The 72,089-nt window shown below is 30.3% G+C and overlaps 1 protein-coding gene across 2 annotated transcripts; it reads left to right on the forward strand.

Annotated features, from left to right (window-relative positions):
• Positions 1 to 18,999: 18,999 nt before the first annotated feature.
• LOC111032669 (transcription factor Ken-like) lies at positions 19,000 to 60,227 on the forward strand. 2 transcript variants are annotated; one of them, XM_022313080.1, is made up of 6 exons: positions 19,000 to 19,708; positions 49,024 to 49,351; positions 51,088 to 51,390; positions 51,523 to 51,804; positions 54,491 to 54,914; positions 58,042 to 60,227. In XM_022313080.1, the coding sequence occupies exons 2-6, from the start codon at positions 49,034 to 49,036 to the stop codon at positions 58,539 to 58,541; spliced, it is 1,827 nt and encodes a 608-aa protein (XP_022168772.1). In that variant the 5' UTR covers positions 19,000 to 19,708; positions 49,024 to 49,033; the 3' UTR covers positions 58,542 to 60,227. The 2 variants fall into 2 exon arrangements, with proteins under 2 accessions (XP_022168772.1, XP_022168771.1); XM_022313079.1 differs by lacking the exon at positions 19,000 to 19,708 and adding an exon at positions 33,845 to 34,467.
• Positions 60,228 to 72,089: the final 11,862 nt, after the last annotated feature.

Below are 72,089 nucleotides of genomic sequence, written 5' to 3' on the forward strand. Positions count from 1 at the left end.
TGTCATCCATTAAATAATTATTAATTATTATAGTAATTAATAATGATTAAAAAAATAATATAGGTCTCAAGACTAAGAAATGTATATCTGTTTTATTAATTCAACTGGAATTCATTAAAATACGATAGTGTCTATGCATTTAGGAAAGATAATAGTAAATATAATTGTAAATGATATTTACAATCAATAAATTAAATAAACAAATTACATAAATATACAATAAATATTATAATATTATAATTATTATTTATTATTAATTCATAAACTACGAGTTTTGACACTTGCTGAATAATTTATTTACTAAATAGGTCATAAATAGCACATTTAACTGTACTAAATGACATATATATTAAATAGCTTTTAGAGTCTATATATTTTATTACAGAATGGCCCATTATTATTGAAAATCAATTTGTTGATACATCTCCACACATATTAAAATAATAATTTGTGGTTAGTCTAAGCCCGTTCAACAATTTATTTCTCAATACGAATCGGACATAAAATGTACTAAATTGTGGTTGTTCTTTTAATAATAAAATAATAATATCTTTTTAAATATTTATATCTTTTAATTTTTTCTAAAACACTTAAAATGTTCTAAATAAATTCATATAATACAAACAGTATGTACGGTTTTTGAAAAGCAACCTTTAATTTTTAACCAGATATGAAAAGATATAACTTAGAAAATTGTCTGAGTTACAGGCGACTAACAGATTTTTTACAATTGAAAATAATCAGATTTTTCCAAAATCGAGGTATGTTTGTGTTCAGTTGATTTTTTTCATGGTTATAGGCATTCGCTGTTGTTGAATTACTTTGTAACTTATAATTTGTATTTAAGTAAATTGGTTCATCTAATAAAATGTTCAAAATGTCCATTATTATTTTCTAAATGTCCCAGTTGTCGAGTTAATTTTTTATTCGTAGCTGCCAACATTTGTTCTTTTGTTATTCTTATGCGGTTACAGTGATTTAATTTTTTTAATTTTGTAAGCTTACTGGTGGATCTGCATAAATGACAGTTTTTAAATGTCACTATAAAAAAAATCTATTGGTGTCAAACCCGGTGACCGTGGGGTACCATTTCGCGATACGCACGAATCATAGTATACCAATATGGTAATTTAAATCAACAAAAACATCATTATTGCTAAACTAGAATTCCACAACCCGCTCAATACAAGTGTACTTACTATGTTTATGCAAAATGTATTTTGCCAAATTTTAAAACTAGATTAGGTCGTAACTCAGTAAATTTTAAGTTTAGGATGGTCATGGATAAAAATAACTTAGAAAAAAAATTGATGTACCTGCCCATACCAGGTGACTTGCTATCCATAAAAACTTAAATTATTGTACTGCACATGCGCGAACCAAAGGATTTAAAATTTTGAAATTTTCCCAAAATGTGAACTTCTGTACCCTCTAGCTATCACATCAAACCGTTTTTCTATCCAAAAGTTATCAGGATGAGATATTTAGTGGCATATGCATAAGATATCATACACCGTATATTATAATATTTAATAACGAATAATTATAATATAATACTAACTGTTAACTGTAAAATAAAATTAGTATACATTTGAATAAGAGTGAAAATATATTAATACTTCTTATCTTTGACAACAAATACCATATGGTTTTTTATTCATGGATAAATAAACTTTTTTCCGTAATGCACGAAATTAAAATATGTGATTGGGAGCTTGCCAAAAATACATTCGTAACTCTATGCATACAATATCATGGTCACGAAATGGTTATTAAATGTATTCATATAAAAAATATATTATTAGCCGTTTATTTTTTGCGTAGAAAATAAATGAAAATAAATTTTATGAATGTTGAAATTCTTATAATGTGCGATAGTATCCTGTTTAATGTGAATTATAATATTTCTATAAAGTGCTCGCTTCGCTATAATGCACAAACGTATAAACCGGTTTATATATAGAAGATACGTCAAAAACATTTGGATTTTTTTACAATTTTATCATTGACAAATGTTGTAGGTCGTTATAACTCAAAACTTGGATTGGTGTGTTTAGGTATTCATCCAAAAAAGCTATTATGATACTGGCTGCCCAAAGCCCACCTATAAGTAGCTGACACATTTGCACGACAAGAAACACTTTATTCTTTCAAGCAACGTAAACCCCCCAAAAAAATCCAAAATGTTCAACTACCCAAGATTCCAAATGCTCATTCTCAGCCCAAAATAAAAAAAATATTACCCAGAAGCAACTAAAAACCAAAATTCACATACCTTAAATTAAATACTAATTTTCCTCCTTTTTTCGTTTTAAAATATGCATTTATTGCTAAAAGAGCTATATCTCCTTAGCCTATCCTTCTTTGATATTTGCACTCAAGAAGTGCTTTCATTAATTTATTTTTACGTACGAACTAACATTTCATTTTATAAGCTACAATCGTAACATTTCACAATATATTGCCTATTTATAATAGTATTTTCTAAAAGCTAATAAAAAATTAACCTTGAATTAATATTTTATTTGTTCACATAAGTACCTAGGTAACAGTTTATTTTAGATTCTCAGCGGACGATGAATATATTGGTTTTACAACGATCTATATGTTTCCTTTTGTGTCTATATTATTGTATTTTGGAGCAATAAAAATGGTTAAATCCTAAACTTTGAGGCTGGTTAAGTGGTTTCTAGTAAACACTTTATCTGGTTGGTACTTGAGAAGAAAATGCCTAATTCCTTAAACTAACTTTTCAAAATAATAAGAAAAAACTAAAAAAAAAAAGGTTTGACGGAAAAACGGGAATATTCACGAAATATGAGGTTTAGAAAAAATTGTTTTTTTTTCTCAGTAAATAACCTTGGCAGTAGGTAATAGACATTTTTACTAAATATATTTTACCTTTAAACATACTTTTGAGTCATATATAGAGATTATATTATATTTTAGACCTTTTTTCAGTTTTTTTATCTGTAACTATTGATAAATATAATACAAGGTTTCTCAAAAGTTAACCTTACAGCAGCGTTTCTCAACCAGGGGGGTCACGAACACCTTGACTTGGGGTCGCGTGGGTCAAAAATAATAAAACGCTAATTTACAAAATGTACTTTTTTATTTAAATATTTAAGACATTTTATTGAAAAATAATGTAAATAATATTAATAATAACAATAATAAGCCGTCAATTAAATGTAGATATCTCATCAATAAAACGGGCACTACTACACTAATAGAAATTCCTAACGACCCGATACATAACATTCAAACTTGATAAGCTTTAGTTACTAGATATGGTATTTATAAATTTATATTTAAAATATTATATTTCGTTTAGTTAATAATAGGATATTTTTACTGTTCAAATTTTTAATTAATATAGTCCATATTTCGCGGTCACGAAGTGATTGACCATATTTTACACCTATTTAGAGGGTCACGACACTGAAAAGGTTGAGAAACGATGCATTACAGTAATTTAAAAATATCAAAAATATTGATACACATTTTTTTGATGTAACTAGTCGAAATAAACGAAGGTGAAATGTCGACATAATTGGATACTGAAATTAAAAATAACGATTTTTATCATTTATTTTTTTTAGTTACTTTGTTGTTATTCAAAAAATATAATTCCTAGGGGTACTTACCGCTTTTTATCATTCCGTAAAAAGTTATTTTAATACACAACTGGATCTTTAAAATATTTATTCTATCCTCAACCTAATTATACCGTTCTAAGGGTCGGCGGTATATCGACTTATACCTACGTTAATAGCAATGATATATATTTTATATTATATGATAAAATATTATTATGTAATATAAACGAATTTTTTCGAAAAAAATTAGTTGAACAAACCGTGTAACTAAAAAAAAAATTAATTACTTATAGCATTATAAATAAAATATAAAATGTATTAAGAAATAAAAGCTTTGAATACAATATATCCAGTAGAAAGATCTCATGAATCACGCAACTTCTCTGGTTTTAGTTTTATCTTATTTTTTATTCAGACCTAAAGCTAAGAAATTACAGATATGATCATAACTGAGATTTACTTTTTTATTTTGGACCCTAAAAATGTTGGTAATCTAATTCAAATGTGGCAGGCTCAAGTTTTAATAGTTTTTATTGTTCAGCATCAGTTTTTGAAAATTGTCATTTGTTAAATTATCATAGTTAAACAATAAACAAATTTTCATTTTTTTAAATACACAGTGTGTACTTTCATTCTGCTTTTAAAAATATATTAATTTACAAGTGACTATAAATAATTAAGTTAACTTAACTAGCTCATAACGGTTTCTAGTTACTGGATTTCACTCGAAATTGTTTCAAATAATTGTCTAAGCTTTTAAATTTAAAAACCACGGCCCATGCTCTTTAATAATTTCTTGAGTCAGCATTTTTAAATTTTTTTTACTCGACTAAAACTAAATTTATAGTATTATTACTTACCAATTGTGGACACGTAATATAGGTATCACTATATTATACAACTTAACTGCTATAACTAATATGTATTATAAATGTATAATATTCCATTTTCCATCATTCACCAAAATGAAAATTGTTATATTTGTTTAAATGTCATTATTTGCTAATTTAAACATAATTTTAAACTTTAATATTCATATAAATGGAGTTTGTACAAAATGATTTAATTTAAACGTAAAATATTATAATTTCGTAATTAATTAATAAATATGTATACATAATACTGTGTAAATACAAGGCATTATTATTGTGATGACCAAATATTAATACAATTTAAAATAATTATATTGAATAACTGTCAGTAATTTTTACTTTCACATATCTCTGATAATAAATTATGACAAATGTACCGATATGTCATTTTAGTTTATCATAAATTGACGAAATATTATCATTTAGGTTTATAAAATTATAACGCACACAATGAGAAACACTATCTATATATTAATAAGTGGGCGATCTACCCCCGGAGTCTAAAATATTATCTTGGGCATTTGGGACCGCCTATATATATTCTATTTGTTAGTATTTATTAGCTATCTATGCTATAATTTTAGTAAAACTTTAAAGGTATATTTTTATCATTTTACAATTAGTAAATATTATGTCATAATCAGTAATTACTACTAGTATATATTTTAGATAATATAGCATGTGCATATGATTATTATTAGACATTATCTCCATCGTTATTATCAGTCGTCAGTATTACTTTTGGTATTAATATTTTTGCGTGGGTACCTATATTATTTACATCCTTATATAACAAATAAAGATAAGCTGTGTAATTTGAAAATAATACTGCGTTTACTTTTGTATAACTATTATAATGGCGACAACATTTTTGAAGGCAATGATACAATAATTATTGACAATGCCGTTCGTCATAATTGATTATATCCCATGTATTATTTATATATCTTTATCACTCTGAACTCTCAAAGACCTAAACTAGTGTAATGGGATAAAAAATAAAATAATAATAAGGACGGCTTAAAGGCATAATAATATGATTGGCCTCTGGTCCTCTCGAGTCTCAACTGATCTCAATATCTCACAAACTCCATGGTAAGCCCCGGACATAATATGATTATTGTCATTCGTTGTATAATAATCTTCTGTAACTCGTAGGGTTTTGTGTTAACATTTATGAGCTAAATGAAGAAATAATGGTCACACAATATTATGCCACTGATATAAGTCATACAGTGTGCCCGCCGTTTATGCGTTTGGTAGATTTATAGGTATGGGGTGCCAACTAATATTCCTAGTCGAATAATAGTATGCAATGTTTCCATCGGACTTTAATTTAACTGGGCATTGTTGCTCTTCGCGGTATATTAGTGTATTATTACTATTTTTATTGATGGTCGATCTATCCCCTCATTTTAATAATTAGATATGCGTTCAGTGTACAGCGAAATAAGTTTATTGTAATTTCATTAGTTTTACATACCTAATGTATATACATTCATAATAATTAATAACTATGACTTTTGTATTGTATCATCTAAACTTCATGACTGAAGTATAGTGCGTTAATAATATGCTCAAGTGTCGAATGATGATCGGTGTTCAGTCCATAAATTAAACATTTATTATGTTCATTAATATTCATATACGTGACTATCGGTGTGGTACCTCAATGTATGAAAATAATATGGTGGTCACTATAAATACTAGATAGCTATAGATTTTTACTGATGTCGCCGCTATCGGCTGTTTGAATAAGTATATTATATAGGTAACATTAATACATGTTTGTATAGCTTAAAATGTGCCTACCAATATGTAAATATGTACGCTTATAATTAAATGCATTAAAAATTGTAAAAAAAAAATGTGTGTGCCTACATTGTAAGCTGAATAATCCAAATTAGTTATTAATGAGTATTTGAACGACATATAGAAAATTATTATTATACATTCCTACCCAAAGAACTTAGTAGATTTTAAATAATATAGCATTTGTATCATTATATTTTAATTTGCAATTATTATGTGGGGCATAAAATTAACTAAAATATGATAATTTTTACCACGCATTGATACTTTATCATAGTTCTCTATTTTAGTAGTTTTACAAATGATGGATTTAAAAATATCAGTAAACCAAATCCAACTGATCTACTTCTTAATCGTCAATGCGATCTTTATATATAGAATATGTATAAGTAAGGCCATATAGTTATCATTATTATTTATGTGGCTATGATTTCGCTGACACGATTTGTTTGCTTCATTTTCTGGGTGGTGCATCGTTCTCAAATCGCATTTTTTTTTATAATTTTTCTAGTCTATGTAAGTGACTACATTACATGTAATACATTTTAAATAATAAAATATGCTGAACATATTATATACTTATAATGTATGATATGATTTATGATTTATTATACTTTTATTTTGAATACTAATAGTGTATAAAATCCAAACAACGGAATAAAAAAAATAAGGGGAAAATGTTTTCACCACTTAGGGAAAGATTTCAGACCTGCAGTACCTAATTAATAATAATTGTGTGTATATAAATATATTTTTTTTAATATCATGCATTAAGTATTTCAACATATTAGGTCTAAACCTATTTCAGAGAAAAAGTAGCATTATTCAATAGGTACCAATACTATTTCCTCACTTCACTCATAGTTAAAAGTGCATATAATATAGTTTATGATACACCTTTCAAAAATATATATTATATGAGTATTTCATGGTATGTGATTTCTTTATCTTACAATTTATACGTTTTTAACTTCAGATTAACGTATTGTACTACATAAGAGATGTAATTCTTCGGAGAAAAGGGTGCGAACGTTCACAACATTGTTTTTGTCGGGTATATTATGCTATCGTAATTTGATGTCAAGACCACTGAGTTTTATGGTAAAATTTCTTTGCCATAAAGAAGCATATGAGTGTTTGCAAATGAACCATTATTATTGTAACATTCAGACAAACGACACCGAAGTAAGTTAGGTAAGACCTTGAAGCGAGTTTAAATTACAAGAGAGGTCAGTGGTTCCAAAAATTAAAATAAATATGCATGAGACACTGCAGTTGGTATATGTTATTTTACTTTCAGTTTCTTTTGGACACAGACGACTAATTATAGTTTTCGTTCAGTAATATTATATAATACAAATTAATTCCTGTCTCGTTTTTATTGAATCTCAATATGAATAATATACGGCCTAAAGTAGGTAAGTTTTAGATAAATTACTAAGAAATAACTCAACTGTCCCATTTAAGTTTAAAATATCTATTAGGTTTTCATCTCTAATTTCAATGATTTCAAGGTGATATTTTGTTGACTTCGTATGTTTATTTTTTAGTTAAATTTAAAAGAAGAATTTCAATATGTAATTTCAAGTGTAATTAGTCTAGCTTGTGTTACTTTATCCATTTATTTAAAACTAAGATATTTTAATTTGTTTATAATTGTACCTATGTAATAGATATTATAATAATATCTATATACTCGTAGTAGTAAATAAAGTAAAATAGAATAAATAGTAAACAGTAACATAGTAAACGAGAAAAATATTAATTTTTTAAGATATTAGGAATCAATGTTTTAATTCTATAATAGTATAAGTGAATATTTTTTACAATATGAATATGAAATACATAACACTAAGTACCAACGATCAAATAAGAAAGGTCTGAAAGAAATTGTTATATGTTTACTTTCTATTTTTCAAGACATCCTATAGGTTTCAGTATATAATCATAATAACTATATAAAAGTTTAATTTTCAGCTGATTTTATTATGTATATTATTTTGATAATCCAAAAATTTCAACTTAATTTCACAACTATAAATTGGACTCTAAATATTTTATAATTAAAATAATTTGTCTTAAACTTAAGTTTTTATAATTAAAGCTACAATAGTGTGGATATTCAGGACTTAGGTGGCATTATTTTTTTAAGATGATTGGTATACATTCATGGAAATTTGAATGATAATTAACGGTGAAGTACAATTTTTAATTGCATAGAAATTATGCGTAAGATAAAATTAGTAAAAAAAAATATCATACAACAGATTAAATTGATTTTCGCCGCGTTGGTAGGTACCCACTTACGTTGATTATAATTTAAAATATAGGAAATACTAAACTCTGGTATTAAAATCCATTGCTCATTTATTTATTGCATATACCTATTATAGTTCTCTAAGCCAAGCACATAATAACATATATTATGATCTCAAGTCAAAACAAATCAAACATAAAACACATACAAACAAACATTATTATAAAATATATAATATGCAGAAGTCTAAATCAAGTTCTTTTAACCATTATTTTAAAACTTCATTCGTAACGTAATGAATTTGCAATATTCTCATGTTCAGATCATCTTTCGAAGTACGTCGTGCTACGTGGTTCATAATAGTTGGTTCATATTCCCCGCAATCACATGTTGCATTATCCTTATATATAGTGCCACTTGCATAGAATGGATCCACACCTGCCTTGTTCTGATACCGTTAATTGTTACCCATTCATGTCTTAGTAATTACATACCCCCCACAATTTGGCTGGGCTTAGCGACGAAGTCTTTATTTGTAACACCCCAATGGTTCCAGCTATATATGCTTAATGATAACACTAACACGATAACAATAATTGAACAAGTTTTAATATTTATCTTTGTTTTTGCTTTTAAATTAAAAAATTAAATCTAATACATTTTATTATTTACATTTTTGATTCGAGATGAGTATATTCTCAACTGGGTCATCACGAAGTTATATTTAGGAACTGAGGTCGATATGATATAAAATAATTTGTTCAGTGTTTTTCAATATATTATAGGACTTGTTAAGAGTGTTAAGCAGAGTACCTATATGCATAAGACATTGTCACACACTCACAAATCAAGTATATTATTATATTTAATTTAATAGTCACCAATAGACGATAATAATATTGTTATTGTAACATAAACTAAGCATTTATAAAACGCCGGACTTATAGCATTTACAAATGCATGTTTCAAATTGAATTTCAATTGAGCTAAGTACACGCTGAATAAGAAATCAATTACTTAAAGGGTATAATATGGACATTACGTTGTATAAAATACGTCATTACATCATGCATTATTAAATACGTGGAATACACCTATACCTATAATTTAGAGGGTTTTCATATACATGTTAACAACAAATTTGACATAATATGATTATTATATATGGCTGCCGCCATCGTTATCATCGCCTGTGTACACACTGTTTACAATATATACGAACGACAGACACCTGGAAATGTGCGATGACAGCAAAATCGAGCAAAGGGTTACCTTATTTTGATATTTTCAAATGTTTTAGCACCGAAAAACAACTATTTGCTGAAAGTAGTGTTTACTGTAACGATAACAACGTTTTATATGAATAAAAGTATCCATTTTACAAATGTTATAACATTTTACTATAGTTAAATAAAAACAACAACAATATACTAACGCTATAGTAAACGCTGCAGCCTCACTTGGTAAATAAGACACTTTGGTCCCTACTAATTATTCATATAACTATTGTAAACAGAAACACATACTGTAATTTATTGTGTTTGTCGTTTGATAGAATAAAATACGTGTAGAACACTTCCAAACCTATATAGGTATACTTTATTGGGAAGCTTAGTTTTTTATACATTTTTTTTTAAAATTAAATATAAAACAGAGATTTTCATTCAGTTTTGATTACACTGAGAATAAAAAACTACAAACTTAGCATCCAATCATTGATACTCACAATAATTTATATAAAACGACTGTCGCCATAAAGATATCGCGATTAGATACAATTTGAATGAAAGCGAATTATTGTCGCTTGCACGTGACAAACGTACGTACAATTATTTCTTCATTATAAACGTTTTTTAGGTACTTATATTATAACCTTCAATATTTGTGCTATTCATTGTTTTTAAGAAAAAAGAAATTAATACAACCGTTGGTACTCTTTGTATTATCGTGCATATAATATTATATGGAGTATAGACGCCTGTATACTTGTATGTGCACTCGTCAATGTTTTCGAGGACTTTTAATTCATATACAATACACTAACACATAATATCGAAGAGTCAATATGATGTCAAATCTTAAAATATTTAAAACGTCGTACGCCGTACACAGGTACGTACGTGTTTACACAAATACGCAGGAGAAAAGTCAACCATTTTTACCTTGGCGGGTAGGTCGTAAAGATATTATTGACACGTTATTATTATTGCTCGTTTCCCTATCCAACCAGGACAAAACAACTCGTCTAGTGTATAAAAACCGACGTAGTTGTTTTCGAAAACAAAAGCACATTATCATAATTGATTCTATAAATTCGTCATTCAAGGAATATTCTATGGTATATTTTTCGGTGAGGTATTTGTTTTCTTTTGCTGTGTCCTGCACAGTGATTGAGAAACAAAAGCTTCAACAAAAAAAAGGTGACCAAAATACTGAATACATTATTAATAGACCTTTAAACAATGACCTCGCTTTCATGAGAGTTTACGCACTATATTTTGCCCGTGTTCAATGAAATATTTGTACGAAATAAACACTTTGATTCCGAAATATATTTTTTTTCACTTTCACTTTCCGAGTGCGTGAGTGTATCTTAGGTTATAATATATTACCTTCTCTTGCAGTAATTCTTCTATAAACCTCTCATTGTTGAATACCGCAATAATTACATTATATTATTTTTGTCTCGTTTAGACAGCATTCAAATGATTTAAATTTGATGTTATAATATGATGTATAATATGTTCTAGCACACTTTATACAAATATTTAAAGATATTAGGTTGATAAATAATATTTTTCTTCCAAATTATATCAATATTATATTATATGAATTATACATTTCATTAGTGCGTATAAATACATAATTAATTTCATTCTGGATTTTGATAACGTATATTCAAAGCTTGAACACAACCAGCTAACTATTTTTACACTTAGATAAAAATGTAATACCTACGCATGTTTGCCTAGACATTATTTGTGTCAAGGCCTTTAGTGAAATCACCTTCAATTTAACTTTTAAGGAAGAGAAAATGTTATGCATAGATTGATTTCCGAATCTTAATAAAACTCATCACTACTTATTTATCAATTGAACTTAAAATATTCAGTTGAATATGTACATTGGTAATACATATTAGTATACTAATAACTAGGATTATCTAAATCATTATATTATATTATCGGTGTTTATTTTATTTTATATTCTATATAATTATATGTTCAACTATAAACAAATGTTTAATTTATAATTAAATTGACAGTATTATAGTATTATGTAATTGTTATATTTTACTTAACCATTTATCATAATATACAAGAATATGATAATATTTTTGACAAAATATATTCCGATGATATAAATAGTTATTAGTCGGATTAATTGATGACTCAAGGGCACATTAAATAATTTTTATGTAATCATATTGTTAAAGTAAAATAATTTCAATAATTTAATTTTCAAAGTCCGTAAAATACAGTGATGCATATAGTCATTATAATAACTCGAGACATTTAAAATTAAAATATAATAATGTTGTATGAAAATTTCCAAAATGAAGTATCATTGTTGAATAAATAAATCGGTACCAATATAAATTGGGTCATTCAAAAGCGATGTGATAAAATTGGTGGAGATTACATTAGAAAATTTACCGAAACCTCGCAATTTTCGTTTGAAAAAGATTTTAAAGACAATGGGTCTACACAATTTCAGATTAGATCTTGTTAAAATAGTAAAATCTCAATTTCAGATTAGATCTTGTTAAAATAGTAAAATCAAGTCTAGTAAAAGTCGTTCTTTGAAGTTTGGACCTTGGGCAATATATAATTACTCTATGGTTCTAGTATAGCTAAGAATAATTTTTGTATGTACCTATTTTATTTTTCTTAATTAAATAATTAATATATTGTTTCATATACAGTACATTATACAGTTGGAGGGACCTAATTAAAGATATTTTTGTGTAACAAATTGCCTCCCTCTTTTATTGTAATTTGTACGAGTAACTAGTAAGTGTAACAAATAGCAATGGTGGCCTCCACATTAGTTTTAGCTATACTATTGAATTCGGGGATATTATAAAATATTATACTCTGGTGAAATTGACCCCACGACTCGAGGTTAGTACTAAAGGTTAATATTTAATCATTGAATTACCAAAGCCTTATCGTCTAAAAGTTAAGACCTCGAATCCCGAAAACCAGAATAATATTATTTTCATTTAAGTATAAGTTTATGTAATATTCGATTAAAGAAAATTATGTGATTAGGTCAACTGTCAAAATAGATTTCTTAATAACAGTCATGGAAAATATTGCTTTCTTGGAGAACTTTTCACATACAGTGTGCCTACATTGTATAGCATAGATTTTCTATACAATGCAATATAACCAAATAACATTTATAGCATCTTTCTTGATTTAATCAACTAGTAGAACTAGGAAGTATTGGTTTAAAACTTGTTTTTTTCATTATTACATTTTTAATTTCAAAAAAAAACTTTAGCAATTACGTAACTATATGTTGGTATCTCGGGGCCGTGATTGTCAAATTGTGTAAAGGGGCACTTAATATTTAATGTGTTTAGTGTATATAGTAACTATAGTATTCAATGTAATTTTAAATCAATGAGTAAAAGTAGCCTTCACTTTCCTTCAACCTTACCTGTCTATGAATGTTCTGCTATACAAATACAATCATAAAATAAATTCAAACAGAGTTAAGAGACCAGCTGGTGCCAGACACTCGTATTTCATCCTTCATATCAGCTGTTTATCAAATTATGATCAAAGTTAAATCATTTTATTCAAAAATAATTCTCAGGAAAACTCATTTTACTGAATTAAAAATTCCACTTACTTATTTTCTTAATCATTTATATATTTCTTAAAACTATAAAAAATATTTAAAAATGAAATTTTTTGATTACCATTTCTGTTTCAATTGTAAATTTTGCTCACTAGATAATAGCAATAGTTGTAATCCACAATGAATATTAAAATATTACACAGAAATTAGATAAGTCATATCGCTTTCTTTACCAGTTGTTCGATACCAGTCAGTATTGAATTAATGTTTTAAATTGTAGGAGTATATCAATAATGAATTATTTAATTTGAAAAACTTTTCTTGGAAGGCCATAGGTCATGTTTTAAATGTTTATAATCCTTATAAAATTAATTTATGACTTATAATTGTACACAATTGAAAATAAATTGAATATAATATCAACTAATTGTAATATATTACGAATTAACATTTCACTCTCATTAAAACGTTAAGCATTAACAAACAAAACTACACATTATTATGTTATTGAAATAAATGCAAAACATTAAAGTTTGTCTATAATTTATATTTTGTTAATTGACATGAAACTATAAAATATAATTGGTGAAGATGTCAAATCGCTAGCTGATTATTCTTTTCTTAATAATCACTTAAACAAATTATGTTGTAAAATTATTCAATAAATGTTTTTTTTTTGGGGGGGGGGCTTTTTATGTCCATAAACAATAATATGATAATAGCATACTATATAATATCTAAATTATGTATATTATATAAGTGCTAACGATGTATATCTTTCACACTCGATTGTAGTGGCACTTCTGCAATCACTTATTATTATAAATATGTGTTTATTAAAATAATTATTTCTATCCTATCGTTGCAATTGATATATTATTATATTGCATAGGTCCCTATAGTATTTATATCATTATAATATTTTTTCATTACTACAAGATATATATAATATATTTTACATCATTATGAGTACCAAGTACCTATCGATAAATGTTGTTTGTTTGAAAAATTAACAAGTTTATCTATTGAATACTAAAACTAACCATAATAATAATTTATGATGAAAGCAAAAGTCCAAATTATTCAGTCATGCTCAGACTGCTTAGACAACCATGGCCTATGCAAATATAATGTATCTGACGAATTTTCATTTGTATATTATACTCAGGTCTTCGACTATTATTATTGTATAATTTCGTATTATTTAACTTATAATATCTAACCTAATGTCTGTATTTACTGTATATAAATGTTTGTTGTTTAGGTACCTATCTATTTACTTTATATTGCCAGATATAATACATTTGTACTTGGATATAGTCATATAGATATTCGTCTTATCTATAAGCTACTATAGGTACTTTTCAAATCATTTTAGTGAAGTTCTAAATAATTCACAAATTTCTCAGTTTACCCATGCAAATATAATATTTTTCATGTACAAAACGTAAAGAAAAAATTATGTACATGTTGTTAATAACTAGATCATGAATTTGTATTCAATTGTATTTTATTTTTGGATTTTTGTCAGTGGATTAAGCACCTAATGAGGTTGTCAAATTGATTAAACAGTTTTTTTATAGATACCTGTACATGATAACTTAATAATTAAAAAATACATTTTATTTGAATTTCGCAGGAATTTCGCAGGTGTTTTTTTCAAATTTGTTTTGCATATTTTAATGATTTTTACAACATTTTATAGCATATTATTTAGTACGTACAAATCCGTGCTCTATTAATAACACGCCTTAATTAAGCAGTCGTATGCATATGCGAGGGCCATAGGCTATAGGCTGATTGAAGTTGCAGGTTAAACTTACAAAGAAAAACTTTTTTTAGTTAAAAATTAACATTTATTTCAACACAAGCAGATTCAATGTTTTTTTTTTTGACTTAACAAAGAAGAAAAAAAAATATTATCACTATCATTTCAAAAACATCAAAAGCTTTGTTTAATTTAAATTTTTTATTATTCAATTCATTAATACCAAACATAGTTTGAACCGATATATTTATTTAATTTATAGTGGCACTAATTTTACCATAGGTAAACTATTAATAATCGTATAACATGGAGACATCAAGTACCATAATACTAATATTGACTTTCTTATAGTTATATCCACAATTGGTAGTGATTATATTAACATATTGATTTAAATGATTTTAAGTTAATTATTACTATAAATCAAGAAACAAAAAACTGTCTCTAAACAACATATCTGAATCTAATATCATTCACATTTTACTATTTTACTAATTATAAAATAATTTGTAGGACATTTTAACTGATCAGAAAGCAAGTTAATTACATGGAATAGACAATGTTCCAATATCGATTATTCCCACCATGCAAAACAAATTAAATACTTAAAATCTCCTTATCAAGCCCATATAGGGATGTATGGCATCCAAAAAAGGCTTTCTGTCAAAACATCAAATTTAAAAAAAAAAAACATTTTAGTCAAAAACCATTTGTTTAATAAATTACAAACGCCTTTTATTATAATATTTGACACAATAAGATGGACTGCGACCAGCACTATCCATTCCAATCTATACATGCAAATCATAGAAAATCGCTCGACTATCCATCTGTATTGTAGCTACCGACTATTCGTCTTCACTACAATGTAGGTACTGCACTTAGCAAGCAAGAACTGTGCCTGAGAATTCTCCTCATTGACTCTAACGACAATGTTGTCACACTGCTACGGCTCATTACTGTAAAATGTGATGTGTATAATGTCACTAATGAACGACTTATTTTATAAAATCTTCAAGTTAACATTTAAAACAAAAATATGCCCATTATACCAAAAATAATAAAGGATCCTATAAAACAACTTGAACAGAAAATAATAATACAAATTTCATTTGTTTAACAACATAATATGAGTACAGTTCCGATTTGAAAATAAGTATGATAATCGGATTGACAGTATTTAATTATATATTAAACTATTCAAGTGATCATAGTAATTACCGTTTCGTAAACCAATTACGACTAAATCAATACAATTATTAGTTATTTCTTTTATATTTAATAGTTTATATTACATTAAAATAAATTATAATAACAATTCTGTTAAAAATCAGATTATTCATACCATTTTAAAGTAACACGAACAAGGAACAATTGTATGAGCTATAAAGCATCGAGTATACATATTTTGTTTTATAAGTTATTATTATATTATGATTTATGGTCACAGTTACATGTACTTTAATTACTTATTACTCATTTAGTAATATTACATAGGTACATGATATTATATATAAGATAGAAATTAATAACTGAACGTAATTGTTTCATGTTTGTATGATTGTATATAATATATAATAATGAAAGTATTATTAAATATTAATTCTAGATGGTTGTTCACATGACGTCGAAACCAGATGTTAAACAATGTTAAGATGACATTACACTCGGCGATGGCGGCCATTGAGGAGAATCCATCGAGGAAACCTCGATAGCTTTAAAAAAAATGAAATCGATAAAAATCTAAGTTATTTAACTTAAATCAATTTAACATATGATAATTTATTTATTACATAGACATATAGTAATACTACTTTAAGCCCTTAAAGATAACAGACAAAATTACTGAAAAAAATCACTAACCTACATTTTGCAAATAAAAACCAGAAACGAATATGGATATTAGGTATATAATTTACAATCTAAAGTTATATCTCAATAAAGAATTGAAGTCTCTCCAGTGGCTCATTAAAGGCATGTCTGGGGGGGTGGAGATAACACTGAGCCATTTCAGACGCGCCATCATTAAAATATAATCGTAGTTCAAAAGTTTTTTTCATTGAAAAATAAAACTAAACACAATAACTTTTGACACTTGTTAGTATAATATTTGGAGGCAGTCAAGATTCCTGGTAAAAATCATCGATTCCGCCGGGTTGGATATTTGTTTTTTTTTCTTCATATTTCGCTGCGTGGAAACGCGGGGTTACGCAATAGTTATCACTTTTGTTTTCTATCGTTTTCTTTTCCCATTATACCGTCTCATCGGGTTTCCGATTTCGTTTGGCCATTAATATGCGTTGACGTGCCGACGTGTACAATATTATACGCCTGCGATGCGTGAAGGTATAATAAAAATAAATATAGGTATTAGGTACGATTGTACAAGTAAGTACACGAGTCCTGCAGCAAATGGCACCCGAGTATCGTGACATCGCCTTGCTCGCATAGTGTTGGCTTAGATATTTTGTAATCCGACGAAGATCTGAAAAAAAAGACATAATAATATTATAATTATTTTAATATGCCTATAAGAATTTACGATCATCAACATCCAATGCGAAGACCATATTTTTTTCATTAGCTGTAGGTCCCATATAGCCGAACACACCAAATTCAGTATATTTCCAAAATATTCAACTTTGATTCGTTAAAAAAAATTTGATTATTCAAACATTACACGTTGTCATATACACCTATATATATATTTGTACCACTACATGTCTGCATGAGAACTGAACTGATTATACATACATATCATGTACTTATTTGGATGTCATTACGACCAGCCGATTAAAATTTTTTATGGCGTTATCACTGTTGTTATATTTTATTAAATGAGTAGAAATGTTTTCATTTTCTCAATCATGCTTTTGTAAACGAAAAAACGGGGCAATTTTCCAACCCTATTTTTAAAACCAACAAATAAAACGCCATCCAGCCATTCACGCGGGGACTGCTCAATTATGTCACCACTCTTTCCGAAAACACTCAAATTCTGCATATCCCCAAGTATCACCTTGCCATCGAGCCCGGTTCCCTATGGCAAGGCATCACGTGAGGTTGCGCAAAAAAACCGATTTTCGGCGGGGCGTGTTCTCTCTCTGAATAATAATATTTATGAATAAAGGATCGTTTTTTATTATTTCCTATTAATTCCCTACAGCCAATCCCCCCGTTTGACCATCCGTACTACTATAATATAACAGCGGTGAAATACGTTTCGTCACGTCCGACGTACGCTCGGCTATTTCTTAACCTTCGGGGGGTGTAGTAGATGGGGGACACCGACCCCCCCCCCCCCCCCCGGTAAGTGTTACACACGCCCCATCCATTTAATCGCTGGTTTTTGTCATCGGCGTAAAAGTTGAGTAGTGCTGTCCGACAGGCGATGTTTTGTACCACTGTCCACTTATACTCGAGCGGCGGAGGCCGTAGAAAGGGAAAGGGGTCTACCACGCGCGGTAGAAATAGACAGTGGAACCGGACCGCCACCGCCGCCGCCGCCGAAGCCCGTCACCGTCATTCACGTCACAGCCGCCGACCACCACTCCCCGCCGACAGCTCGTGGTTCGCCGTGAAAAGGAACGTGTTGCATAATTACTAGGTGGGGAGGGTGCGAAGGGGGGGAGGCAGTTACGGCGGGATAGCTTCACTCCGTATACCGTCAAGCACGTTTTTTAAATTTTTACATCACGGTGTATAACGGTGTTGACGGCGATGACGATAGTAATGGTAATAGTAATAATAATAATAATAATAATAATAATATTATGTGCACATCGACTGCCGAGGCGGCGGCGGCGACGTCGGCGGGGCGCATGCGCCGTCGAGTGAGTGCATTACACGCCGCCGAACCAGTTGCGTGTCGAAACAAACCGCACGCCGCAGCCGCCGCCGTAGTCCTCGTCGACGTCGCCGTGCGTATTATACCATCCGCGGCACTGCGCGCGGTAGACACGACCATCGAAAGTACGGTGTGTGAGTGTGTGTAAACGTGTGTGCGTGTGTGTGTTTTTTTTTTAAAATTTGTTTTGTCCACACTTATTTTTCGTCATCCGCGAGTGTTCCCGCCGTCCGCAAGTGTATACCGGGGAAAAATCGAGTTCTTCAAATCAAAATATCTTTCGAGTCGTATTTTTTAGAAATAATAAACCGTCGTCGTCGTCTTTATTTCATATTAAAATAATATTTTACGCCTCTCGTCCGCTCAACTGTCTATATAGTGTAGCCTTTCGCCGGCCGCGAAGGGGTCGGGGTCGAGTTCGTCGGGGCAGATTTTCCCGCATCCGGTACGGGAAATACTAGAGGTGAAAGACGAGGAAAAATATATTATGAGAAAAGGAAAAATCGCTCAGAGACCCTCGTCCTAGCTCGTCTGTATATCTATCGTAATACGATACAATATTATAATATACACCGACCGACCGCTTGCCCGCCCGCCCGCCGCATTACTCGTGTGTTTATTGTGTTAACGCGAGAGTGAGAGTTTGGGTTCCTTCCGGTTTCGGCCGCGAGTACGAGAACAAAATATACTACTATGATTTACGTCTGTAGAATTCGATTTGGATTACCATCATGTACGGTAAGTGCAACGAGTGTCCTTAAAATATTATTATAAATTAGAATATACTGCTGCAGCAACAGACGACGATCCGTTAATAGACCTAACCGATCGTCTGTTAAAATGAGTTCTTATGCTTATATATTTTTTGCTGTTTTATATTGATAGGATGGTAGTAATTATTATCCCCATGAGTGCGATGAATGGAGCATAAAAAAAACAAATCCATGTCAAGCAGCAATATATTATGGTCAAAATTTAAAATATTATTTTTGACATCGAATTTCATGTTTACAACGCATTAACTTATTATATTATACCCGTTAAAGTCATTCTCGAGAAAATATGTATTGTCTAATATTTTAACGAACAATAACGTAACCGTCCAGTTTTTTATATCATGCCTAATGCAGTTGCAGACTAAATTTTACATGATATTTTATATTATTCTATTAAATCCTCCTTAAAGTTAATCTTCAGTTAAATAATTTATGCTTTAAGTACAAATAACTCATTAGATTACTTTAGAAAAATAATGAAGACAGGCGTGAAGCTTTATTGAAGTATATAACATTACTATTAGCATCTCTCAGGAACAAATAATAATATGTTGCAATCATACGAGTACGAAGATAATTTAGCTTCCAAATTAAGTTCACTAAAATCAATATTTAAACAACAATAACATTTTGAAATTATACGAAATTTGCATTCAATATCAAACTACCTTCATTACATTGGTAGGTAAAAGTGTAAACAATCCTTAAATGCGATTCGAACAATATAATATTATAACAAACGTTACATTACAAGAATATCGATGAATACCTGTAGGTATATTTTTCACCGTAACATCTTAACGCTGATTATATTTTCTATGTACTTTCGCGTGTCTAATACGGGGCTTATATATATATATACTAAATATAGGTATACCCTTAGCTAATTATTAATCCGTCGAAAACGTCTACCTATCGGCTATCGACTGTGACATTTTCAACAAAATATCTTACTACCATTTGGTATGAACCGATGAGATTGTTAGTCCGACCTCTCGACGGTCGGTCGGACGATATTTTATTCGGCGTGTGTAGGTGAGTCGTCGTTGTTGCCGTCCAGTGATTTCGAAAACGAAAGTGAATAGTATTTGAATACGGTCTGGCTATTCTATACCACCGCCATCGCCACAGTGAATAGAATACAGCCCGAACCTTTTTTAATCGTACCGGTGGCCTTGTAATACATAATATATATATTATGTTCTATAACGATTTTTAAAGCAAAACGAAACATTCAGAGATCTATATACATGTACACACATATATATATAATGATATGTACGCGATACACTAATGTCGGACGCTCTGACGATTATTATTTTGTGGATATATTATACTTATGACGACAGTGTAACGTTCGCGTAGGATAAAAACGTCGAGACCTTATAGGTTTTGGAAGTCCTTCGGGCTTAGGTCATCCTCAAGAACTTTACGGCACGTTAAACGTGTTTTAATGTCGAAACGATATTACTCCCAACGTGTCACCTTAAAAGCGCCTCTCGGCCTTAATGTGTGTTCTTGAGAAAACTTCGAACTGTTTGGATGGTGTTATAACATTACGAGTTCGGAGTCGGTCTATATGAATGAATGCATGGAGAAAATAAATCACGAAAGTACTTTTTGACGGATTCGAGTTAAAGTTAAGCAATTCATAACAACAAAACATTGTTCTTAATATTGGTTATTTTATTTTATACTAAGAATTATAACTGCTAAACGTTTTTATAGTCCAATGGTTATAAATTGTGGCTAAGAATATTATACCTCATTTATATTTTACGTACCAATTATAATATACACGTGTAGTTATAAAGCGAATATAAAGTTGATGCGGCTAAAATACTCATCATTGCGAATCAATTTAACGAACGTTACGACATCATAATAATATAATGTCTCGACTTTTAAAATTCTCGTGTCATCCAAAGTGATGTGATAAAATTCAGACAATATCCGACGGTCTGTCGCACGGACAACAACAAAAAAACACGCACCACAACTACTACATAATGTGTTCGCTATCTAATCACCCGTTGTGTTGACCTAATTCTAAGTTCGATTGCGCCATCGCGTGGTTTAATTCCGCGGAAATAAAAACGTGCCTGAGAGGTGTATTCTCATTTCAAACACGAAAAAACATATATACCCCAATTATAATATTATATAGTATACGGTTGCGGTTTTTCACTCTTGAAAAAACATACTAGTTTGTAAATTGTGATGACACATTATAGTTGTATTATTTATCATTTATCACATAATGTTATGATACCTTCGCGTCATAGATCACACTCGACAGATCTGTTCGTGGATCAGACAGGTCCACGTGGTGGAGATACCTACATTGCCACATAGGTAAATATATATCAGTCATTCAGTCCATCGCAGATATTCAGCAGTTTTCGCCTGAGCTGTAATATTTACTTCTAATCTATAAACTATGGCCTCGGTGTTATAGACACTCGTAAGAAGATAATTGTGATAATGTGACCCCTGATTAGTATTGACGTCAATTTTTTTTAATTGGTCTTTATAGTTCAGAGAAATGCGAAGAAAAATTCTCTATCGAACGATGTATACATCGTTTCATCGATTATGTTAAATACAATTTACATACGAATTCGTTGTCCTGATCTGCAATGTACACGCATCGTGGCAAAATGAGATAAAGTTGCGTGAACGCTGTTTTTCTGATACTACGATATATTCAAAATCATTCAAAGAAAAGAGTAACAAGAAAATTGTAATGGTTTTTAAAAACTAATATTGTAACATGACCGCAGGCGGATTGGGTTTGTGTACTCTGCCCTTTAACGTCAACCACAAAAGTATGTGTCCCTTAACATTTTTTCTCTGGTTATATTATGTGGTTTGTGTGTATACATAAAACACTTGGACTAAAATTACTTATTAATTCTGCCTCAATTATATATTGAGTTTTAAAAAAATTCCCTTTGATGACGTTGAAGCACACTCAATATTTTTGTATATTTATTACACAATATTTTATTTATTATTTATATATGAATGCACGATGGACAAAAACATCATTCATGCCGAATAGGTATCGAAGGCACTATAGATAGTTGATAAAAAATTTGAGTGAACTTATATTATAAATGTCATCATTTACAACTGTGTATATATTATGTACACATAGTTTCGATATATCATTACCATTGACGTACGGATGAGGGACGAGGTCGTTATTAGTAAATCATTTCGTTGATCCTTAAACAAGATATTTCGTTAAATTTAGTATTAAACAAATAATTTACAGTTATATTTATATGTAATATGTATAGATGTATAATATCATTAAAATTATTTTATAAAGTTACTTGGTAATTTATTGTTAGGGTTATCCAATTTTATAATTGTATCCTCTAAAATCAGAAATACCTATGCGGAGTTCAAGCCCTAAACTAAATGTACGGATCTAATTATTTACTTATCTATATATTATTATGTTTTCTACCAATCCATCTTTCAAAATCAAGTGCTTTCGGATGGGTGAGTTTTATTCAAAAATAATAATTAGCATTCTTAGTGACTCTGTATTGTCATCTGAACCAATTTTTTAAATTATCATTATAATATCGCTAAATGAGAGGTGAACTGTTTGAACACCACTTGGCCCCCATGAACTATCGTTTATTAAACAATAATAATATACAGTCGTAGAATGACCCCCATGCGGTCAGAGACCATTTTTCTTATCGCTTGTTATAGTATAAATGCTTGAGGCAGCAATGAGGCGTAAAAGATTTTTACATTTGGAGAAGCCACGGTGGGGATGATAGACAAGGCGTGTCTCACCTTATCCCCTCACCTTTATATCAATACTATAGTAGTCCACCGCTCTGGAGTTCTCTGTCAGATCGGAACCCGCCACCCTCGAATATCTGAACCTATTGGCGAAGATCAAATACTGATACTTTTTAGATACATCTTACATGTTTTCTCGTCAGAACCCGCATGACACGCCGTTTGTAGTATATTATAAATAAAATAATAATATTTTTTTTGGAAATCACCAAGATGGATGCGAGTTCATGATAATATATTGGCATAGACCGCAAATACCCACGTGTACAGAAATATTGAGATTCAGGAGAATTCTATGCGGAACTCGCACATTTACACTATCATATCAGATACGTGAGGTCTCCATAATATTATATAGTCACTGTATCAAAAAGGAATGAGACTTTTTCCCTATTGTTTTCTTTTTTTTAGCACGGTCGATGATCGACATATTTTTGCAGGGAACTGAAACAATAATATTTTATTGTTATGATATAATATTTAAATTCAGTGCGATTATCCATACGATATGCAACCATATTGAATGTTATAATATGGAAATATATGCGTGAATCAATAAACGGTTTCTTTGGGCTATCGGCGTCGTAATGTCCATGTACGAGCTATATTGCTTGTTGCTAGAGAAATGCATGTCGGTACTTGCAAATATATTGCATATATATCGTTATATCACACTTATTTCATACACAATCGTCGATCGATGAATGTGCTTCAATACATCCTTTTTTGACTTGTAATATTTTGTTCTAAAGTTTAAGTATTTTAAAAAATATCTAAGCGTATATGTTATGTATAATGTATGTAATCGTAAAATGAACAATAAAAACATTTATTATGTTGTTTGTAAACAATTTTTTTCTTATTTCAATATTAGAAAAATGTAATAATAATATAAATACACATAATTTTTTGAAGTTAAATTTATTTTATGGCAATATTTATATTTTTATTTTGATTGTATCGTGACACTGTCTTATCTTAAGCCATACAATATAATATGTTCGCATGTAGGCCCTTGTTCATCTATATTATCGTATTATACATGTATATTGTATAATATACTACATATCATACACAGTCATATAGAAGCCTCTATGCTGCAATAATCTCCCGTTTTACAATTCTCCACAGCAGATAGACATGGTCGTGTTGTCCATCAAATGTACCTAGGCTAGGTAGCAGGTACAAAAAGTATTACGCAAGTTTAAAAATTCCGAGTTTTTTTCCTCGTAACATTGTATACAAGTGGAATGGGTTTTTAATAGCTCTTCGTGATGCTATCTTTCGAACGTTTGATTTACGACCCTGAATACTTCTGGTGTAAAGTGTATTGTGTTAATGTAGTGTTTTCGTAAAAAATCTAAGTATCTACCTATAAAGGTGTCCATGATTTTAGAAATAAGAAATAAAAGTAACCATGTGGTCGTTTAAACGAAAGCGAAATGACCAATTAACCTTAATTGTTATAGACGCGTTGAACGCACCGTTATTTGAGCGCGCAGCTTTATTCTTTCGTTTACCAATTGTGACTAAATGAAAAATATACAATGCATATGGTGAAGGTATGAAAATAAAAATGTTATATACCCATCAGTGAACGCTATATTCGATAATATAGGATTATCATAGTATAACTATCTCCGTTTATGAACAATTTATATTTTTATCGTATTAAATTGATTGGTTAGGAATTAATAATAATAATAAAAAACGTATAATGAATACGTAAAATTTAAAAATTGTTATTTTATTAACGTAAGTTTAGCAGGAGTAAAAGTGACTTTGAATTGTGGTCAAGATGAGTGCAAGGGAAACATTGGATATAGTCATAAAGATATAAAAATTAAATATGAAATTTCACTCATTTATAAACGACCCATTAAAAGAGCTTTTATTGAATTACACAATTCAATGTGAGCCCAAACAAAAACCCAACTGGTTAGCATGAGTAGTGAGTACAGGTACATTTAACTCGATGTACCTATAATTTATTTATAGGCATATCAATGAGAAATTATGAACAACTTCCCTTTTCTAATACGTAATAATATATATTATTATTATAGTTAATCGATCAACAATCAAATATTTCATATCGTATAATCATGTTTATTAAAATAATATTTATAGAGGATTGAGAAGTAGTATTGTTCACACAGAGCCTTCTCTACCGTTGGTTATACGGGAGAAAAATATATTTATAGTAATATTTTATGTAGTAATACTTCATATAGATGTACACGTTTTATTTATTTGTTTGTTTACTTTTACAGGTAGTTGTATCAATTAAACGCATTCTTCATGCGATTGATAATAATAATATAATATTGTTATTATTACATATTATATAGGTGTACAGTGTACACTGTATAATATATTGATTAATTTTTTTTTTAAATAACGCAACACACTTTAAACAATAAATACACCGAATATAATTTAAACACCTGTTATATTTAAAATCAATACAATTAATAACCAAACATTTAAAATTAATAATAATGACATTGGTTTGAGATCAAGTTATAGTATGGAGGTCAAACTAGATTAGAAAAAAACAATTTCGTTTTAGTTGATACATTAAATCAATACTCTGTGACTGTCCTTTTTGTTACTTACTTGTACTAATCATACCTAATTTATAGATATTTATTTTTTAATTTATCCAAGCACATTACTTTATTAGTATTATATTTTAATAAGAATAAAAATACACTTTTTTTATTGAAATGTACAGTGATATTTTTGGTACCTAGGATCATTCGAAAACAAGAGCGTCAATTAATAATATATTATAGTATAATTGTAAAGATATAATAAATAAGAATATGACACGTGTTTATAATCGAGCAATTTCAAAACATATAATTATTTTCCATTTGTTTGCATCAAATTAAAGTCGTACGATATACATTTTGTTTTTGAAAAACGCCCAAAGTACAATTCAAACATTTAATAATATTGTATAATTTCAGTACTGCATATTTCTTGCAAAATCAAACTCTTGTAAATACAGTACACTCACTTAAAATTTCATCGTTTTTTCAGACTGTATAAGGTTCCAAATAAAAAATCTAAAATGGACAATAATATAATATAATTATCATTTCTAGGGAAATAGAATAATCGTACATAGGTATAGACTATAGAGAATTTCCGCAGTTACCTATGTCATGAAAATTGCAACTGTGTTCTATTGGCGATTGACGACGACTTAGTTGATACACTTTAATAGTTCAATACTATGCTCATAACAATTTATTAACTGCAGTAGTTACGTCTTTACCTACAGCAGCTATTTTCAAAATATATATAATAATATGTTCACTGTTCAGTCGTTATGAAGTCACTCCTTCTTATTCTTTGGCGTGAATCTGCGGTTAGAATCAATAACAACAATAATCGACATATATAGAAATATGTGTTTGGCTAGGTATGTATGTATATAATATGTAGTATGTTCTGTATGTATGTATACTATACATATATAGCGAACGAGAGTGGGACGTAGATGGAAATGGTGGCCTCGAACATCGTTGTAGGATGACAAGATCGCGTTATTATTATTATTATTATTATTATTATTATTATTATTATTGCTCTCTCACCATCGCACGGAGCCACGCTTCCCAAGGTCAGCGAAACTTGCACAATTTTTTCTTTGCACAACTGAATTTGTATATACACTCCAATACTCCATCAATTAAGTATATAATGTATATAATATGATCATACAAAGCGTCGTGTGTGTATTATTTCCTTTTTCTTTTCTTTATTTTAGCGTACGCATAGACACATAATATACCTAGTATGTAATAAAAACTAATTTCAAATTAATATTAACTATAGCCTAAAGGCGTGGTAAATTATTTCAATAATGTTTTTATCTAGCGTGTACGCATACATTATTAATTATAACAATTGATTTTTATCGTTGGACGATACAGTTGAATATTCCACCTCACGATAAGGACTTCAGCACATATTTAGGTAAGTATAGCTCATATTATGGTAAAATATAAGGATTTTCGTTTTTCGATCTTTCCTCGTTGTTTTTACAATACATAATGTAATTCAAGCATACCTACGTTAATGATTTAACAATTTTTATTTTATTTTTAAATATTTATTATTTAAAGTGCAACTTATCATCATTGTTTCGTTTGTCCAATTTACCTTTTTATAACTTAATTATATGTATACATTTATAATATTCATTATTTTGTATGTTAAATTCAACATTTTGTTAATTCTGTTATCACAATATACATTGTACATTTACCTAAGGCTTAGGTATTATATGATAAATTCGGTTTATATATGTTTTTTTATAATTTCGTATGTACCTATTATTATATAATATTATAATGATGACATTTGACCCAAATTATTACTTATCTCGGTGCAGCAACTATTGCTGTATAAAAAATAATTTGAGGATCATATTCTATAATTTTAACTACCTAGTACCTATATGTTCAGAATATTGTTATTCACACTCTATTATATCCTCCATGATGTGCTGATATAGTGCAACAGTGTATGACTTTATTTATATATATTTAAAATAACAATAATTAATGAATTATACAAGTGTGTGTTTATATTTGTAGATCAAATAGACAAACGTAAATATATTTTTTTTGCAAAATAATATAATATATTATAATATAATACTCATAAAAACTTAACGGTCGAAGTTGATTCATAACTACAAATTAGTATAGTATCGGGTTACATGTGATAATTACATATATATGTTTTAAAAAAGGGTATCAATTAATGGAAAATACGGCCAATTTGGATTCATGACAAGTGGTCAAACCAAAATATAATATAATTTCCATTTGCCTCCATTAATAAATAGTGACTAGTGAGATGAGTCAGAAAAATTAAATTTTATTAAACTATAATACTTAATCGTATTATATATACTTACTATAATAGTGAGCAATATAAGCATACGATAATCATCCTATACCTACTTATTTGAAGTACATACATTATACATACGTACATGTTTACATTGAAATTATAATTAAACGTAAGCGTCAGATCCCAGCAAAACACATTCTGTATAGGTACACATATAATGATAATATATTGATAGTAATTATGAACTGTACCTACCTGTATGAATTGTAAGGAAATTATCATTACCCCTCGTGACCTCGCCCCTAGTTCATATCATTACAAAACATGATATTATTATGATGAGCCAGAAGGGGACATCTTGTTAGTTTAGGTTTGCAGTACGAGGAGGTTGCTCCATCTTGTTGAAATTGTCTTCTTTTACACAACTCTGATTTCAAAAATGTATGCACCTTATAATTGTTTTCCGATTGAGAACAGTACCACGACGACCGATGTTGAAGTAAATTCCAAAGTTCTTCACAAATGCTTCGTTTTCAAACACACGGTGAACGATACTCCATTGCTCCATTGTCCATGGTGATAAAAAAACGTCATTATCTGACTGATCGAATGAGCTTATCAAGACCTCTCCACTCTCATTTCAGGCTGAGAAAAATCCATCAATATTAATCATTATTCGAGTGATCCACCCTGTATGTATATAATATATATATATTGGAATAATATCTCTACGGCGATGATCGTTTCATTGCACTCTATACCTCTATTTGGACTTCTTTCATCTAATTTATATACAAAATTTCACTCTCAAAACATAAGTATTATAAGGTAAGTTGTATAAAAAAATTGTTGCATAAAAAAATTCGTTATGAACGCGGCCGGTGTTCTGTCGTTTTTAACACTCCTCTGACATCCAAGGTCAAGGCCGGAAGCATTAGAAAATATTTTAGACAGTAGGAATTCTATGTGCGAAAATATTGGATTAGGAAAAATTACTTGTCGTCATTATAATTTATAGCCACATAAATAGGTACCATGCCCTATACTGTTCTATTACAGGTTTTTACTATAACTACGTTCATAATTTATATTTATATTATTCGTATTATCCACTCAAATGTTGAATAATCATGCACGTTATCAATCTTGTATGGTTGACATCTCACAACTGTTGTTGTTATTATGGTTATTGATTTGCAAATATTTTGATTTAGTATTTTTTCGTTACAATAATATGTTGTTGACTATTGTTTTAAGTTATAACATTTAAATATATAATAGTGTAAAGTAAAAGGTGCCCGAAGTCGTGAAAACCGTTGTAGATCGATTTAAATTACCTCTCTTGTGGGAGATTTTGCTTATTTATTTTTATAGGTAGATGGCACGTCACAATATATTATGAGGTGAGCAAATGAAAAAAAACTTAACTACAGAGTATTTAAACAACATCAAATTATATTGCTTATTAAATTGTACTCTAATATTATAATATAGCAGGTACCTATTCGGTTTTCCGATGAATATTTAAAATTCGATATCGCTCGGGAGAGAAATGTGATCAGCCAATAAACACGGGCCGCCCGCGTTTCCCCCGCCGAGAAAAGAAAAGAAAAAAAAATTGTATATCGCCTACGTTCGAACATTTCTACCGTATTATGAAGTAGTCTCGTCTTCTTGCAATTTCTCCTGTGCTGGTCGCCCCGCTGCCGCCACACCGGAGATGTCGTAACAGCCACGTTTGTTGTTTCGTAACAGACTTGCGTACGCACGCACACTGTATACTTCGATTATATAGTATGAAGGGTATGACGTATAATATTATAATAAACATATTATTATCAAACGCGAAAGAGGATAAAATGTGTTTTGGATTTATCGATGTAACAAAATAATATATACCGTTTACCAATACACATTATTTTCTATCGATGATCGAGATGCGTATTGCGTGGCCTATATATAGGTAGATTGTACAAATAACGAATCTGCACGAATCGGTACAATTTGTTGAGATTAATAAAACTATATTCGATCGATACAATAATAATTAGATTCTTTCGTGGTTATATTTTACATACATTTTAAATATCATGTATCGAAATAGCCGGCAGTACGTGGTTTCAAGTCATCTGATCACACCGGTCGATGTACAATTATAAACATTACTGCAAAAACCTAATCTCTGTAATAGGTACATACACACATACATTTATAATTATACCTAATACAGGTATTATAATAAAATAATATTATATTAGTCATAACTGTGTTAGCAACTATAATAACATGCATCGTACATGATATGGATTCGCACGAGTTAATTGCTTCTAAATAAATCCGTACGCACTTTCATCTCGCGATGCTTATTCAATTATTATTAGGTATTATTATTATTATTATTATTATTATTATTATTATTATTATTATTATTCGTAAATCGTAGGTAGGTAGATAAAGTGAGCTATAGAAGTATATTATTCTATATGAGTATAGTATAAATATCGTTTGTCACCGTTCATATTATTCGCCAATGTCATCCGTGTCAAGAGTATATAACTATAATACACCCATATATAATATTATGTATGTATTCCGATCGCGACCTTGTAATAGATAGTATATTATTATTATTTATGGCTGTGGCTGTGGCTTTATGGCAGCTATTTAGTGCCACTCGTATTGCGATTGGATTCGTATGCGAAACACGCCTTTCGAGTGTGAATAATAATTATTACAATATAGTTATTATCGTCTTACCTATATATATAAATATACGTACATAAAACACGGTCGTGATTTTCGATCCCCGAGCGGCCTACACCGCGTGGGATTCCAGAAATCCTGATTTATCACTCCCTAAACAGTCCTGCACCCTGTAGACATTCGGGCAACCGATCGATATAATATCTTATGTGTGTGTGTGCGTGTTTTCGTGTACACTCCGTATACGATATTGTTTGGTTTCGACTTCAAATCCGGTCTCGATTTTTTTTTCGTCGTCGAGCATTGTGTCTTTGTATACCATTAAAAATAACAATACAAATCGTAAAAAAATGCGTTCGTACATTTCGCACCGCTGGAGCACACGATCCGGACGAGAGATTGTTGATTCGGACCGCCACATGTGCGTTATATATTATACATATAATAATATATTATACCGTGTATAGTTTTTCACGTGTACATACGAAATCCGGTCAAGGATTTCAGAACCCTCTGTGGCGGTGGAGGCGGCGGCGTTAGCACTACAGTTTCGCCTATGAAAGTCTTTCGAAAAAAAAACGCGGCAACCACGACGTACAATTTCTATGGCCTTGGTGGTGCAGTCGGCTCCGTGATTGAATGTTAATTTAATTATGTTTACGAACCTCGAAAACAGAGGCCAAATTTGGGATTTAGTCTATATATACACGTTTGTATGCGAGTGTGTGTATTATATTATAATATGTAAATGTAATACGATGATGTTATAAGTACTTACCTATAGACGATTTTGCATATTTTAATAATTGGATAGTTTTGGGGTCATTTTCATAGGTCGAGTATATGCGACGAACGTCTAAAGAATGATGAGTAAGCTATACCAAAAAGGATCAAATTCAATGGGTAGAGCTGTATGGTGCTGTATAGATCTATTATAGTGCCGCATCATATATAATAAATTTATGATCATGTTCTATTCAAATTGAATTTATATATTCGGGTCAAATCCACATGTCAAGGTACATAATATACATGATATGTAAACATAAAAATCATCTGAAATAAAATGAAAATGTTCGAGTGATTAATATACCTACATAATATATATATAGTGATAAAACATAATAAATATCTATTATGTTGTTTGAAATATTATATATTTTAAATTTCCATCGGTTCTATTGTGTTTGCTGACTGATCATCCTTATGTTTGATTTAAAACCATCGATTCGTGTAATATTATAGAATATTTAATTAACAGGACAATATAAACAAAATATATAATATTATGAGCATCGACAGCGTTCGAATGGAATCATTGTTACCCTATTTAGAGTATAAGAAAAAAAAATTTAAATCAAAAAACCCCCTTAAACAGATATAAAGACTATTATAAACGTTTTAAACATTGCAGGCCCACTTTGACTGTAGGTACCTAATGATATTTGCTTTGGAAAAAACATTTTAAAAAAATCAAAGAATTACTGTCATTCACAGAGCGACAGCTATTGTTTCTTTTGCTGTATTCATTGTCCGTATATTTTTTTATAGTTATACATTCATAAGTACAAAAACAGATTATACATTTTATAAATAATGAATAGTTATTAATATATGCGTCTGATTTTTTTACTACAGCAATAATTTTACAATGATTTTTAATACATTTATATATACTATACAAATGTATGGAAAATGAATTTTACTTAGAACCGGACTGGCCTGTATTATATTGAATCAAGAAAAAATTATACATGTTTTTATTAATTGTCTGCTATACCCATTGAGAAAATACTAATTTTTTTCTTCATAAGTTTTAGATGTATATTATTATAGCATGAAATTTAATAAAATGTATTATTATGTTATCTACTTATATATAATATTCTAACTATAGGCTATAGCTATCGATCATGATATTATAATAATATAATAAGTATAAAATAAAATACAACCACATCAACACCAACCTATGCTAAATCTATTAACTTCAACATATTTGTAAAAATAAACAGAACACTTCCACCGTCACTGATAATGACCACGACGTCCAGTACCTATATCTCATATTACCTAACCTATAGGTATAACATAAGAAGTCAAGGTATAGTATCCGAACACAGATCCTCCTCTGCTGTCGGTTCAAACGGGGAAAAAAAAAAAAAAAGGTTTAGTATCCGAAAAATAAGTTGTTGCAACAACTGTTGCAGACTACCAACATTTTAAATAGGTACCGATGTTTAGTTGTGTTTTTGTTCGTGTGGTGGGTGTGTCGTGTGCGTGAGTACAACACAGAAGTACGTACCTTCTGTATATTTATATTGGTAGGAATATACATTGTTGAATATTTGATGTTATAGGCAGGTACACACACATATATGTATAACAACATAATAATGAAATCGAATGACAGAACTCGACCTTTGTGTGCGCCAGCTGTCCAAAAGATCCGTCTTGCCTACGAGGGAGGTCGTCCGTAGACCTGACCCGGTTCTGAGGACTTGTTTTTTTTACGCACATACCTACAGTAAGGTGTGTGCATCTTATGGCTCGTGAAGAATATGGATTTTCACTTTCAATAGCCTAAAAACAGTCCATTATGTTCAAACGAAATCTTCCTTTTCAAAATTCTTTTCACTTCCGAGTAGCCCGCAAGTATATATTTTTCCATTATACAATATTTTTAATACGAGTGTAGCGAAAAATATTTTATCGTTTCCGTTGTCTACCTATTCTTAAAACGGCAACTGAAAAAAATCCGAAATGACCTTTTCCCGAACAGACGATGCGTATTATTATTATTATTATGTTTGCGATTATTACTATACATTGTCGTTAGTCGTGTCCGTGACGTTAAACGTTACCAAGTCCGTCTGCGATCCGAGTGCCACTGTGAATTAATATTTTATGCACGTTGTGATATTTTATTATAATGTTATATAAATCAGTGCGACGCGGTTCTGCCGAAAACATTATACACCGAGTGCCGATGCTGCCGCCGCCGCCGAATGGAATTTCGAATCGCGGTCTTGTAATTTAAAATAAAAAACAATACAGTAATATTATTATGTAGGTTAACCCATATCCGTTCCTGGAAACGGTTAAAATAATGATATATATATATTATCATACGACGAAGATTTCGCAATCGATTGCGTCTTATCGGCCGCTGTATTCCGCTTTCGTCGAAGGCAGTTGATAAGCGTGCTCATACGCTGTAATACTATTATATACATCATATCAACATTCTACCTACGTACACATCTTAATGCAATAATTGATCGTCGTATACGGCTATTTTGATACAATGAGCGAGTAAGTCAGCAGCTGATATCGCCTGTGCCCCGAGTGCTGCATATTATTAATTATTTATATTTAGTAAAATAGTGATTATATTATTATTATTTTATTATTTTACCACTCATATATTATCATGCCTAATAATAATATTGTAAACGTAATATTATATAACAAATACTACCTACATTATAATAATTATAACCTGTTGCCTTCCAATGTTTGGCCTAATTATATTCGCAAACAATCATATTACATATTTATTTTACTCTAATCATGAATTACACATTTTACATATTTTCCTATATTCGTCGTTTGCGACCTGTAGTAAGGAGAGTTAATTGTATTTAGTTCCTGGACTATACTCAACTCCATTTAATTTTTTATATTGTGTAATATTATGTCGAGTTTCGGAATCAAAATATATTTGTTTTGGTCATTGACTTTTATATTTTTAAGGTTTATTCTATTATTACAATTATTTGACAACTGTTTAAGCTTTTTCTTAATTTAAAGTACATTATTTTTTTTTTTTTGTCATGGGGATTATGGTTGAGTTAATAAACAATTTTGTTTTTTTTAATTACGAATTAAGTAATCAAAATAAAAATGCTTGAAATATGTAGATGAAAATAGTTCATGGTTTATTTAAAAAATAAACGTTTAAATATTTAAACGACAGTCCGAACTTAATACCCGAAAACTTTTGAGAATTTTAGATTATTTCGTATTTTCGTTACGATAACTAAATAGTCAAACGTATATGCATTGTAGACGATGTAATTGCTAATAAAATAAAATACTTAAATTGTATGATAACGATTATAACGATAATACGATGATAATATTATTATTGTCGTATTTAACACCACACATGCTGTCAATATCTGTATAGATTTTTTATATTTATTATAATTCATTATTGGGTATAGATCGCTGAGTACAATGCCTTGCTTTACGTTTTATTTAATCTACTTTTTTTGCTTTTACGTTCCCGACCGTAGAATGTAATAATTACACTGTGCAATAATACGGCAAAACAACTGGCGTATACTTTTTTCTTTCTTTAAACGACACGATTCGATTTGACCTCACGGCCGCTGTGATTGATTTCGCAACTTATTTGGCACCGCAGCTATTACGGAATGTTTCGCGATTTTCAATGTTGTTTCGCGAAGGAAAAGAAAGTAATTACTCCGGTTTACCCGCCGTTCGGATTTCTTGATCGAACTATTAAAAAAGTATATTATATATTCAATTATTATTAATGAAAGATCGCCTCGTGGAGGGACTACCTATTCGATAATTTTTACTTTTTTCTTCTCAATATATTATAATAATATAAGCAGCAGATGAATTAATCGCAATTACATAATACCTATAAAAGTTAGTAGCGTATACATATTATAGCCTATGGGTAATATTTTTTTAGTGGGAACCGATAATGTTTATGTATAAATCGTCACATTCAATGCACAACTATTTTATTTAATTTTTAAGAAAACCAGCAGTGAATATATTTTAGTGTTGCTTTTTTTTAACCATTTTAAATATAACGCAAAAAATCAATACGTGTTGAATGCGGTGTACACTACTAATGCACTCACATGTAATACGATTTGTTTTTTTTTTGTTTAGTGCATTATTATGCAGTGCTGCAGATAGCACCGATATATGCCGTGTTTTGCTTTTGTTTTCAATATAACACGTGAACCATAATTATTTGGCAATACAGCGTAGTGGCCTCGCAGCCAAACCATTGTTTGCTTTCGCTCATTATTTTTGTTTCAATTTTCGCTAGATATCAAAAGTATTTCTATTTTAATATTATATAGGTGTATCGTATGTAACATCTATGTTAACACTATGCTATTATTATAAATGCGTACAGTGTATCGATTTTAATGTTTGCAAAAGGCTCTTTGAACGGCGTTGTAATTATTTTAACCGTGACTGTAAGACGGTTAATTAACGTTCCGTTTTATGTCGACCCAAGTGCGTACTTTACAATGTAGTTTTAGGTTCTCGGAGCATAATACGACATCGGCAGAACTGTTTGAACCATCACAGTCAATTTTAATATATTCGCTTACCTCAAAAAAGCATTTGATATTTCGATTGAAACATTAAATATTATATTATAACATACTACATAGTCTGAAATTAAATACGCGATTATGTGGCTATTTATTAGTTTCGAAACATGCATCATGCGGCACACACTTCTGTGTTTGCACACATGTCTCAATCAGTCCAATATCATTGTTCCCGACCACACGACAATTCTAATACTCGAAAGTATGAACTCGTGAATAAATAATACATAATCTAAGACATTTACCGCAGTGTTTTTTCCATTGTCCACACGGTGTTTCACGATTAGTAATTGACTTTTGTTTGTGGTTTTTGTTTTAAACATTATGTCCAAAAATTATTGACTAATCCCTAGCTGGGCAATCGATTTCAATATTCATTATGTAGGTTTAATGGATTCTAACTGAATACTATTGGACATAGAACAGTAGAAGGAAAGCTACTCTACTTTGAAGTATTGTCTTAATAAAATAATATATTATTAATGCCTATATTGTTAAAGTTTATATACACCTAAGGTAGATGGATATATATTTTTATCGTCGTGAATATAGTTCGGTTTAAAACTTCACACCGAAACCAAAACATGTGAACCTCTTAAAATATTATTATTATTTTTTTTTACAAAAAGGTAATATACACAAGCATTGAATCGAGCGAGGTGGGGTTTAATAAACAATGTGTGTATTGTGCTATTCGTTAGAAACTTTTTGAAAAGTTTGTTATAATATTTCTTGACATCTACCGTACTCATATATACTTTGATCGACACTCCCCTCAGAAAATTTCTCAAGCGCACATCGGTTCACTTCAATGTATTATATTTTTGTTATCTGCTCCGCACGACTGGATATTATTAACTATAATACCTATTCGTAACAGACATTTTAAAAAATGAACTGATTTCTCATTAAATTTAATAGTTTTAATTATAAATGCTATTCGTTTGTTTTAAGTTAGATATATACATATAGGTAGGTAATATATATAGGTACATATATGTGATGGTATTTGAAATCGTATTAATGACGAAGGATAAAATAGGAATAAAATATCGAACATTACCAAGATAGTCTTACTTTTAGTCTTTATAAATTTGAAATCCGTCCAATATGCTGTCCACGTCACGTTTGATAGTTGATTTATCAAAATAATATAGTATAAAATATATATATATATATATATATATAGTATATACAATAGTTAATAATGTATATATTTAGTATCAACCTATTAATATGTATTGAGAATAAATACTTTATAATTTTTCGATTAATAGATTAGACTTTATAAGAGTGTACGTTGGGTCAATTTTACTACATGAGTAAAACAATTAGTCGTCTTTGTTTGTTATTTGTGCGGACTTACATACTAATAGGCATAAATCATGATATATATATATTATATAAGTACATTGATTTATTGACTGCCAACGCAGGGAGCTGAAATGCTCTGGAGAGACGTCAAAACTATGTAGTGGATATTATAATATCAAAATATGCAGAACAACTAACATAATATTAGAAATTATAGAATCCATCTCAATTCCGACACAAGTGGTGGAGCTCTGTCTGTTCACATAAAAATGATTTATTTGAATAATTCTTCAGAGATATAAGAAATACATGTATCGTATAACCTAGACACCTAACCTACCTTACAATTCAATAATGAAGACATTTACAAACTTCCGTAGGTACAATTTTAAATATTTTAAGCCGATAGCAATAATAGAATATTATGAAGGTACACCAAAATTGTTAATGTTTCATATTATCTAAAACACAAATCAAACATTTAAATGAATCTCTTTGAAAAAGTGTACAATAACCAACTAAGTATATCTCTATTAGTATGATCAGGTATTATTTTTATAAGTAAATTTTAAATCATTTTCCACAATCAATCATTAACAATTACATTCTAACAGTTGTATATAATATATTCTAAATATAATTAATAATAATAATACATTTTAATTAATATTATTTGAATTTTAATGTATTTTAAATAGAGAATATTGTATTTTATATTTTAAATTCGCATATTGTATACAAAATACAAAATACGTATTACGTACTTACATAAATGTGCATCAGTATAATAAATCATTGTATTTTACATTTCTAAGAAAAATATAAAATTTGGTCGACATTTTATCCATATATCTTATGCTAGTATTTATTATAAGGTACTTACTGGAATTTATTAAATGGAAACAGTGAGATCTCTTATAAAATCTATGTTATTCAATTCTCAGTGGAACGGGAGGGCTTTTTATATTGGTCTTACGATGATGTTATTTATTTTAACACGAAAACATACAATTATTATAATATTATGTGTTTTATCACTGTATGCCTATATAAATCAAGCATAGACGGCATTTTCGACACATCATTTGTCAGTAGTTTGTGGAAAATGAATAGGTCATAAAATATATATATTAATTTGTTTTCCACGATATATGCAGTTTTGTATATTATAACTCGACATTTGAATAAACTGTTATTCATCTCGTAATTAATATATATTTAGAGAATCCTTATTCATTAATTATCTTCATAAACACTTTCAATTTTTATAATGTCCTATGTATATTATAATATAGTATGTTATATTATATGATATACGGTTAACATTCGTAATCATTTTTTTAATTTGTATTAATCATTTCTTTCAAATGTATTATAAGTACAACATTGGCTTGCACAGTCTTGTATTTTTATAAAGTACACATAATATAATTGAACTTAAACTATATAAATAACAATAAGACAACTTTATAATTCGTCAAAACTATAGTTTTATAAATTTATGAACAAAAGTTTGTTTTAAATTTGAAGTATTGTATATCATACTAACTATCTAGCTATAATATTGTATTAATTCTTTCTACTTAATAGGAACATATTTTATTCAGTAGAAAATAATTATTTTAAATTCCATTTACCAAACATTGAATGAAAAATGAATACTATTAAATATAGCATAGGGCATAATATAATCTAAATAATGACAATTTTATCTGTTATTGCGAAAGCTGATGTTTTCAAAACTTGATCAATGGGGAATTCGTTCGCCCTACACATTTGCATTTTAAACTCATTTTCGATTTGAAAAGTCATACTACGTACTCGAACAATAGTTTATGTCAGTAAAACAAATTATATATTCCGATATCATGTCTATTAGTTACGGCTTTTTATCGAATAGAAAAAACACGCTTAAAACGTCAAAATGATGCGCTTGTTTAACTCGTAACATAATTTTTAATACATTATGCAAACACTAATCAGTAATCAGTGTAACGATGAGTGCGTCGTACATCGTAGTATCGTACATACACTTAAAATAATAATAATAATATACCGTCTCCGCGGGACTGTCGGTCAACATCGGATTACGCTGTGATGCGACCAGTGCGCGAAAGTGATTTCAGACGATCGACTAAGATGAATAAAGTGCGAGTGACGAGTGTTTATATTTTAATAACAAAACGCATTCATGATTATACATTAAATATGTGTACTGGACGTGGTTGGTAACTGTGCACAAACGCGCATACAAAGTATCTGTTGTAGATAGGTAGTGACGACTAGTGGTGTAGATTTTTATTTTTACTTTTACCGTCGAAGGCGACCAAAATCCACTCCGAAAAATACGCAGAGTAGGTAACGGATTTTTATTTGGTTTTCAGCACATTAACATAATTATTATGTGTACGCGCGAGACCACTTTGCACATTTGGTTTGACCACTACTACACAGACATATATATGTATCCACCATATTATACATAATATATACACCGTACCTGTATACCATCAAATTGTGTTTGGTTTCACCGATTTACGCTGTTGTATAATATGTGCTGTGTAGGTATATGTAAAATGTATACATATATATATATAAATATGTATGCACGTACTGCGTGTTTCTAATATTCACGTATAAAGGAGTATTATTTTAAGTACCTACGGACAGATTACAAAGATATAAACCGGGCATGTGATTTTCGTTTTTCATTCTAAATAATTTGATAGGTACTAATTAATGGGTTATATCTATATTGCGTATACTGCAATTATCATAATAGGTATACCAAATACATTTGATAATTACGTATAACATATTATTTTGAAAATCGACCCCTCGTTTCGGTAAATTCGTAAACTGCCGTAAAATATACATTTATGTCACCGTCGCCGAATTACGATGACATAATAATAACGATAATATTATACCTATACGTACACGCGAAGTGCACTGCAGTCCGTATACGGGTACGATCATTTATATATATATAGTAGACAGCTGGTTCCGCACGAGTCGGCCGAGTGTGTTATTATTCTGTGTCCCTCGACGAAAATATCGTAATAAATAAATCACGACGTTACGCACGTCGTAGGTGGTAAATCGCAGTGGATCGCGTGCGCGCGGCCGGGAAGAAGACGCACAGGACATTAGACCCTTTGAACGAATTCGCGTGCATTCGCATCGTACAGGTATACCTACCCTCAGCTGACAGGCGAACAATATAATATTATCAGAAGAATAATAAACCGGTGCGCGGATAATGGTTTACGGTGTACGACGCAACACCACTCGAACGCACTCGATATTATTGTCATGATATGGGAGTACGGTGCAACAGACGCACCCCGTTTTGTCGCGAAAACACACTCGCTGCAGCAGCGTCAATTAGTCTGGTCGTGCGATAACGCGTGCACGGTGTATATGCACACACAATGCATACGAGTATATACGAATAATATGATATATATATATATATATAGGTATAATAGGTGTATATTATGTGGCATATACACGACGTATTATAATAATATGTACCGTATACGCACACGATGTGAAAGTTCACGGAACGGCGGCGGCGGCGGCGGTATAGTTATATAATTGCGTTACGGCGGCCCGAGGGTTAAGCCGCGGCCGTCGCCGGTCGCCTTTCAACCTTTCTTCTTTCTTCACCGTCATAATAATAATAAAAATAATAATAATTTTAACGCGCTCGCACGAATATAATATACGCCGCCGTGTGTTTGGTACATCGTATTATTATTATTATTATTATTATTATTATGCGTATATATATTATTATTATATTATAATCGGGACCGCGAGAAACTCTATGAGATATAGGCGTTGCACAGCTGTTGTAGACGTACTGTAAAATATTATCAAAACGATAACAACAATGCGTGCGATATACGAATGTATACACAGGGTACACGTACGCGTATTTATGATTTATACCGATCGCGATCGTTCTCGGGGGCGGTACCGCGATGATCGAAACTCGCGGCTACGTGGCCGGCATGTCGGAAAAGCCTAAGAAAAACGAATTGATAAATTACAAGATATAATGCCGTGTCGTTTCTATAAAGAGCTCGAGGGAGGTGAGTTAATGTCAGTAAATCCATTGATTATTATATTATCGTAGTACAATATTTTTTATATTATGTTCGAAAATTTGATTGAAACATGATTTTTGAAATCGTATTATACATAGTTGTACGAGTTATAGAGTATAATTTCCAGGTACAATATGGCTTTATGCAACTTTGAATAATTAGTATTGATCGATAATATTATGCTATTATGTAGGTACACGAGATTGTCGAATATACAAATTTGTGCAAAGTGTGTTTTCAGATTTGAAGTTTAAAACTCCGCGAATCGAATTCGTGTCTTACTAGTATAACTGTGGCTGTTTTAATAAGCAAAACAAAGCCAAATGACATCATCGAGCTCTATAAAAGTCACAACGGATGAATTATTTATAAATACATAAAATCGAAATTAATACAATTATATTATATAGCATTAAAGGACAAAGGTATATAATTGGATTTCTAAATTTCGTCATGCGCCTCAGGGGATAAAACTGTATCGAGTGGTCACGAATTATTCGATAGGTACTATATTTGTATTTATTATTTTTTTGGAAAACTTTACGTTTTTTTGAACATTAACAAATCTCTAGAAGTAGGTATTTTGAGGTTTTAAATTTTTGATCGATGCACTATCGTAGCTTTGCAGGGTCGTATCTTATTATATTTGGCAATATCGTAATAATGACGATTTCCGTTACGGCCGCGTCGTAATGACAAACGTAAGCCGGGTGCACGCACCAACGTATATTATAGTGTAGCACGACGACAGCGACGACGACGACGTTCTAAAAACCAAATTTTCACTTTTATTTCAACCTTTTTCGTTTTTTTTCCACTTTCCCCTCTTTCAGCTGCCGCCGCGTTCAGGCCCGCCCAAGGTTAAGCGCAGCTATCGCGGCGGATGGGTCGGGACGAGTGCGCGCGCACGTGTGAGGAAGGACGTCGCGCCGCCGTGTCGAAATCGTAAATAGCCGAGTATATGTGTGCAGTAGTGTTAGTATTTGAGTAGTTGTAATATAGTACTAATAATAGTGGTAGTGATAGTAGTAGTAGTAGTAGTAGTAGTAATATAGTAGAAGTAGTAGTAGTAGTAGTAGTAATAGTAATAGTAATAGTAATATAGTAATAGTAGTAATAGTAATAGCTTAGAGTCGGAGATCATTTGCTAAGGTTACGCAATGGGCCGAAAACAGAGCACGCGCACACATCGTCTGTTTGTGCGTAAGTCTGTGTGCTTGTGTCTGTGTGTGTGTGTGTGTGTGTGTGACCTAAATTTGGTTTTAACGTACGCATATACGGCGTATAATATATACTTGCTGTATAATATTGTGATAATATTATGTGGGATTCGTTGTACTATCAAATTCGTTTCATATGTAGTTTCATTTGCACACACTCAACCGTTGGTTTTTCACGGGGATGCGCATATTATCGCAGGAACAATGATCGAAAGAATGATCGCGGTAGTCACAACAATTTTAAATTACTGTCTAGTTTTAACTATACACAGCATTAACATTTCCATAATATGCAGCGTAAAATGTATAGGTGTATGAAGTTATTATTTTAAAAGTCAAATCATTTTGTCGAATGACGAAAAAATGTAACATTTTTGGAAATATTTTTTTACAAAACTTTAAGTCGTCAAAAAACAATAGTTTTGAATGACAGTGTATAAATATTATTTCATATAATCCCAATCGACATTATAAGAAATTCACCATATAAAAATTAAATTTCGAACGAGTAGGTAGTTAATTAGTTATAAGTTACAGAATCCCCCAAGTTAGTGGGTATCCACACTGGTGGACCTCCCTCCTCACGCCATTCATGTTATACCTACCTTCTTTGTTATCATATTTACTTATTGTATGTATATAAATTACAGATTGTAAATATTCTATTTTATCTAATAAAAAAAAAAAAAAGTTACGGAATCAGATATAATATGTTATATAATTGTATTGACTCAGTAGTACCGATTAACCAACAAAATATATTTTTAATTACTCCGCTCAACAAAATACAATTGTAAGATGTGATTGAGGGCTATGGGGGTTTGAAAATATTAGTAATTAGTATTAATCCATCAACATTTTAATTTGTAAAAATGGTCCAAGTATAATGGACTCTAAATCAAATATCTATTTTATATTCTTGTAAAACTATTTTTAAGGACTTTTATTCTGAGGATAAATATTTTAGTAACCGAAAAACTACTCAACAATTGTCCACTAAATAAGTCACTGTAAAAAGGGAGGGGGATTTCTTATTTGAAAAACAGAAGTTTCTATCGTTATGGAACGCACATTCCTTAAATATTAAAAAATCTTAAGAATTCGAAAATATGTTATTTAAAGGTATTTAAAATTTCAGAAAATCAGAGTTTTAATGAATTCATTATTAAATGAAAAACACGGGGCCAAGCGACGAGCATGTTCGGTAAATCACCTTTTATATTTTTGAAAATTATAACAACTACCTATTTGCTATTTAAGGACAATAAATTTCTCCTCACTTCGGATTTTGTATGACAACTCGAAAAGTATATTTTTAGTGCATATAGATATAGTGCCTTCTCCTTTTTTGTGGTTAGGACATCTTAGGGAGATGTGGCGGTATGTTACAAACGAGACGCACACTGTTTACGGTTCAAGGGTCAGTCAACAAATTATGAATAATAATCTAATCCTGTATTATTTTGTTACGTATTTACTAGCACGTTTGATAGAACGTGATTTTCCTATTAATTTTTAACCAAAAGCCTTCGCCGCTTCTAATCGCAACTATACATATAATATTATCATATTATGATATTATGCGATAATATACGCACATTGCACACTCGCGAATATCCACATAATAATTATTTGCCCCACAATATCATGTTCTGGCAACGCATCCGACTGAGGTGTAAAGTGCGCAGATGGACCGGAATATATATTATACCTACCTACCTATGTAGTCGGTGGTTATAAGTCTTTTAAGGAAATACAAAATAAGTGACAGACATCAGGGCTAACCAATACATGTACGTGTAAATCTAAATGCTAATCAAATAAAGGTATTTACATTACGTAAAAGCAGCTTAGGTTAGTATATGACACCCGATACCCGATGATACAGTTGTTATATTTACTATCAAATAATCAAACCGACAAATTATTTATTTCATCATTCTTTTTTTTTACTATAATTTTATAGTTACATTAAGAAACATTTAAACATTATAATTGAAATAAAGGAATACTAACCTTGTTGATGTGTATTTTACAAATACCTATTATACAAAAGTTATTCGCATTACCAGTAAAAATGTATTCTTTTTCCACTTCCGACTTAATGCCGGTGAAATCTTAGCCGGTATAACGAATACCCTGTATAGCAACTGGATGAGGTACCCCAGGAAATGGAGTAATCACTGTGCCATGTATAATAATAATATATTATGCTAAATATAATAAATACATTTAATACAATATATGTATTTTAAATTAGGTACCATGCCAGTTCGTTTTTCACGATGATAATATAATACTTTAATACAGCTATTATATTATTATACATGACGCGCTATATACTTGCGCCTTCAACAGGTGTGTAGGCGTGTGTGTGTGCGTGTCGGAGCGAGCTCGAGTGCAACAAGTTTACCATATTTGTGTGCAACTGTTATACATGGTATTTATAACAATATTCCACGCGTAATGTTTTTTCTCTCTCTTTTCTTTTGTCATAGCACGATAGTAAATAATAAATAAATGACAAACGACGACTTTCGTAACGATTTTAGCGCGATGAGTGATGTGGTCTCGTCATTTGTACATATATAGATACACCGTCATATATATTATTTTATTATAATAGGGAAAATTATCATTATTATCCCCATAACTTTTGTCTGGCATAAGCATTATAAAACACCCTTCATAATAGTGCCAGTCAGTAGTGCGTGTTTCGCAATTATAATACATGTTGTACACGACCCGAAGTTTCCGTTTTCTTATAAAAGTTCTTCAATCAATTATTATGCATTTATACTTATAAAACATGAAAAATATATATCATTGTTACCTACGAGTTGTATATTATGAAAATATGTGATTACCAATAATTTCTAAAACAGATATCAACACATCGTTTTCCACCGTACACTATAATAATAATAATAAATTATTCATACTATCGCATAATAAACTAGACATATAATCTGACTTAACTCAGGAAAAAATGAAAAAATATAAAATATGGTACTTTATCCATGTATTTCGATTTAGTGTTTCCCACTTTCCCAGTTCACTGGAAAATACCTATAGGCATCGGTTTGTCAACTAATTCGACTGAGTTGAGCCATCCACCTGGGTCAGGTTGAATTATTACTCTTTATATTTTTAAACGATATTTAATCTTAACTTTAAACTTTTCTGATATCTCTAAGATTTTTCGTAAAAATCTGTCTTGAGTAGTTTTTGAGTATATAAGCTACAAAAATACATTTATAGTAGCTAATGGCTTCCTTATATGTATAAACAAAAAAAATCGATTTTTGTGAAAAAAAAAATTCGTGTGTGAGTCATCCTATACCTAGCAAAGTTATAAACACTTCCCGAACGTCAAAAAATATGTATTCAAACTTTGATGCTAATTTGTTAGGTTAGGTACTACCTCATCACACATTTCTCGCTTCCTAAGCATCATAGGTGACTCATATAAATTAATGTACCTAATTCTAAAACAATTAAACATATAGCAAAGTGTTTATAGTGTTTATCTCAATGAATAATATATTCTCGGAATTCCTAATCAATTCAAAGTTGTTCAACAAAATCTAATCACTATAATATCTTTACTATTTAATAGTTTTATATTTTTATCAATTGTGTATGTATTGTTGTGCATAACGCATGTAAATAACCTTTTGTAATTACTTAAAATTAATGTTCATCTAATTACTATTGATGTCTAGGACTTAAAAAAAAAGAAAAATACAACGTGTTCTCTGTTTTTTAATTTTTATTATTACTACAGGATCACATATATTATTAAAATCTAAAGTACCTAAATTTTGATACTAACATAAATATGTTTTTGGGCTTGATACACGTTTTTTTGTTTCTCTTACCGATTTTGAGAAATATTTTTGTTGTCATGGTAACTTATTAATTCAAAAATATTTATGTTTCATAGATTTTCCTTGTACATTTAAAATGTCGAGAATCATGCTACTTTTTATATATGTAGTAAGCCGAAGACGATCCCTTTTGCACACATTAATAAGAGTAGGTATACCATTGCTTTGAATTCCAACTCGATTTTGAGTGTTATTTTTTGGGTCGTCGCTATTTTAAGACGGCGGACCTGTATGCACAATATAATACTATAATATAAACGAATGACAAGCCGTTTCGTGTATTATCGGGACGTTTTTGAGTGACGCACGTTTCACTCACGGTGAAGTGTCACCAGCTACGCCGTAATAATAATATTTCCTATAATAACCGTGGAAAAACGACAAACATCTTTGACGAATTCTCTCGATTCGGGAAGGTGGTTTGGGTTTTTTAGTTTTTTGGACCATCCACGTAAATTCAGCTTAATAGTCGAAACGAGTTGATTATACTTCACAATCACAATCGATAGTTGATGTTTAAATAAGTAATAATAAATATTATATAATATACAAACCACAATTTGTGGGGAGGCGGCTGCGATTTATTCTGTCAAAAATAGGAAACGTCAGCACGTGGGTATAGTGTTGCATAATTAATAATACATTTAACAATCTATCATTTTAAACATCTTTTCTAATACATTAAGCAACTAATATAGATCTAATTCAAAAAATATAATTCTACAATACTTAAGGGGTGAAGAGCCGCATGCTATAAAAACGCATCTGTTTCACTGAAGTCAAGAACTCAAGATGTCGAGTACTTTGGTCTCAATAGCCCATAATTTATTTTAGTAGACACTTTTTGGGTAGATGGGCGATCAATTAGATTATTATGACGTTCTTCGAGTTGCCAAAATTCATTGCTGTCAAAACTCGAGCGATATGGCGTATTTTGATAAGTTTCTTATCTACAGTGGGTGATGTTTATGCCGCCTAATATTGACGGGTGTCCAAGTCGTTTCTTTTATTTATCACTAACTCTATAATCACTACAATATTAATAGCTGCCGTCCAAATACTTAATTTATAATAATACTGAAAGTGTACTATGGCGATTGGTGCAAAAGCATAAAATATGCCATGCAACAACGCGTTCATAAGACTTAATCCAACCATTATGTGCATACACTATATGTAGGTATGCAATAAGTGTTTAAAAGAAAATTCGACCAAACCATTCGTATTGTTTTCAGAAACACAATTTGTTATGTGCTGTAAGTCTCAGGAGTATCGTAGAAAAAGATGCTTATTTTTACACACGTCACTAATTTTCTCGCTAATATAGAAATGTATACCAATCGCCTTTCGATAAAACTTAAATTTTTGTAAACACACTCGACAATTTAATTTAATTAAAATGTTATCTGTCTTCATTGTTATCGTATGTTGTACAGCGGTAGTGTGTTCAGGTATCCACGTAGGTGTACACTTGTAGGTACGTGTGAAACGACTTATATCAATAATTTATATAGACCGTTATAGCAATTGAAATACGAAAATATTTTTAAAAAAAATGTAATGTAAAGTTGTATGTCCCCATCAATGATAGAGACTACACACAATTTTTAATTATATTTCATTTTATACGGTTGTGGTTAAAACGGTTCGGAAATCCTTTTGAACCGTATAATACAGTCTGCCAGTCGAGTGATAATATATTCGACGATTAGTTAATAATAATTTACTATACAGTATAAAATATGTACCACCATGTACCACACACTACATGATACGTCTATTAGAACTTGTATTTTTGTATCATTGTCAGTCCCATAAACCCCCGTTAAGACTGTTCGATTAAGTATTTACGCTTGTAAAGTAGGTATAATATAAACCATATTATATAGATCAAACCTATACACTCATTTCGAATTCTTCTTGTTTACTTGTTGTACAGACCCCGCCAAATGATGTATGATACTGACTCGGAGTGCGGTAACGCCGCACCGCTGACGCTGCACTATGGTAACCACCACGTGTACTTGATGGCGGAAATCCAACAAGCCGGAGACGAGCACTCGGACATGGAGCTGATGTGTGAGCAGGGCGCCACCATCCGTGCCCACTCGCTGGTTCTGGCTTCCGTCAGCCCGCTTGTCCGGCGGCTGCTCAAGGAGGACAACGTGTGCATGTACCACAACCTAGTGCTCCAGTTCCCGGAGATCAAGGAGTCGCATATGAAGACGGTGCTGGACTTTATTTATACCGGACAGGCTAGCGTGTTGGTGAGTGTTATAATAAAATAAGATACTCTCTATTATAAATAATAATTATTAAGGACATTTACGGGGCGGTTCAGTCAGGTGGGTGACTGCAGTATATTATAATAGGTTAAGCGCGACTTGCTCCGTCCGGGCAATGAATTTAATGCTTTTTCTTGTTTTGTTCTCTTTTATTTTTGTAAATTTTTTTATAACGGATTAATTTTGGAGAGCAATCGTCTTACGTTACTGGCTGCTATATTATACAATATATTTAAAAAAATTCTATTTTGCATACCTTAGTAAACAAGGAACTTTGAATCTTACTTGAACATCTTACTGACAACAATTATGTTATTGAGTTATAACGTATAAGAGTTATATTTCTATTATTTCTTCAAAATTGTTGTACTCTTAGATATTAAAATTGCCTATTATTTATTTATTTATAATAATAGTTTTACAATTTTCTATATTCCTGTTTGGATTTTATAATTCAAATAAAAACCGGTGGGCAAGTGAGTACCACTTTACTGTACATTAGGTGTCGTGTGGGTTACTGTAATAGATGTGTTAAATTTGAATTTAGAGAACATTGTATACGTTAAACGATTCTGAACGAAGACCGTCTGTCGCCTATATTACTAATTAAATTTTATAATAGTATTGCGATTAGAGTAATTAATTTTACTAATTCAGTTGTTGAGTTAATTTTTACTGAAAATATAGCATTTGAAAATGCACAGAGTGTATAAATATATCAATTTAGTTTTAATGTTTCAAGTACCAACGAAAATATTTTTAAATTACAAATTTTAACAACTTAACTTTAATCGTTATTCTTAGTTTAAATATCTAGTTTTGTCCTGATTTGAACTTCTCTAAAAAAAAATGTGTTTATGAATTATTTATATTTAAAAAAAAACTAGGTATGAGAAACCTATTGTTGTAAAATTTCAATCCTTGGCTTTAAAAATTGAAAATAATATTATACATTTTTAACAACAAAATGATCAATACATTTTTGTGATTTTGACGAATTTTGTCTAAATTTAAACTTTAAACCCTTATAAACAAAATGTATATGCAGTATTTCTGAAGGACTTTGTATACCATTTTCAATGAAATTTATAGAACAAAAACTAAAAATAGTTGAAAATCTCAAATGTCTATAAAATGTATATAATATATAATATGTCTAATAAATAGCCCAAAAAGATACAAATTCTCTAGAAAATGTTATCATGTTTACGAAAAAATAAAATAAATGTTTGGGTATCTACGGTTATTTGTTATGTAATAACACTAATATCAATTTTGTCGAAAACTGGTTTGACATAAAAATTACATTGTTTCCTTAATTTTATTTTTATTTTGCCTGAAGCTTCGAAAAATTACTAGTAATTTTAATTTTGATCTTTCAATAGTACTAACTAGAATACTAGATCAAATTTTATATCTGAAACCACCCTCAAAGTTGAAATTTGTTGCATTTTTTCAGCTAGTATATTTATACATAAAACATTTTTTTAGAACTCTCATCATTGTGAAATCAATACTTTCATCGCTCTGCTCAGAGTCTAAAACTATGAAAAAACATAATATACATATATGCATAATATCAAATGTATATATATAATTGCACGAGTACCTATATAAATCACATATTCATACAATTCAGGTTTGAACTGACCTGACTTAGCATGTATTTTTGTGCGTGTATTCATGTGTGTGTGCTTTTGTGTGTGGTGCCTTTGCAGGAAAATGAATTCGACGAGGTGGTCAGCCTGTTGAACTTGTTGGAGATCCGGTCGGACACGTGGCAACGGGGCATGTATGAATCAGCGTCTTCATCATCACCTCCACCGCCCGAACAACCACCGTCAGCTGCGTCATCCGACCTGTCTGCAAGGACGGATCCGGAGAATCTGTCGCCAGCATCTCGTTGTGAGGTGCACCCCAAAAAGCGGCGAAGACGGTCGTCCGTGCCCGTAAACCTATCCATCGACACGAAGAACGACGAGGACACGTCCATCACCCAATCTAATTGGCGTGTATCCAAGGTAAGTCCAATGTGTGCTTACATATTTATTACAAATGTTATCGAATAGCGCAATATTCATCGATCAGTTATTATAATGACATGATGATCACTCGACCACTCACTTGTATTATATTGTTTGTCATATGTGTAGTTTGAGGAGAGCCATCGGAAGTTGAGACGGCGGAGCAGTTCACCGTTCGATGACTACGCTCACCACCACGAACGTAACGACTACCACCATAACGGTTTCCAACCGTTCCCGAAACGTGAACCACACTGGGTTGAAACCGAATACCGGAGTTCGCAACTTCAATACAGCTGCGAGGTGAACTTACCATACATGGACCCAGCGGAACCAAACTTAGATCCCGAAATCGAAGAGACGAACGACTCGGACAGTAAAGACACGAGACTGAACCCCGCCGACTACGTGGTAAGCATAATAATATTATATTATATTAGAATATACTTTATGAGGCGAGGGTTCTATTAATTCTCACATACCAAATGTTCCTACATGCTGTTTTGTGGATAAGTCACGTCCCAAAAAGGGTTTAGATTAGTCACGTCGAGCTCGGGCATACGTCTTTGAAGTGACCTTTTTATAGTTACACTCTTGTCCTCGTATCTTGTTTTATTTTTACAAGTTATTGATTGAACGAGGAGCAATGAATACACGAAAGTGGATTACATTTTATTAGATCTATACCTACTATTATATCCGACACTGTTTAAGATATCTAATAAATGATTATTACCGCCAGTAGTTTTCGATTTTCAACCAACTAAATTTGTATACAGGTCTGATTTTTTCCATAAAGTTCCCGGTTAGCCTAACTTAACCTAAGCCATAATTTTTCAGTTCATACAATTGTGTAGTAAACGATGTTTGATATTAACGGACATTGGCGTAAAAATATGTATTGTATATTTGTATTTTGTATGACGTATAACAGTGGCTTTAAAAGCTTACGAAACATGCACGTCATATATATATATATATATATGTATAATGTTGATTAATATTAAAATATTTTTATGAAATTTTTTTGGTTGAAAAAAAGGACGTTGTATAGTAACGAATCAAACGAAAACGTTTTGGACTTAAATTAAAACGTGCAAATATTATCTCGTAATATATTATTAGCTTTTTGTGGCCTATCTAATTTCTAGTAATTATAGTTATTAGTTTCAAGTGTAGTTTGAATCTTAATCAAATGTATTGTGTAAAACAAGATTATTAAACACGATAACAGTATTAATTGTAAAATGAGAGTAATAGACTCGTTTTTAAAGAATAATTTTTATCCGTCTCAACTAAAATAATTATATATTATCTTAGTTTTATTTCTTTCACGATTCGATTATTATATGCACACGAGTTATGCGTATTTATAGCAAATTACATGGCAAAATAAATATGAACAAATCAATTGTGACTCATCTAAATTATACTCGTGATTCCATTGGAATATCATGAACTACCAATAAATTAAATCAATGAAATAAGATGAAAACAACCCGAAAACATGTTAAGCTAGACTATAATATTGTATATCGTACAAAAATGTTAATTGAAATTTGAAATAAATTTTATAAATTATTGTTTTTAATCATACTGAATACACTTTTTACCCTTAATTTTGTAAGCAAGATGTTCTTTTAAAATCAGTAGATCGTCTTTTAGAACATTTTAGTATTGTAATGTACTAAAATATGCATTCAAAAATTGAATACATTCCTATGATAATCAATAATATTTAAAGAATAAAAACAAATGAAATAATATAAATACAACATAAATATTTTGTAGTGCATCAAAGATCTTTTTGGGAAGTGGTGTCATCCATACAATTAGGATACACCGACATTTTATTACTACAACACTACAAAATAGTAAGATGAAATTATGCGTGTATCGTAAATTCGTAATAGTGCTAATATCTGAAATGTTCTGTATACATAACAGAGTCCAGCAAAAACAAACAATAACGCGATACGGAAAACGATTATAATAATAATATATATAATACAATAGGGTGCGGGTTTCTTGTTTCCATACATATATAGCGTCCTCCTCGTATACTCCACTGCCCACTCACGTCTGTTGCAGATATAGCCACTAATATCGTTGTTTCCATGACATTTGGGTTAGATTATTAATGTTTCAAAGGGTATAATAATAATATTGTTATGTTGTTAAGAAAAGTAATCGAAATTAAAAAAAAAATTATAACAACTTATCGAATATTAGTTACATAATAATACATTAGTATAAGTGCCTATTACAACATTATTTGTTTTATTGAAAATAAATATGGTATTCGTGAAATGTGAAGGAAAACTGGTTGGACACGTTAAGAGATTAAGTAAAAAATAGCCAATAGGTAATAAAATAAAAATATAAAAATAAATGTATAATATATTCATAAATATATAAACAAATCAAGACATTTTTTAATTAAAAAAAATGTAAACATACTTTACACTAATAACTATTGTTATTGAAGCGTATGATCAATAAAAAAAAAAGAAAGAAATATGGGTTTTTCCTAAAATTAACCGAACATGCAAAAAATATACTTTTACATGTTTGTATCTGAACTCGTCATAAGTTAATGAATTCTTAATTTGGAGGTCTGCCATAAATCGAGAGTATATAAAAAAATTATATACAATTATATGGCGCAGCAGCATAAGTTGCAGAGTGAAATCGGTTCGTTTCAGTTGGCCGTCATTCCGGGATATAAAAATCCTAACTTGCGTTTAGTATACGAGCATATCCATTATTCTTTTATGAAGTACGTGTATCAAAACTTCAATAAAAGGTGTCTTATCTGTGGTCCGGGATGGGTCTATGCAGGAGAAGGAACCCCTCCCTACAACTCTACTTCAAGTTAGACCCTCGGGTTCTAGACCCAGAGACACAGTATAGTATCTGCAGTTAGAGACTTGAGTACTGCACATTTTTATAAATTAACTTAAACATATACGTCTTTACCTTCTACGCGTTTATTGAAATGCCTTAAGCTTTTTTCTACCCGAAACCAACCTATCACGAGAGCAAACCTTTTTTTTTCTTGTCAGAGATATTTTTTGACCCCAACCATAATGTGCAGGTGACTCCGAGGAAACGAAAGAAACAGCCCGGGTTCCAGAACTCTCCAGCCCAGAATCCGCCGTTCGTGCCCATGTACTTCCATGAGATGGCGTTCAGGCACCAGAAGATCACGCAATCACTCAGCTCGTTCGTGCACCATCCATTCGGGTCAACGCAACAACAACCACTGACCCTGACAAGGACCACGGACGACGGAGGCCGTGACACGCCACCGCCCAGGACGGCCATCTATATGGGCCGGTCCAGATCTCAGGACTCCGGCGTGTACAGGCCGCCACCACCACCACCTCCGCCACTGCAGCCACCACCGCCACCGCCGCCGGACAACGACTGCAGTCCGCCGCCACCCTCCGGGCAACCAACGCAGTCGTCATCGTTCGGCAGTTTTCCTGAGAATGGGTCACCCTGGAAACCATCGCCTGGTACGTATTTTCTTATGGCCATAGCTAGTATTATTTACCTATACGTATTAAGATATATATATATATATATATATAACAGAGGGACGTATAGGATTACAGCTACCTACGTTTATTTTTTATCAAATCATGAGAAGCCGAGGCGAGTTAACAAAGCGTGGTATAAGTGTATAACCATATTGTAATATAATGGTTACAATATTATTGATAATTTGACTCAGTTGGTCGCCATTTAGAGTTTGCGGATCCTCACTTGTATCGTACATAAATTTGAGCGAAATGAACCTCACTAGGGCACTAACTCTCTCATGTCTCATCCCCATGAGATATAGACAAAAGATATCATCTACAGTAGTTATAGAATACATTTCTTCAGATTTTACTGTACATTAGGCATTATAAAAACGTGACAGGTATATTTGACATCCCCACGACATTCGATTTTTTTTTCGTATGTGTATTCTGTTATATTCGGATTCGTGGTGCTTATAATATTGGTATGTGTAGATAAATCATTTTTTTGACTACACCAAATCTACATGACAACACACGGGTATCTATGGTGCTCAGTGTGTTTGTTTGGTTATCGACAGACCTGATAAGAGATTATAAGTAATATTATCGAGTTATCGTGTATTATATGTTTGTTTCATCGAAAAAATATTAACCGATCGATAAACGTTCTCGTATAGTACTAACGAGAGTGAAACATTAAATTATGTTATATTATATAGTATGCGTGTTAATGGCACGTTTAACTAACAATATCGTATATGCATATTATATATATATGTATAATGTATATTGTAGTTCCTCACCAAGTGGCATTCCGAAATTCAAAAACTTTGGCACCCGCCGAGAGGTTTCGCCACTGCGTAATTAAAACGGGAGTCGACACGAAGAAAGTTTTCAAACGTTTGTGTTGTTTCGTGTATAAAGCAGCCCTCCCCATCCCTGTCTATTATTACACAACTTTGGGACAGTAAAATATAATATTAATAATAATAATATGACCCCATTAATGCGCACGTAGAGTGCACGGTCCGATATTATATAATATGACTTGAACAATTATTTTATACAAGTTCTATAAGATGTGTAGTAAATATAATGATATTTCAATACAGATAGACAGAACGCTGGTTTGGTTTTTATCGTCTTCTCGGATATAGGTGAAATCATTTTTTTTTGGGGGGGGAGGGGGTGGATCTAGTGGGATAAGTCAATAAATCCAACAAAATGCGTTCAAACATAATATTCATTATGACCAAAAAATGTAAAACCCTATATTCTTCCATGTGTAGTCCTAAGGCCAAACTGTGACAATAATATAATGGTGTATCATATTCTTTTCGACCTAATAACACCCGAAGATATTTCGACATTTCATTCGGTTGCATTAATATTTTACTGAAAGGGGCGAACATTCGTCTGAAATATGTAATACGTGTGTATACAATTTAAAAGAAAGTTTAAAAATAGGTTATGTTCACTGTACCATATAGAACAGTACAAGTCGAGTGTAACTCGTCGTAGACTTTAGATATTGTAATATAAGTATTGATATTTCTGATTATCGTGTGACAAGATAAGACAAGATAAACATTAGGCAATCTAACCTAACCGGGTATCAAATCCCTTTAAAGCTGGTGTGGGACATACTCTTAAATTAAGAGTCTTAATGATCAGTCATGACTATCTCCATACACCACACGCGAGATCACACCCGTGATTAAATTCCTTGGAAAACAGGGATATTTAATCTTTAATTTTCAATTCTCTACACTCGTATATTTTATGACAAGTCGTTAAACTAAAAACAAAAAAAAAATCGTTACCTACCTACTTGTTTGTAATACAGCTGTCGCCTTAAAACTATTTGTAAGACTTCTAGATATCCAACCGTATTTGTTTAGCGTGACGACGCGGGTCTTGTATAACTGCGTATAAGTTAAACATTTTATTATCAATTCACGCCACGGACAACTGCGTCGAGAGTGATACGACTTAGTGACCGTTTATAACACTCTCCGCTTTGTTGTTCCAGTTTATGTCGCGGCCTATCCATACGCTATACCACAACGATGTAATATACATAATATATAATTATATGGCTATCGAATTGATAACAGTAATTTACAATCATATTTCGAGTCACACATAATATGGCCCACCTAGCTCGATAACAACAATATTCTTATTGTGCACGCATTAAGTGTGGACTCAATGCAATAATCATAGCAAACCCATAATATGATAATTAGGTATGATAATATTGTCTAGTGTCAACAATAATACTACGATTATACCTTATTATTATTCATAAACGTCCAAAATATCAAAGTGAAAAGTGACCATCACCTATCTATTTTAATAAATATATATTGATAATAAAATAATAATTATTACAAACAGATTATAATTTATAATATTGTATGGGTATTACAAAACTCTAAAATCGTAAAAGGACTGAAACATCATTTTATAATGATTTATAATATGACACGTTTTAATCAAGATTCATCAATTTAATGAAAAAAACATTACACTAGTATTTGAGTATTATATAGCGGAGTATTGAGTAGACAATAACGACTATATTTACTACTTTTTATGTGACAATAATTTATGTTTTTGATTTCGTAATTAGATTCAGAATTCCTTTCTCGAAAATGTTCGATGTAAATAAATATCGAATATTGAATGAAAATAATAGGCAATACAATGAATAAGCATTTAAAGTTAGTAAAAGGATGAACGAAAAGTAAAACAGTTAGAGGGGCAGGTACCCCGAAAAAGTTTAGGAAATGCATAACTGCTTCGCCAATCCAAACTTTACTGTTTTAAACGATGTTATCATTGATATATTAAAAACAAACTTAAATTAAAATATTAACCATTTTATAACCATCTCATTCGAATAGATATAGTCACTTTATGCAGCAACAAACTCTTACGGATTTTTGACAATGTCCATCGAGTCCAAATAGAGGATGTTAGAATATTTTTCCGAAAATGTTGAGTGATTTATCGTGTTGAACAGTCTTCACTTATTTTAATTTATTATAATATGACATAATAATAATAATTAACATACTGACTTGTGCGATTTTCGTTTTTCTCTCCATAGACGTGAAACCGATGGCGCTGCAGCTGTGCACGGCGTCTTCCGAATCAGCGGCGGAAGTGCAGCACCCGCACCAGCCACATCAGCACAGTTCGCCAGCGTCTCTGGGTGGGCCAGCTTCCACTGCATCGTCGTCGGACATAGATGACAAGTCGTTGGTTTGTGTGGGCGGCGCAGGCCGCGAGTACAAGTGCACGTACTGTGGCAAGCAGTTCGGCATGAGCTGGAACCTGAAAACGCACCTCCGCGTGCACACGGGTGAGAAGCCTTTCGCGTGTAGGCTGTGCGTGGCCATGTTCAAGCAGAAGGCTCACCTGCTCAAACACCTGTGCTCGGTGCACAGGAACGTCATATCGCCCGGCACCAGCGCCGCCGACCAGGAGACGGCGGCCGCTTTCAACTGCTGCTTCTGTCAGATGACGTTCGATACGCTCCAGCAGCTGGTCCGCCACTTTTCCGGGCCGCACAACAACCTGCTGCTCACTAAGAACCTGAATGCCTGACGCGCTGACCCAACGCCCTAACACTTTTCTCTTAGGGCGACCTTGTCCTGTCTCGCCGATTTTTCTGGTAGTAATGTTACATACTACCATGTAGTATGTAATACATTTTTTTTGCTGACAAGACGTGTACTTCTGTTATACAGAATTTTTTTTTTACCATTTTTATTATTATTATGTACAAAAAAAAACCGTTTTTTGTAATTTTTACCAACTGTTATCGTATTATTATTATTATTATTATTATCATAATTATCATTGTTACTGTTCTCGTCGTTGTTATTGTTAAACTTCAGCGCGTACAAATATTCGGCCGGAAAGCGATTTTCATCCGGTCCTGATCTGTTTTGGAGTGTAATGGTACCATTACCGATCCCCCGCACTATTATTGGCATCATTCATTTAGAAGCTCATTTTATACACTCCAACGTGTCTCGAAAACCTATTTTAAAATATAATATGACTTAATTCAGTGTTATATGTCATACTCCCTTCGTCAGCGGAGTCGGAATAAAAAACTTCAAAAAATTCATGACATCGTCCAAAAGTGTTCATCATATTATAATTTATTGCGAACGTTTTCTGATTGTATAATTATTATTGTATATACTTTCTACGTGTCGCCAATATTTATAAAGAGCTAAATTGCGAGCTCCGAATCACGTATATATTATTCATCTTGGGTACTTACGCATTCAAGTAGCAATGGAGTTCGAAAAAAATCAACAACAATGACAACAACGACGACGAAAACGATTTTGTTATGCTGATGTATGAAATTCGAGTGACTAAATACTAAATGTGTAGATACTTAATTTATAGGGAAAATTAAGATCTCTAGAAATGCATAATATGAACGGTGTATATACCTACATTTAAGTTAAAATAGAATAGGAAAAAAACTACGTCCTATGAATCGATCGTTACCTTTATGTTTAAAAATCAATAATTATTTAATAATAATGTAACATTTTAACAAAATTAAAATAATATAATACGACCTATATCGATTGCGCGCAAATGCGTGTACTGCGAATATTTGACGATTTTATGCGTTCAAATTGTTGTCAAATCTCAGCGATACACTCTGTATAACGTGTTCTCGGACCGTTCATTCGACTTTGCTCGGCCCGCGACCACTCGACGTCATTCACGTGATATCGACAAAATATGTTCACAACGTACTTCCAAACGGGCTTTCGAACTTTGCCGTGATTGAGATCATATTTTATAGGTCAGACACGATCTCGGTGCAGGTGTCGTCTGTGCCAAATCGAGTTAGATACTTATTTAAATTTAGGCGTTTGGCATAATAAATGCCAACAAAACTTGTACATATTAACGTGATGTAATGTATCGTCAATATACATAGATATTTTGTATAATATAATATTATGTTTTTATGAACGAAAAATATATGTACATAATTTGTAATAGTGTTACGGTAATAATAGTGAATAGTAATAATAATATCAATGTGCATTACACAATGTATAAATTAAAACGCGTATTAATATTATTATATAGTGACGCGTGATCGAAACTAGTCATAATTTATTCGCTAAGATGTGTACGAAATGTAAAAACAAAAAATATTGTGTGTAAATATGAATTACCAATAAACAACACCAACCGTGTTTGTAAATATAATGTTTAATGAATAAACGGTTTACTAAAACTTTTACTTTACTGATGTTGTTTTCAATATTATTCACTGTAAGCGTAAATATAACGAAGACGGTCATAATATTGGCAGCTCGGAACATCCAAATACGCGATATAATATTATAATGACGACGTGTTTGCAAAAGTTCGATGGTAGAAATTTTCAACATCGCGATGAACAATATTATTTCGAAACGTCTTCAAAGACATTTTCTGGCGCCGAAAGATCGATTCGACATCAGCATTTAATCAGTACCACTTTCGAAGCCTACGATATTATAACACACTTATAGATCTGCAATTCGCGATTCAAATTTCCGGTGACGACGAAGCTTAAATCAAAAATAATCATCAAATAACAGAAATGATTATGCTTAATAATTTGGCTGTTGTTCCGCCGTACTATATATAGTATAATATTATATTATAATGTAAGCACAGTTGTTTGAGTTATTATGATTCTAATATTATAATTTATTCAAGCTCCACCGCTGCCGGTTTTCCTCTGATCCTGATCTCATCTACGCTTTATGTCGATAGTATCGACGACTCGTAGAAAACAGATGTAAATACGACGAGTATTGTTCGTCGCCATAATAAGCATAACGTCATGTTAAATTCAGAATGTTTAAGTATAGTATAGTATGTAGTATGTACAAAGTGTAGTCGTAGTAAGTAAGTAAAGTCGTTATTTTGATAGCGATTATATTATTATGACAACGACTGTAAATAAGTACGACATGATAAAATGAGCTGACGGGCGCCGAGTGTACGACTTTTTCTTCTGTATCTTTATCATAATACTCTGCAAACTATAGTAATAGTGTACCCACCAAAATTAAGAAACCGTTTGCGCCGCTGCGATGGTCTTCAAATAAACTCGCCATTAATTATATTTGTTTTGAAATTTCGATATCGGCGTTGATGTTTTTCAATATTTATTACAATATCGTCATCAAGTCGGACGAATTCGTCTCTAGAATAATGATCAATTGTCCTCACAAAAACGTTATAACTATACGCGTATTATACAGCTGTCACTACCACAATAAATTACTCACAATGTTCACTGTCACAACATAGATGACAAAAGTATTCAAATATTATCTAAACTTGACCAACGAATAATACTGAAATTTTGTCTGTTGAGTTGTTAAATAAATAATAATATGAGTATGATATTGTGTTATTTTACACTTCCTCTGAGTTGATTCAAATGTTTCTTTCATTCATAATTCATAAGCTAGTCATAAGCTGTCAATAATCTGAATAATTGTATAATATTCACCCTCTCCGAAACCATCCGTTTGTAATAATGCATTGAATGAATCAACTTATAATGCTTAAATATTATACAATGGCACGATACGCTACAATACATTTATACTGCACACGCTGCAAAAAACATTCAATATTTCGAGTGTGAACTCCCAATATAGGAGTTGTAGGTTATACAAAAACTGCGAGTATTTCACCATGTTCAAATAATAAAACCATGTATAGGTTTCGTGTGAAATATTCCTTTTTTTTGTGCACTGTGGTTTTCAGACAAATTTCATTTGTTGGTGATTGGTGATAGAATATCTCCATACAAAATTATAAATTTATTTACTATACTTAAGCTTTAATACATTTAAATAAGTTAATTAATAATTTATATTACTCGTATATTATTATGTGTTGAACTTCTTGTCCTAATGAACTACGAAATACGCTCGAAAAATATGCTCACAAAAATCTTTAAAAATCTTCTAAAAATGTTAAATTATAGCAAAAATGATATTATATTTTTGAGAAAAAACTTTAGCACATTTTGTATTTACTTTCACATGGCACGTTGTATGATTGTTATCCACATTTTTAATGCCCGTTGATGTCGCAATTCAATGTGGTAAATCAGTCAAACAAAATTTTAACCGATGACTAGGTACCTATCGTTGCAACAAATATTAGTAGAAATTAATTCATCAAAAATATATAATGCATAAATACAATATTTTGGTTATAATTTATATAAAAGAAAGATTTATTGTGAAAACTAAAACACATAATGTTTGGAACAAATCTGAAAAGTGCATTTAATAGACGAAATATGATCTTAAATTGGTAAAATGAGCACACAAATTTTAAAAAATGTCAAAAGAAACATAAATAATGCATTAAATAAAAATGTTCGTATTTTAATTCACAGCACTATGAAACGTATGTTCTGCTTACTTAGCATTTAATATGATCAGCCATAAAAAATATGCAAATGCATACGAATTCGCATAATGAATAATGCCTTTTCCAACACATTCCAAACAATATGTACACATTTATAATGAATACGAAGTAAAACGCGAAGGTGAGTTGAAATAGAAATTCATTAAAAGTCAAATATAATTCGCGGGCATTACACCAAATTATACATGTTTTAGGTCACATACTTTACCGGTACCATAGTATTTGTATTTACTGATATTTAATATAATATATATTGTAATTTATCGCATTAGAACAAGTCCACATTAAATAATTTGTGATGTCCATGAAAATTTAAATATAAATACGCTTCATGCGTAAAAAGAGTATTCAAATCTACGATATAATATTATGGCGTAGAGTCGTATATTACTCTTATAAGTAATAATATTAAACGGTTATGAAATATAGCAAATGACGAATATTAATTAAAGTGCGACTTGATTGAACTAATAATAACATTTTGTATGAGTATATTTTTTGAGTTCTATCAGTGAGCATAATGATGTCCACTTGTAGTGTTGGGTAAATAATAATACATTCTTATAACGTTTAATGCTGAGGTCGTGGGTCGTCGTCTTTTAGTTGAATACACGGTAAAAACAAGCAAGGACTCAAATGACAAACAACCGAAAATCGATGCTTTGCACTTATTATAATATGAAACGACCACTCCATCTAAACGCGAATTATTTCAAGTGTGTGCACACAATATTGTATAAAATGTACATTGACATAATTATTTTCAAAGAGCTCTATTGTATTATGGTGCGTGGCGTAACTTTTCTCAAAATTATTCCAACTCAGATATAGAACGAGTACGTAAATAAACAACGAATGACCGATTTTTTTAAAATTATAACTGTCGCTCTTAGGTCCGTGTGATGTGCACTTTACTCTTTATAATTAAATAAAAAAGTTTGTGTTGGTTAAAATATTTTTAAATATTGATGAATACGTAGATATTAAAAATAAGAATACTAAGAAGCACATCGTTTTATACAAGTATAAGCTATTAGAAAAACCTAGTGGGAATAAAATTGTCTGCTGATTACCGCAATCATTCAAATATCCGAAAATTCAAAAAATTTTAAATAATATTATACAATCTACTATCTATATCCGTATAAATGATACGCTTCCATATTAATTAATCCATATTAAAACTGTATTATAGGTATTCAAGTTAACTTTAATTGTATAATATCCAAACGAAATAAATAAATGCTGAAGATTATGTAAAGGAAATGCTATGTTGTAAGTTTTAAATTAACTCAAATGTTAATGAAATTCAAGATTTGCATGATAAATGTTGAAAACTTGTTTAAGGGTTTACCCACCCTTATATAATTAGAAAAGATTTCAAATTTAATTTTAGTAAATCCACTTGAAAATATTTAGCACCCGTATTTAGTATAATATTTTTAAACGGTTATTAATATTATATTATCTACTTTAAAAATGTGCATTATAAACTTTATAATTTAAATATATTATACCAAGAATGATTTATGAGTGATTAATAATAAATAAGTATTCAATGAATACATCCTAATTACAAAACGAAATAAAAATAATTACTTTTATTAAAAATTGAATGAAACATTTGAATTTTAAGTGTATTTGGAATGAAAATGGATAAGTAATAATTTGAGCTGCATAATATGTTTCACCCAACATGTTATAAGATGTAGCGTCACATAAGACGTATCAAATACCAAGGAACAGATAAGTCTGATAAAGAACTATACCCTAAACGATAATTATGAACCATACTAAATATAGCCTACCCACTTAGGAACAAAGAAATAGAAATATTATCTTTAATTACCAAAATGAAATACAAATATTATGGTTAGCCTGGTTTTAAAATTCTATCCAAAATAAAGTTACACACATCGAATGGATAACGTTAAACCTCTAAACCAAAAATATTGATAACTTATAACTAGGTAATATTATAATGATGCAAATCTTGGTATGAATCTGGTAAGAATTAACTATTCCATATGAAAGGTCCATAAAAAGAAAATCTGCACCTTCTAATTACCCAGTCTGTCTTGTCAAGTGTATATAGCCATACATAGTTTATACATAATTGTAGCTAAAATAAGAATTTTCTTTACAAAAGTCAAAAGTCAGTTTTTCATTGATTTTTAGTGTTTTTCCATAACACTTTTTATACATTCCAAATTATTATGTATATTTTGTAATATAGGTAATGAAGAAAACTAAAAATATAGTAATAAATTCCAATATTTTAAGTGAAAACATTAGAATAATCAAACAGTGACACTATCGAATTTTCTCCGTAAACATATTAAATACATGATTCATGTGACTCTGAAGTCACATGAAAATGAAACCCCGATTAAAATAATACATATTTTCAAAATCATTTTTTTTTAATAAATAACTAAACTATCCATATTTTAAAGTACCTATTGTCAACATCGGACTTTTTCATCACAATGCTTGGGAACCACTGTTGTGCATATACATACGTATTTTACATCTGTGATTAGCTATAAGGGTGCTGAATATCCCAAAAACTAAAAAGGTACTCTCCTCGGCGCAGGTATGTACCTATATTGCCTACACATTGCGCCGTGTAACACAATGTGTATTCGAAAAATAATCATAGAATCATACTAATTTTAATTAAAAACTGCATAGTGTCACATAATTTACTTTCTCGATTAAATTTAATTCTATGATATTACTCCTTATAAAAATAACTTACTTACAACTTATTTTTAAACATATTTAAATATTTGTATAACTCGATCATGGTAAGACTTCAAACTAAAATAGTTTAAATATTATAATGTACCTACATAATATTTTTACAATGGCCTGTCAATTGTACTAATTATTTGTTCTTATCATAGTTAAAACTAAGATATAAAATTTACGAAATAATAACTGGAAAATATTTATATAATAATATGTGTTCATGTCTGATTAGGATTTTCTAATTTTGAATCCAATTTCGTCCAAGTAAAAACTCCTGAGTAAATAACTACCAAGTAAATTGAGATATTTTAATTTGCGTTTAAAATATAATCATGATTATAGCCTAAAGGTAAAGGAGATTGATATTATAACTTAAACATTATGGCCCACATTAACTTTGTACATCCATAAAAATACAAAAAATATTTTTTATTACAAATATTACAAGGTTACAAAATATTTCACTTTAATTATCCAAATAATCATACCATACGCACTAGGCTTGAGTGGCCGTTGTAAGTAGTAGTTGTATGTTAGTGACTGCAGGCGTGATATTGCTATTTGCTCTTCAAAATAACCCACAAAACGCGTAATAAGATGAAAAAAATTCTCAAATAGATAATAAAAGGAGTCTACAGTGTATAAATGGGATACCAATAAAAGTCGTTTTAATCGTGAGTAGTGACTACGGCAACCACTACAATGCTCTGCACTTTTTTTTATTACCACCTCGGATGAGCGAAGGATAAGAAATAAAAAAAACCTTCAAAAGAAGGGAAATGAGAAAAGGCAAACTAGAAACGCTTTTATTTTCTCCTACCCACCTCTTCAGCAATGACGGCATGGACTTTATACGATATATACCCTATATAACTTACGACCGATTGTTTATAATAATATATGATGAGCATGCATTTGTTTTTACGAGTCTTCGGAATTATTCTTATCCGTAGCGTCCAGAAATGATTATATATTTCATCGCCCCATAAACATAACACGAGGTGAGTTTTTTTTAACTTACTATACTAAAAATTCTACACAACTTATTTGACGTACCAAAACTTATAATTTTCACCGAATTTATTATTAAATTGTCGAATGATAAACTTACAATAGTACAATAGCTTATAAATTTATAATATTTAATTGGAATAGGTAGGTATACTCGCCAGTATAAGCAATTTCGATATTAACAATGGCTGTTTCTAAACTTTAATATTCTTTCAAAAATATACATACTTAGGTTTCTTTTTCAAATTATTATTTTAAAATAATTTAATTTCTCAAAAATTTAATTTCTGAAATTAAAAAAAACTCAATCAAAACATATAATTATAATACGGTAATATTTGGGCCAGAGGTAATTAAAATTTTAATTATTTGATTTTAACGTTGTATCCATAAATAAAGATTTAATGTTGATGAAGGCATCAACGTAACGTAAATAATTCGAAATTAAACAAGCTTTTTGAGTTATTTCGAGTCCGGTTATTATTATAACTGATCCAATAAATGCTGAAAAATTATAGTGAATGCTTTTTTTGCCCGTGGTAAGACATAAACATCTCACGATCAATATGCAATCTACTATATAAGTGTCAACTATGTAAGTAGTATTATAAGAGTATTTTAAAACGATATACATTTATAGTATCTTTTTTCACATTTGTCATCACATTTATATTTTATGATGTATTTACCAAAATGACCATCTTATAAAAGAATACTATGGAAAAATAAATCGATGAAAATAATAATAAAGGGAGATATTAATTAAAATACAAGATATTAATCTCTATTTTTCTCCATTATTATTTTAAAAAATAAATAAAATGTATTTAACCTTTCTTTTGATTTATTCTTCGATTAATTAGTTGTGATATTCTGTGCACTTAGGGGAAAGAAAGATGAGTAAAAAAATACGGTTTTAATGGATTATGTCTTAAATATATAAAGAGAAAATAATTTTACATTAAGAGTGAAATGAGAGTTGATTAACAACTATTGTTACATAAATTAATATTATATTAGTATCATGTGAATTGAAATGAAAATTATTTTATTAAATTATTTTCATTTTTTTTTCTATAAATATTTTGCTTACTTCTTGATTGTGTGTTGTAAACACACAATGGAATTCTAAAATTAAATTATTTTGACAAAAATTAATTCAACTTACTGTATTACTATTTACAGATAATGTCTGATACTAAAATAAAATACTTTAATCACAATTATTTATAATATCATAAAATTTACTATGTTATATAGGCTGATCGACTATCTTCGCTTAAAATCGTTCTTTGTATACAATGCTGTTATATCATTGAATTAAAATTTAAAACTTCCATTACAGTGACTGAAAAGACTCCCAATATACAGTATACTGGTATTCACCTTTTTATATTATTTTATCTTCAAAACTTTTTTTTTTTTGTTCGTAAAAAAATATTATTATCTAGAAAACCATTATAATTTTATAATGTTTTCTCTATCACGTGCATTATCAAAGTCAATACATTTTTCGCTTTGAATTGAAATTAATTGACATTATAGAACCACTGCAGCGATTCAGTAGTATTTTGACAGAACCAAAATCCATTGGCAACCAATGATGACTCATCATATTATGGTTTCAGAGAACATTGAAAATATCATCGCATCCACAAAATTATTTTGCAGCAGTATTTGTTTTTATAACAAAAAAATAATAGTAATAATTTGTTTACCCAGAATACAATTTGAAGATTTTTAAAATAATAATGATATATAAATATAATAAATAATACATTATTACGTTATTAATTAACAATTGATATTGGCCCAATTCATCTTAGAGGAATAATATATTTTAACAAAATATCTGCTAGATTTTAATGTCTTAAATGTATGGGTAAAACCTAAATTCCTAACTAACCTAACATACTATTAAAAATGTTTTCATTTTTGTGCGTCACAGAATAAACTGCTGTAATTCTATAAATTGAAAACCTTCATAACTAGCACGACCTCTCTGCATTTATGTGTACAATTTGAACTGCAGCTGTTGTAGGATTATAACTCGTGTTATAAAACTATTATAACAATAGTAAGTTATTATACTTCACCCACCATCATCAATAACAGTACGATTTTGACACTTTGTGATGGATATTACACGAATGATCGGTGTTGGCAATTTCTTGATTGATATAACTACTCTCTGCCGTATTGTGATAATATTATTAACAAACTTAATAACATTATGGTTTGTAATGTACGGCTAAACATGTATGTACTTATACAATTGAAGCGAAACGTTTTTACACTAACGCCTCGAGAGTTGTGTCAATGTGTCATGCACCCATAATGACTCATGCTTGTATAATTTTGACATAGCTGGCACATTATGATTTGGCTGTTTTTCTTGTACGTCCATATAAACTCATAAAATATATACTTCAATAGTTCAATACTCTTATCACTTACTAGTTTTTTTAAATATTATTATGATGCGTTTAAGATGATATGAAATAGATAATAATTATTAATTATGCAAAGATCAACTATGGATATGGTTTTCCTTACAACCCGTCGAGAGTGGCAGTACATATTGCACGCTCTTCGACGAAATGTGTGATAATATGTGCGCCTATACATTAAATTAGACGTAACGTAACCGTGACCCACTAATTAATATACACTGCGCTGTAAATGTGTAATGTATTTATTATACCTGGTTAAATTAAATAAATTGTATGTAAGGACCGTGGTATCGTGTATAGTTTTTTACCGGTGAAAATTGGGCTTATCGTTTTTTTTCCATTTCACTGCGTTTTTAACACAGCATGTTATATTGTCGCTTATAATATGTTTGTTTTGTATATTATGTATACCTACTTCACTGAATCTATTCATTTTCTAAGAACTATACTGCACAGTGTTAAATTTATTTGGCATAATATCTTCTGCTATTGACGGGCTATTTTCTAATTTTTAAGAACCCAATCAAACAAAGATATTTAGAATCATTGGTGGTTATTTTGCCTGTTTTCGATTTAATAGTTAATACAGAAATTATTACATGGGAAACTCACATCAAACTGAACTGACCTCATTTTATTTTTTAGCAGTTGGTTAATTTTTTTTTAAATTCTTATTGGTCCATAAAGTTCAAGTATAATATCTCAACACGGAGATGAACCTTGCGTTGTCTACTTCTATATATATATATCTAATACTTTGATATTAATTAATTAAATTTTTTAATTGTTAAACTTGTATCCAACTGATTGTCCACGTACTGCTACTGCTATTACATAAGACTAGTATTAATTTCGTGTAGTACTAATTAGTAGTTACATAATAATATAGACATTATACGAAATGACGAACGTCAATAAGATTAGGTGTTTATTCATTGATTAAGTTTACACAGACTCACAAACTTAGTACCTACATAATTTACGTAATATTTTCTTTATTTGGTTATCAATTTTTATATCATTAAAAAGCATGTACAGAAATTAATGCTCTTAAAAATGATCAGGTATTACATATTTATTTACCAACATTTTTTAAGGTTGTGTGTAGTTACACATATAATTAAGCAACATATGATAGTAGGCTGAATACTAAAAGGCAGCAGCCCCTTATCTGTGTAGTTATTATAAAACCTGTACAAATCTATAAATTAGGATTATATTAAAAGTTAATAAAACTTGTATTTATTATAATCTTATAAGTTCATTTTATTCTCTTACTGAAATGTCGTTTAGACATTTAAAAAAAACATGCAGTACCAAATTATAGTACCTTAAAATAATGTATACCTTGAAACACGCAACGCGTGTTGTAGAAGTGTACGAATAAAAAATAATATAAATTTAAAGGAAATCGATCCCATCCATATAATTGATTAAAATATTCTATTACATAACTGATATAATGAAATCAAATACTTAAAGCATATTATGTGAACAATAATTCAGGTCATAAAGTTGATTTTATCCGTTTCAAAAACTGCAGAATTATGAGTTATGACCAAAAGTAATAAGGTGGTAATGGTAACAAAAAAACTTAAAATAGATTTTTAACTTTACAATTTATATAATTCGGTATACAATGTGTATAGATAATATTACTAAGTATGACGAAACATATTAGTACATTTGGTACTATATTATTATACATATCTGATAATTTACAAAAATAATCAAAGGAATTTTTTTTTAAATAATTATGGCCCAATGGATGGATTCTCGTTGGCAACCCTCATCATTCTAACAATAGGTTGGTTTATGCATAATTAGTGGAATACACAGGAAATATAAAAGGGGAGATAAGACTTGAATAAAAGGATGGAACTTTAAAATTGAAACAATTTACAGAAAAGGGCCGAAGGAGTCAATATCTTCAATTAATAAATATAACAAATAATTACATTAGATTCAGCTCTTTTCCAGTTTAATTTTAAAAAGTGATACATAATAGGTAATAGTGTATTTTTGCGTAAGGATATATTATATAGTAAATATTATTAAATTATAAAATATTTTTTAATACAGTGAATAAAAAAATAAAATTAGAGTACATATTTTTTTATAATGTATTATGATAATATTAATAATTATATACAAACTTCGTCGAATAGACTTAATAGGATGCTTATTTTGTTGTTGGTCTTTGTACAAATTTTACCTTCCGCTTGTATTTAATTTCCTCATTTTGCATTAAAATAAATTAATTTAAAACCCTTTTTGTTTTCAAATTAAATTACTGTCGAGCTTACCCTTTTTACTCGCATAAATGGGGACCGACAACTCACGTTTAAATATTTGAAAGTTAAGTACGCTTGAATGTTTTAGAATGATCATTTGTTTTGTTTCAATGGATAAAAAAAATTATTCGTTCCATTAAAATGTAATTTCACAATGATTCAAATATAATATAACGGTTTCAATAGAATTAACGTTTATTTCGGAAAAGAACACACATATAATGGTAAAATATGGTATTTAAAAATTGAAATTTATTTTATTTTATTAAATTATAATTAACTTAGTTGAGATACGTAATTACTCAGAGTTGTTAATGTCCTATTAAAAAATAAATAAATAATAGCACAATGTTTGTGTACTTACAAGAGTTTTTTTTACGAAAGTGACGCATAATTAATTATTATTAACAAAGTCAACATTTATTTATGATTAACATGTTTACAATTAACATTACCATTGCATTATAATCTACTTTTATTTTACAACCACTCAAATTAAAAATATATTTAACACAATAATCACAATAATTTAACGTATACGTAATATGTAAGATGTACGATATATTTTAATTAAAACGAATTTCTATAATATTATGTACTCGTATTATTCCCTTCAAACATTTTATAGGAGAATAAATAATTGAATGCTCAAGTTCTGCAATATATTTTCTGTTATGAAATTGAACCTAGCTGACGCCTGACAGTATGGTCAACAGTAAAAAGTTCTCAGTAGTTTTCTTAATAAATGGGAAAAATAAAAAATAAATTAGAAAAATCTGGAATTTTTATTAAAACCAGTTTTTGAGAGAAGCGGTTTTGTAATTTTTTTGTTATATAAATAACTATATACGAGTATACTTACTTAAAATTTTCACCAAATATTTATATAAATTAATATATAAAAAAAGTTGAATGTAAATCTACAATATGAATTTCTTGCGAGTGGAATATAGATGAATTAGCATCGAAACTTGTTGTTAAATTTTATAAAATTTTCAACATTTTTACTAAAGATTTTAAAATGTAATATAAAATTCCATTTAAGTTTTATAACAAAGGTACTTATAAAAAATAATTAATGTACTCAAATATTTAAAAAAAACCTCTTGAATTTTAAATTTCAACGAAATTGGATATTCATTTTTAGA

Source organism: Myzus persicae, unplaced genomic scaffold (genome assembly GCF_001856785.1).
Source record: "Myzus persicae strain clone G006 unplaced genomic scaffold, MPER_G0061.0, whole genome shotgun sequence".
NCBI lineage: Eukaryota > Metazoa > Arthropoda > Insecta > Hemiptera > Aphididae > Myzus > Myzus persicae.

Excerpts from the sequence above, each read along its gene's own strand:
- LOC111032669 (XM_022313079.1), top strand. Across the intron at positions 51,391-51,522 it reads CTAATTGGCGTGTATCCAAG|TTTGAGGAGAGCCATCGGAA; the intron begins GTAAGTCCAATG and ends TCATATGTGTAG. Across the intron at positions 51,805-54,490 it reads TGAACCCCGCCGACTACGTG|GTGACTCCGAGGAAACGAAA; the intron begins GTAAGCATAATA and ends CATAATGTGCAG.